The sequence below is a fragment of the Cyrtonyx montezumae genome, unplaced genomic scaffold (genome assembly GCF_038088225.1).
Source record: "Cyrtonyx montezumae isolate F1298 unplaced genomic scaffold, pur_monq_1.0 scaffold_36, whole genome shotgun sequence".
NCBI classification, from domain to species: domain Eukaryota; kingdom Metazoa; phylum Chordata; class Aves; order Galliformes; family Odontophoridae; genus Cyrtonyx; species Cyrtonyx montezumae.
In genome coordinates this window covers 4118062-4190150 of record NW_027072041.1, presented here as the reverse complement: position 1 = coordinate 4190150, position 72089 = coordinate 4118062, and the positions used below count along the sequence as shown (strand labels likewise).

At 36.6% G+C, this 72089-nt stretch overlaps 1 protein-coding gene across 1 annotated transcript; it reads right to left on the bottom strand.

Moving 5' to 3' along the window:
• Positions 1-15511: 15511 nt before the first annotated feature.
• Positions 15512-69155, bottom strand: TMC1 (transmembrane channel like 1). Its single transcript, XM_065745458.1, is given in 19 exon segments — positions 15512-15540; positions 15633-15709; positions 17356-17481; positions 18764-19003; positions 22093-22160; positions 23635-23763; positions 25755-25907; positions 26089-26268; positions 27310-27504; positions 29384-29528; positions 33643-33785; positions 36927-37025; positions 37953-38059; positions 44026-44107; positions 46225-46315; positions 54895-55035; positions 61114-61486; positions 61598-61663; positions 69025-69155. Coding segments are annotated over 19 exon segments (2484 nt in total). The 5' UTR covers positions 69065-69155.
• Positions 69156-72089: the final 2934 nt, after the last annotated feature.

The window sequence follows — 72089 nt, the reverse complement described above, 5'->3', positions numbered from 1 at the left end:
TTGGGTTTATTTTCAAATATTTTGTATACCTCATAATTTTTATAGTTCTATACAAAGTGTAATTACTAAATAATGGCAATATTGCTTGACATTTTAAAAAAAAACCTTAATATACTCCTTGTCAATTTGACAGTTTCTGGCTAGCTTCCACTTCTGAATGTTCTGACCAATAAAGGTTTTTTACTGGAATTCAGTTTTAAAGAATCTAAAAAAAAAAAAAAGTCAATCTCTGTAGAGTGCTTAGTGTACTTTACTAACTTCTCAATAGAGTTGCTAATGTATTGGTAAACTTTTCTTTCCTCAAACATAAGCGGTAATACTTTCTGACACTTTAACTTGGAACGAGTAAAATCAATTGCTAACTTAAAAATCCCTTATCATAGGTTTTGAGCTCCCATCTTCTCTGGAGAAGTTCAAGACCCGCCTGGGCGCATACTTGTGCAGACTGGGCTAGGGAGCTGCTTTGGCAGGGGAAAGAGGAAGAAGACATAATCACTCACTATTAATGTTGCTGTGTTTGTAGATATATAAATAAATTTTAAAAAGAGTTGAAATAGATGAAATGTTTCACAAGACCAAGTTAAATAAGAGATCAACAAAGAACTTTTGGGTTCAAAGTCTCTTCTAGATGTCAGCTTTTTCTGTCTGTTCTTAGATGACCATAAGTCCACAAGTCAGAGAGAGTAATAAAAATTTAAACATCAGTAAGAAGACAGAGAAGAGGATCACTGCTAGGTCAAATATTTAAAATCCACCTTTTCAGAAAAACACATATATCTCCTTCATTAGTTTCTCACCAAATGTGCAAAGGGAAAAGCAGTTAGATTCCTACCACTTCAACCTCCTTTTCTTGATGCACATATTCCCCCATACAGCATGGCTATTTCTATGTCGACAGCACTGTAAAGGAGATGTTTACTGTAAAATTATTTTTACATATTGAATAACATAAGTAATAACTTTAATATAATTGAGAAATGCAATAGTAGAGTTATTTATGTGGGAAATTAGTCATGGTATTATACGAATTAGGAAAAGAATCAGTTTTCTCTATAGACAAAAATACTTCACAGTGTAGCAAAGAGCATATATACATCTTGCATTCTACTGACATGCAGATGAGAAAGTTAGGGCATATAATGTTTTCCTCTGGACCTTAGCGAACAATCATAAGCAAATAACTGGTGACGTTAGCACAAAACAGAGCTTAATCTCCTTAAGGAATTATCTTAGAAACCTAAATCTTATGGTCAACAAAGAAAGCTGTCTTTAGGGTGTGTATTTACGCTCAGAATATGTACCCTTAGCTTGAGTTGTGTCATTGTACTTCTCTTCAGAGAAGTCTTAATTACTTTTAACAAAAGGCAAAATGGCCATGTGCTACACTATTCACTGTTACAAAATTGATCATGTCAAAGTATCTCAGGAATCTCGTTATTGCTTTCTTTGCTATATGTGTTGTACTAACAACCACTAAGGGAGATCTTGTATCTTGCGTATTATCTGTCACTTTTTATCTACCCCTAGATCTATACAGCCTGAACTGTTAACTTCCATTGGTCATCTGTCATCTGTCACTAATATAACTTTTGGCAGTTCCGGATATCCATGTAATTCAGGTAAACATCTTCTGTGAGCATCTCTATGGTCTGAACAAAAGTATGAGTTATTCCTTGTGGTCTGTTGCTTTACTGCCTCAGGATTATTTGTGTGACATTACTGCTTTGACTTCCAAAAGTATGTTTTACATGTAAGATGCATTTTAGCTCTTTAATTTTTAAGCAAATCAAATGGACAACTTCAATAATAATCTTTCTCACGAATGCTGCATAGAATAAATTATTTTGAAGGTGAGAGTTCTAATAATGACATTCAGCCAGGGAAATGTATAACAAATGTGAGGACAGAAAAAAGAGCACACCAGTTGAAATAATCCAGAAACAAGTTAAATATTTAAAACTAAAATTCTTATTGTATAAATAAGACATTACATGATTAAACAGAAAATATCTGTTTACTTTTTAGTCATTGTGCTCTCTATGAGAAAGCTTGCTTCTCTAAAGTACTGATGCACAAATCCACGAGTGTGTATGTCAGTGTGTGTTTGCACATATATTACAACCACCTAGCAAATACACGTCAAGGTCAAATCTTGTTCATAGTAATCAAAGAAAGAGATTTTTTGGGTGAGTACGGTGGAGAAGATATTATTTCCCAAAATATTTATGGAATTAAGAAATAAATTCGGGTTTTAAAAAAAAAAAAGAGTGGCTATAAAATAAATTAAGAATCCCTTTTGAGAAGGAAAATATATGTTAGTAGAAAAGATATGAAAGCTAACTGAGGCAGAAAAATATATTGAACTTATTAATGAGGTAGAAAAAAATACCTCAAATTTTGTAAAATACTGGGAAATAAGTTCATTTAGAATATTATGGCCAGTTCCTAAATTCTAAAACTTTTTTTCATTATTTACTTAAGAAATATACGTACCATGATGCCAGAGATCTGCAAACCCAATAATTTAAAATTTAGGACAAAAATTGCATAGAACTAACTCAGCATAATAGGCAAATAATTCATGGTTAAGAGTAGATTTAAGAGAAATACAAGTAAATAATGCAGAAAAGACGGAGTATGACTCCCAAACTTCTGCAATAACTGCAGATATTCTGCACTAAGCAAAGGAGAATGAAGTATATGAAAACCTCTGTAGAGGGTTAGAGAAATTCTTTCTGTTAGATAAATTAATTTATTGACGTTTAAATTATTATTTTTTGGAATCTTGTATTTTCTTACCTTTTGTTAATAATTAAGAAACTGTTATGTAGAAATGCAGTCATTCACAGATAACCTGCTTATCAGTAGGATGCCATTCAGCTTAAACATTGATGTAGATATTAATGAAGATTTCAAGAAAGCATGAAATAATGGTTTACCTATGAAATCTGACTCTGTTGTTATGACATTTGTGATGGATCTTGTTTTCACAGAAAATGTATTTTTCCTTTGCTGTAATACAATACAAACACTTTTTCAACAAAAATATATCTATGTATACATATATGAATAAAAATCATCCGTCAAAAGGATATCTGCAGAAGGATTTATATAAGGGAAATGTTCCTAGCCTGAAGAAGCTGATGGCACAATTTTGCTTTAATTTGCCTCACCTATCAGAGAAATAAGAAGCATACGAATGAACAGTGAGCAATCTAGAACCGTGAAGGATCCTTTTTTTTTAATACAGGATATTTATATATATATATTAATTTACTCATTTGCCTGACAGAAAATAGTGATTTCTAAGCCACTGTATCATAGAAATTATGTGTAAAAGAACAGTAAAATTATGCATAGAAGTTGCCTTGCTCAGAGCTGCTGTTTCTAACTGGAAAGTACTCTTCTACCTGTGAACTCTTCCAAAAGGTACTCTGAGATTTCAGTATCCAAACAGACATAAGAATATAGAAAATAAATCTAGAAATGAAAAATTAATAAAAATCTTGCACTAAGCCAACAATTACAGAATAGTCAGGAGCAGCATTGTGACTAAACCTGGCACAGACTTGGGATCAACTTCCCACAGTTACAGGGGGTAGATTCTACAGCCTCTGGGGTCTGGAGTCACTCTGTCTCACTCTTTGATATAAGGACTGTTCTACTACAAGACTACAGGAGAAATGGAAAAACTGCCATCTACTGAGCAAATAGGTATATCAGCATTTCTTGCATAGAAACTGGGAAAAGTCTGGATATTCAGAACTGGTGTACAACCAGATATTCAGAACTGCTGTACAACCAAGTCTATTTGCTGTCAGGACCCTAAGACAAGTACTGGCCTGACCACTCACAAAGTCTAAGTCAAGCTCTGTAACAATCACATGCTAAACGTGATGTGATTAAACTTTGGTCTGACTTTGTTACTTCCTAGATAATTCTGGCATCAGAATAACCAGGTGACGTGGCATTTGTCATGCATATTGATCATGTCTTAATCAGGCCTGCACACACCAGAGTAACTTCCTAGTGAAAATATGCTTTAACAGAAACTTCAGATAACTACCGGAAAGGCAACAAGAAAAAGATTTTTTATTCTGAGGTTGTTCCTACAATCAGTTAAAGTAGGAATTAAATTTTTGTCCTTGTTTATACAGATCCCTAGCTTATATGTCTCATCTAGAGGTGATACAGGAGAAGTGTCATTTATTCATAAGTTCATAAGTCCTTGTCTGTCTTGCAGAGAGATCTCAACTGAACCACTTTGAACAGCCAAATGCTCCTTTACAGGTCAGTTCAAGAAAGAGAAACCAGATTACAATGACAATTTCATACAGCAGTTTCCTGTAGTCTGGTTGGAGTATAAGTAAAGTTCACCTCATGTTCAGGGATAATGCCATCACTTGACATGTAAAATTTAGGATTCTATTGTACGTCTTTATTGCATCATAAAACACCACTGAGAAATAGCCCCACATAAGTAAAAAAATATTTGCAACAATGGATACAGTGAAGAAAATTACTTCTGTGATTCTGTGGTTCTTTAAAGATCAGAAAGTGCTTATTCCACATTGCACGATGCTAGCTGGAATTAAGGCAACTTTTGTCTTTTATATAATCACAAAGTCACAAAAATCTTTGAGTTAGAAGTGACTGTGTAGTTCGGGCAATGCAGCCTACCCACATGGTAAAGTCGTCTCTTCCCCATGCACATTCCTGGGCATGCACCCACTGCTCAGCAACTGCCAAAAGACCAGTGAACTACTATTAATGTTGTGAAAGCAGGGCATGGGGAGGGCAATGCTGGGCAGTGCTGACTCAAGTGATGGCAACTATAGTATGCATCTTGATACACTGGCTCAAGCAGGGCTTAAAACAGCAAAGAATACATAGTTCTGTTTGCTGATTTGATGTGGAAATTTCAAAATGGAATCACAGAATCTTAGAATCCTCAGAGTTGAAAGGGATCTTTTAAGAGCGGCTAGTCCAACTCTCCTGAAATGAACAGGGACACCTACAGTTAGATCAGATTGCTCAGAGTCCCCCTTTAAGCTTGAAACCATCTCTCCTTGTCCTTTCACAACACTCTGCTGAAGAGTCCATCCAGTTCTTTCTAATAGCCCCCCTTGCAAAACTGAAAGGATGCTATCAGATCGCCTCAGAACCCTCTCTTCTCCAGGCTGAGCAGCCCAAGATCTCTTAGCCTGTCCTCATAGAAGTGTTCCATCCTTCAGATCATTTCTGAGGACCTCCTCTGAATCCTCTTCTGAGGATGTGCTCCAACAGGTTCACATCTCTCCTGTACTGAGGACTCCACTTCTGGGGCATAGGTGGCCTGACCAATGCAGAGTAGATGGGCAGGATCATCTCCCTTGACCTGCTACCTGCGCTGCTTTGGACGCAGCACAGGATACAGTTGGCTATCTGGGCTCTGAGGGTACATGGCTGGCTCATGTCCAGCTTGTCATCCACCAGTACCCACAAGTCCTTTTTGGCAGGGCTGCACTCAATCCTTCCATCCCCCAGCTTGTACTGGTAGTGGATTTGCCTTGATTCATATGCAAGACCTTACACTTGGTTTTGTTGAACCTCATGACATTCTCCTGGGCCCACTGCTCAAGCCTGTCTAGTTAACTCTGGATGGCATCCTCCCCTGGGGTTTGACAACTGCACCCCTCACTCTGGGGTTTCAAGACTGAGAAAAATAAATCATCAGTTTACATTTGTGAGGCCGTTTTCAACTGATATAAATACATGACCTGCAGATTTTCAAATTGAATGTATAGATACTTAACTCAAAAGTCTGATCATGTCTCTTTACCAGGTTTTCATAACCCTTATATATCCTTAGCTTCACAGTCTCAACCTTATTTGTGTCATCACTTCTTGTCAGTACACATATTTTGAACAATTATTGTCAAGGGTGAAATACAGGCAGAGTAAAATTTTAGCAGAATTCTCTTATGAACACCTTGAGACCTCACTAAGAACTGCAGTCACTGCTACTGAACCAGACTGGTTTGTTAGCTTCACAAAAACAAGGTCGGATAACTTGTTTTATGTCTTTTTTTATTTGATGTTTTAAGAAAAATATTTTAATTTAAAGTGTTTTGTTGCTTACATAGTAAAAGTATTGTATACTTTGAGAGGGCTGCTCTGGAAGTAATTCCTATTTTATTGTTTTGGCCCTTAATATCAGAGTGGTATGGCAGTAGAGGTAAAACCTTCACACTGGTACTCACATTCTGTTGCTCTGTGACAGATGGCAGCAGAAGAGCACTCTTGTGACAAAATGGCATCTGAGATGGAAGTTCATATGAAGCAAAGATGTAGAATTAAACTCCTCCGTGTAGAAAAAATTGCATCCATTGACATTCACTGATGCTTTCTTAATTGTTATTGAGACCAAGCAGTGAATACAAGAACAGTGAGGTGGTGAGTAGTGTGTTTCAGCAGTGATGCTAGTGGGTCAGATTGTCATGAGTGCGGCATGCATGCTCTTCTTCATCACTGGTGAAAATGCAAAGCTAGTGTTGGTGAATATGCTGAAAAATAATGTTTCATAGATGAGAATTTGCTCTATCAAATAGTTTTATTGTGCTGTAAGTAGCTATTTAGGTTTCCATGGAAATAAACAGCAGATATTACATTGGAGTGACCTACATATATGTGGAGCAGGACAATTTCTACTCACTAAGTGCAGCCCAGGCAAGCCAAATGTCAGGACATACATGGTTTAGTTCAAATGATGGGCCATGGCCACTGGGTCGTTTTGCCCAGAACCCATCTAACCAGGCCTTGAATGCCTCCAGGAATGGGGCATTCACTGCTTCTTTGGACAGCCTGTGTCAGTGTTTTATCATGGGAAGAATTTCTTCCTCAGATCCATTCTGATTTTACTCTCTTGCAGTTTAGAACTGTTGCTTCTTGCTCTTTTACATGTCCTAGTAAAAAGCCTTCTTCAATTTTTCTTATGAGCCACTTTTATATATTGAAAGGTCACAGACTCCTTAGAGTCTCCTTAGAGCCTTCTCTCCTCCAAGCATAACAACCTCCACTCAACTTTCTTCATACATGAGGTGCTCCAGCCATCTGATCATTTCCTAATGCAATGACAGATGTTGTGTATGTGGAATATTATTTGTCAATGTGTATTTTTTGTGATTAAATGACATACTAGTTAGATGTGCCTCTACTCTGCATAGAACCTGGCTGCACTTCTGCATTGCCATGTATTGGAAGTAAGACCTTCCTCTCATATTTAGTGTTTGAAGAGGGAAGGGTATTGGTGAACAAAAATGTATTCCTGGCTCCTGTTCACTAATAGTATAGAGAAGAAGTATGTACCTATAATCTCCTGCAACAGATTTCTCAGCCTGAGAGCTGCGTTTGACTTAACTTCACAGCTTGTGTGAGGCTGAATCACTCACTCCACGATATTCTCTTATCATTTCCAAAAGCTATGACTTTCTCTTCTGTTATATATCTGCCTGTGATCTCACTTTATTGTGATATTTCAACTACTACAGGTGGTCCATAAGACAGAATTCTTAAAATTTGCTATCTTCACTGGGGAAGTAACAAGTTTCCAGACTGAACAAATTTAATTTTCCAAATTATCTGGGATATTCAACTGTTAACTGAGTATTGCCACGGGTTTGTGAATTTAACAAACAAAATATGGAAACATTGTTAAGAGATTTTTTACATAACATTTAAGTGAGAGAGAGTTATTTTTCTTTTCCAGAAAGAGCTTTCTGACTTGAAAGCTCAGGGGAAGTTGCAGTTTGGCTTCTATATATGCTTATAAATAGTGCTCACAACCGTCCCCTTGAATGAACGTTACATGTCATCATGACTAAAGATTTTGGCCTGTGAAGTACCTAAAGGTCAGAGAACATGATTCAACAATGTATCTTTAAAAACAGAAATTGATAAAATTATTACCAAGTAATAATACAACTAGTTATTATATCTGAAACATTCACAAATATTGGATTTTTTTTAATTTTCCCATGATCTATTTCAGAATGTTAATTAAATTATACATTTTCATTCATCCAAAATACATTTCAGCAAAAATTTATTCATAATCAGAAAAGATTATGCTATTGACACTAAACCAAATACTTCATCAGTGAACTTCTGTCCTCCTTGCAAATTCACAATTGACCTGAAATTCTACCAGCATGCTTATTTCTGTCAGCTTCTACAGGTACAAATGATATTTGATCTTTTCATGGGCAGTAGCTCACGCGGATGTAGAGCAATATGTTATGCTGCTCTGACCTCTGCTGGAGAAAGATCAAGTTACATAAGGTATTGTTTCGGTTTTGTTTGGTTTTGTTTTGTTCTTAGGCAATTATAAAAATAAGTTAAAAGGGAGGCTAAAGGATCTTATAGTATATTTTATAAGCAGAAGTTAAAGGATCTTATAGTAAGTTTTATAAGCAGAACAAATGGAGAAATGTTTTCTGGATGTTTGCTTTAATAGGATTCAAATATCTTAGTAAGTTTTGCAGTAACTCTTCTGTGGAAGTCATACAAATAGATGAGAAGGGAGTGGAGAGGCAAATACAACCAGTAGTAGTAAAATCGTAGGGTTTTTTTCAGGAGTTAATGTTAACTTCAGTTCTACAATTATTAAAGTTAGTACAAATGCTCTAAGACATCCTTCTGCAATTCTTGAAAATATTTAATAAATTCATACCTAAGTGACAGATTATGATCTATGAAGCTATAGACTGTAGTGACAGAGTGAAAAGTGGGGAAACCAAACATCAAGTGAGTCCACAGCTAGCAAGAGGGAACTGGAAGGAACAAGATTTCAAGAGACTTGAAGCTTGAAAGTAAGACAAGAAACCATTGTGTGTTAGAGTATAAGCATTGAAGTATTACATTTTATAAGACATTATAAGATATATTTTTATTTTAATATATATTATTATATTATTTTGATAGCATCCTAACAGTGGGCCTTGTTGTTTCTGTTGGCGATTTAGACCCCATGCCATGAGAATTTCTGAAGGGATTTTAAAAGTGTTTCTTCAAACTTAGTACATTTTTTAAAATTATTTTTACTTTCTTTGTCACTTTTTTTTTTTAAGGTTTATCTAGTCAAGGTTTATCTTAACAAAGATTTTATCTAGTCAAAAACAGATTTGTTCCTTATTTGAGCTTTAAAATATGGTTTTTGTGTCTTGTTATGCATCTGATTCTATTTTGGTTATCTCATTGCGTAAAAATAGCCTTACGTTTGCAGAAATTATCATATCAGATGAGCATGGGTACAGTTTTGTAGTGAGAAAAATAAAAAAAATAATTAATAGATCTAGTGAAGAGAGATTGCATTGACTGCAAACTGTTTGGTATAGGATTTAGTAATTTAATCTGTAAATAATATAACTATTTTGCTTCCTGTTGTAGTATCTGAGATAATGGTTTATAGCCGTTATTGACTACAGATGATAAATTGTTGGGTTTTTTTATTTTCCAATCTAATTCAAGGCAAGAGAGGGAGAGAACACTATGGTGGTTATTCACATTGATTTTAAATTTTGAAGTATTGAAAACAAGGGAGAGACAAAAAAGTCAAAAAATAAATGATATACACAATTGATTGCAAATATCACTAGTTACTGCATGATAGAAATACAGACATGATAATAAAGACCTTAAGGGTGAAAATTAACCACAAGGTTTGGAAATTCTTGTTGCCTGTGCAACTTCCAAATTAAATACCCAGTACATTCTTTAATGTCAAAAAAAAAAAAAAAAAGAAAAAAAAAAAGTGGAGGTGAACCAAATACTCAAAATATGGAAGGGCTGAAGAAAGGAAATATAGGAAGGAAATGCTGCTTTAAAACACTTTCAAGTTACTTTTAACAAGTAAACAGCATCTTTTCTTAAATGTGGATTTAGTATTGATCATTGAATGGCGTAATATCAGATCTTGTCTGTTAAATCCATATTATTTTCTTAGTAAGATGTCAGTGAATTAAACAGAACTAAGTTAGGAAGCACTGACAACCAAGCTTCATAAAACAGTGATTAAAGGTCTTTACTTAGGTACATTAAAGAATAAGAACTGTTTTGTTTACAGTCACTGCAGCTTGATGCTAGTCACAGGAAATAAGAAACATCCATCCAGCTATTACATGCTCATCCCTACTTTTACAGCTGCATTCTGAGAAGACATTTGTTGTTGAAGATGTTGCCGAAAACATACAGCGTATTAGTGTAACAGAATAATTTCAGCAGGTGGATTCTCTTACCCATTTTTGCTGTAAAACCATTCTGCAGACTTAAAGACCCTAAGCAAAAGACACCTTTAATAACCACAGAAATTATGCACTCCTAAAAGAACTAGGAATCCTTATTAAGGCCTCTATGTTGCATGTAACCAGACTGCTTCATAACCAGTTTGTTACTCCAATTTATTTCAAGAACCTTGAAAAACTTTGCTTTATCTTTTCTCCTCTGTGTGGATCACCAGGACACAAAGAATCTTTAAAATCAGTTTATTCATCTGTTCTATAAACCATGATGTAATGCATGGCCTTGATTGTAGCTAGAATCATCTTTTTTTCCTAAGGAATATCCAGAATTTTTTTATATTAAATATCTGTTGCAGGTCTCAAAGTAAGTCTCAAAGTAGAAAGTCTCAAAGTAATACCTCATGACAAGCATTTCCTTGTTTGTTGGAAAGTTTGTCCTAAAGCCACAGATGAGGCAAAACTCTAGAGCACTGGAGCTTACTTTTAGTTTACACGCTGATGTATTTCTGGACTAAAAGCATGTTCCGATTTAATATTTGAATATTTACTGTTTTGCAAAGTTTGAATTAGTGTACTTTCTGAAAACATCCGAATTCCACAGTTTAAAAATCTTATCTTCCAAAGATGAAAAGATCTACAATGTACTTTTTGATTTAAATTACAAGAATCACTGTACCCCAGACGCAGAACCTGTCTTGGGATCCAGTCTTAATCTGTTTGTCCACTCAGTTAGTAGCATTTATAATTTTTTGCTAGGAAAGACTTCCTCATGAACCTATTGCAATGCACTTATCTCTTGATTCATTTAGCAGTGCTTGGTGCTTGTACACAGAGCAGCCATGTTGATGCTGGCTAAAGGTCTGATGGACACTGATCTAATGTCTTATCACTAGCTGATAGCAGATGCTTATAGAGCAGTATAAAAATTAAGTATAAAATGAAGATCTCTTTAGTTTGTCCTCCTAGAATCTGGAAATTGATTTATAGACCTGCTTGAGCTAGAATTTGTACTGTCTGACTGTGCATAAAGGAGATATGCAGGCTGTATAGTTTTATGTAAATCTTTTTCAATAGGTTCCACAATCTGATTACACAGAATTTTTTCTCTGATACCACAGACTTGCAGTACACTGAGATATGATTAACTTTTTTTCCATTGTACAAAATGAACTGATATACAGAAAATCCCCAATAGAATTGCATTTTCTTTTCAGAAGATGGTCTCTTGACTATACTGGTGTTATTCATCTTCTGAGTATTAAAATAAGCATCAATGTCCAAAGTCTGGACAGTGAAATAAAATCAGATCATAAAAATATAACTGTCTCATTGGAAGAAGTAGCAACAGTTTGCAAATGAACATGCACCTATTCTGTGTTTCTGCTACACTATCATACTGAGAATCTGTCCTGGACAGGGCTCTCTAGTATCAACAAAAATTTACACTAATAAATCCACAGAGAAGATTAATAGCACATATTCTTATGCAGTAATAAATGTGTCTGTGCAATAACAAAATTCTGGTGAGTATCTGAGGAAAAACATCGAGTGACGGTCTTACCTATGTTCCTCAAAATCATATTTTACATTTATTTTTATTTTTCCAAAAGTGATAAAACTCATTATTGCTGCATTAGCTAAAAGTACTACTGCAATATGTATTAAACTTTCTTCATAGCAACAGGCAGAATATTGTTTCTTTTTTACCTTTAAAGCAATTTCCCAAAGACTTTAGAGATAATCACCAAACTTTTGAAATGACTGCAGTTTCATCACGCAAAATCAGAACTCTTTGTTTAAGCATATCCTGCCTGCAGAAGTCAAGCCATATGCAGTTTTAGAAACTGACTCCAATACTCTTTCTAAGTTACGTTTTCAGCAAACGTTTGAGGAAAAGAGTTATTAGAGACAGCCTTGCAAGCTTTTAAGAAAATAACCAACAAAATAGAAAATAATGTTTTCCAATATATACCTTAAGTTTTGTGACATTTTGACACAGCTAACACATTTTTGCAATATCATTAAAAGCAAGCAGACAGATGCATTTTTTTCTGCTGAGATGTCCCATCCCTCAAAAAATGAAGCACATGAATATGCAGATAGAGTTTTATAATAAACACAATGGAGTTCTGCACTTTCAGGTGTTTTTTGGGAGTCAAGATCACTCTTGTCTCTCAGTGTCCCTTCATCTTATCACAAAGCAGAAAACATCAGACTGTTTCCTTATCTGTAGTGGGGAGGACCTCTGGGCATTCCTGGCTGTACCCCTGGAAAGCGTGGGTGTCCGAGTGGGTAGCCTGGTGCTGCAAACCCACGTGGCCCAGGTGGCCGTGTCACAGCTATGGGTGGGGGAGGAAGGTTTCCCCCTCTGCCGTGTGGTGGATAGTGGCCATTTGGGGCAGCTCCTGGATGGTGCAGTGCCTGAGAAGAACTTGCTTCCTGTGGCTGACCTGTTGTCTTTGCTTCATTGCCACTCTGTTCTTTCTTATTATCTGAAATGTATTAAGGGAATAGAGTTAAGGAATGACAATATGGAACAGAAAATCTCTCTGAGGGAAAGATTGCAGCACATTATTTACTCCAGAATATGATGGAAAATCTAGGGCCCAAGGCACCAACAGCTGTGTAAGGTGCAAGCAGATCTGCTCTGCCTTGTGGCTAGGCTGCAAGATGAAGTATATAGATTAAAAGGCGTCATAGGATGCAAATAGAAGGAGCAGGGAAACCACAGTTCATCCATGCAAGGACAGAATATTTCAAAGGAAAAAACAAAAAACCCAAGGCAGTCTGTATCACATCAGTCTGAGGAAAAAATTGGAAGGCTGAAGGTAAGAATACAAATTAAAGGAGAGGATAGAAGCAAGTCTGTGCTTGAAGCTGCAAACAACTCCTTGCCTGCTCCACCCCCACAGGTGTTCCCTACAACAGGTCTAAGGTCCTAGCTGTGAAAGGCCCTGAATATGAAAGGCTCGTCTGTGGGTGATAACAGCCCATTCAGTCTAGATAAACTAATGAAACCAAACCACAAACAGCCTTCCCACAACATCAAGACTACATCACCGAAGAAGTGAGGGGTATTAGTTGTAGTTGATTCCTCCCTAAAGGGAACTGAACAACCAATATGCTGAGCAGAACCTGTCCCTAGAGAAGTCTGCTGTCTTCCTGGGGCTCGAATGAGAATGTCACCAGGAAACCACCTGGCTTGCTATGGACAGCAGATCACAGCCTCTTACTGCTTTTCCATAGAGGGAGAGTTGAATCATCTGCACATAGGTCAAGGGCTATCAAAAGGGACTCCAGTGCCTTGGGACAACAGCTGAAGGAACTGAAAGCATAGATAATCTTTTCTCTACATCCTGTATGAGGTAAGGACACAGAAACAAGCACTCATCCTGCCAGTGGACTTCCAACACCCAGACATCTGTCAGAAAAATAGCATGGTGAGCTATAGGCAACCCAGAAGGTTCCTAGAATGCACTGAAGATAACTTCCTGAGTCAATAAATTGAAGGCCGTACCAGAGGGAATGCAATACTGAACCTACTTCTCAACAGTGTAAATGAACTGATTAGTGACATCAGGATTTGAGGCTACCAGGGCTGTAATAACCAGGCTACAGTTGAGTTCATGCTCCAGAGGAATGAGACAGGTAAAGAGTAGAATCAGGATGCCAAGTTTCAGGAAAGCTGAATTCCAACTCTTCAGGGAGTTAATGAACAAAACACCCTGGGAAGCTATCCTCACAGACAAGGGTGAAAAGCAGAGCCCAGAAAGCCAACCATATCCTGGGTTGCATCAAAAGATCCTGGGTTGCATCAAAAAGCCAGCAGGTTGAAGGAGGTGATCCTGCCCCTCTTCTCTGCGCTGGTGAGGTGAGGCCTCACCTTGAGTACTGTGTACAGATGTGGAGTCCTTCAGACACAGAGCTGTTGGAGCACATCTAGAAGAGGGCTGCAAAGATGATCCAAGGGGTGGAACACCTCTTCGATGAGGACAGACTGAAAGAGCAGAGTTTGTTCAGCCTGGACAAGACAAGGCTCTGTGGTGACTTGATAATGGCCTTTCAATATCCAAAGAGGAGGTACAGGAAAGAAGGGGACAGACTCTTTAGCAGGGTCTGTGGTGATAAAACAAGGGGAAATGGCTTCAAGCTTAAAGAGCAATGATTAAGGTTGGATAAAAGGAAAAAGTATTTTACAGTGAGGGTGGTGAGGCACTGGAACAGATCTTCTCTAAATTTGATTCATGCCCCATCCCTGGAGACTTTAAAGGTTAGGCTGGATCCGGCCATGGGAAACCTGATTAAACTGTGCATGTCCCTGTTTATTGCAGGGGAACTGGACTAGACAATCTTTAAAGGTCCCTTCCAACTCTAAGGATTCTATGATTCTATGAAAAATGGTACAACATAATTTCATGATTCTTGGATCTCATTATCCTTCCTTTTTGAAAAAACACAGGGAAGGGAAGCAGAGGTATTTTCCAATAAGATAGATGCACTGTCAAGAGGGTATCATCTGAAAATGGTGACAAAGGTCAGTAGTTCCAAGATCAAGCAGGCAGATTTTCAGGCTGCAGACCTGTCGTCCATGCAGCTCTTCCACGGATGGTCATCTCTAATCTTCATTTTTCTGCTAGGCTTGAGAATACATTGGTAGAGTGGCATACACGATGGGAAAAGTCTAGTAGCATTAATGGGTGAAGAGAGAGCGTGAAATCCTTAAAATCCACCTGAAACTTGTCTGTACAAGCTAGTGTTCATGACGAGGATTACTACCACACTGCATTCTTACAACCATAGCTATCCTGAATACAATAGGAGGATGCAATATTTTATCCCAACAGATTTATTATTAGACAAGTGGAATCAGTGCCATTCAGAACAAGCTGTAACACGTACTCTATTAGTTTTATTACTTTAATAGAAGGTTTTACCTGATATGGAATGATGTTATGGTATTTCTTAAATAAGTCAAAGAAAGAAAAATGAACTGGTTAAAGCTTGTCATTCAGTATGGTGAATATTTGTTAAAGATATCATGGCAAAGGAAGTAGTTAAGATAAAGATGAAGCCTATGATCCAGTGTACAATTAATCCTCATGTTGAGAAATTAAAATCTGTGTTTACCTTGATTTGCATTAGATTCATCTTCCTTGTCTCCTTTTTGCATTGACTGTGGTGGCTCTGTCTCAAATGGATTTTCTTCTTGTCCATTTGATTTTTGTGCCTTTTGTTTATTTCTTCTTTTATTTTCTTCTGCTTGCTAATGATGGAGAAATAGAAAGGGCATTTTCAGTAACAATGATTTTCTAACAATTGTAAAAACCAGAAATACTGATTCCCCATTCCTTACACTTTGTAATTTCTTTTTGAGTTCCAGGTTAGCTTCTTTGTAGGATTTGGATGTAGCATTGAGATAATAAATACTCAGGCTAAATTTAAAGAAAAAGAAAAAAACTTGTTAGATAATGGTTTGAATACAAAGAATCTTGCAAAATTCCTATAGTAATAACTATAGTTGTGCTTATACCAAAACTGTATTTTTCCTCATTTATTTATTTTTCCTAATCAGTAGAGGCATTTTGACAGTGAAAAATGGAGTATGAAGAAGGCATACTTATCTCATGGGAAATAATTATGATAATAATAATTAAATAAAAAGCAGAAATAAGTATGGTAGCTAAGGACAATTTTGCATAAGGCTATGCCTCACTACAAAGTAAGTTGCAGTGAATAACGTTAAATAAGTTATTGAATAAAATTTAATTAACATGTATGATATACTCTAAAAATGAGTAGCCATACTTAGAAAATCTTTTGTTCTAATACAACAAACTGAAGTACTGCCAGAAAAATAGCCAAAATCATACATTTTAATTTTAAAAATCACAATCCCATTCTACTTAACAATAATATCCCTGTACAATGCAATTTTCATTTTTTAATGAATTGAATTACTTTCATAAAAACTCTATGAAATAATTATTTTTTACTATGTTAGTGGAATTCTGACGTGAAATCTCTTCTCAAACTAAGTAGTAAATCATTAATCTACATATCCTATTTTCACTGCTTTTCCTGATTTTGCTTTATATATTTTTAAACTTCCCCACACCTTTATTTTATTTTTATTTTTGCCTCAGAGCACAGCAAAATATGAATTGTGCTCAGAATAATTCATCAGAAACTAACTGTGCATTTAAGAGGAAAATCTAGTCTCTGCTGTTCTAGCTAAGGGTAAAACATGAGAATTAAGTGAATCTGTGTAAAATTTCATCTCAGAATCTTTTATTTCATGTAAAATCTTTTTGCAAATTTTTGTTCTATTTTGTAATCTTCTTTGTGTTTCTGGCAGTTCTACAGTGTAGGGTTAAAGCCCTGTCCATTTCTATCTAGAATTTGCTTTTAGTTCAGTATGCTAAAAGATGTTCTATGTATGTAAGCTAGTTTACCTTTGTCAAGGACTAAATACAGTCTTTAAGACTAGTCAGGTTCATTACTCTTTATCTGCTACTGACCTATTAAAAATCCATAACAAGAAATCAGACGTAAGAGAGTTTTAGACAAATACTTGAGACTGGAATATCTCCATAGTATAACTCCATAGTTCTCTCTCTCCCTTCAATTCCATCTCAAAGAATACAATTTTTATCAAGGACGGGCACTGGCACTCAAGATCAGACACACTGAAAGTTAATGAGAAACATGTCTACTTCACGGTAACCATAATTCTAATAACTTTGTATTGAACTTGTTAAGGATTTATGAAGTGTAGCTCAACCTACTAGACAAGCTGATCAAGGTCACAGCACTTCAGATCCCATAACCTTTTGCATTTTGATAGGTTCTCCATTGGAGTAGCAAAAGCAAACAAACAAAAGAGCCATGGAACAAAAAAGCAAAAAGAGATCTTTATCTGTGGAAAAGCACATTACTGATGACCAAAGAGAAGACTTGACATCACAGGGTAATCAGTACTCTAATTAGATATTTAGACTGTTAAGACTCAGAGCAAAAGAAAATGAATAGACTTTTCATTAAGTATTAAGCGAGATGTAAGTTAATATTCTATACGTACACCATCAGTAATATAAAAGGTAGGATGAGTCCAGGATTAGAGGCATAACCAAATACCTTCCCAAACCAAGAAGGGAAGTCATGCTCCAAAGTTTCTGATATGACTTCAAACATTCTCGTTTTCCCACTATTAGACAGAAAATAAATATATCAAATATCAATATATCGAATTAAAATATTTTGACAATGTAAATACAGTAGTATGCATATAAAAGTTAAACATATCACACCAAATCTGAGTAAAAGAACAAAAAACTATATGTTAGCATTATTTAAAACTTAAAATTCTGTAACTGTCTTTCACACTAGTACCCAGCATAATCTTCTCCATAACTTTGCAAAATAATGGTGTTAAAGTAGCAGGTCCATATTTTCCTGGGTTTTCTCTCATATGCTTCATGTATATAATCTTGTTCAGCCTCCAGCTGGCAGGCACCTCTCCAGCCTTCCAAAACCATTGCTAAATTATTGATAAAAACATCTGCTAACTCCTTCAGTACTTGGATCAATTTTATCAGGGTCCATGCTGTGACTTAAATAATAAGAAAGCTTACTTTGCACCACTTGTTTTGTTACCATCATCTCTGTAAAATTTAAGCAAGGTTATTCCTCAGTAAACTTTTAGAGTGTCATGCTATTATACCTCTTAGGTCACTGTGACTAAACCAAGTAGCTAGACGAATATACCAAAATAATAAAAAATCTGAATTTTATGTATCGATTGTTGTTGTGTGTTCATTAAAATCATATGCCATGCAAACTATCAAGTAAAGATGCTGAAAATGGTCCTGAACTTTATATTGAAAGTATGGCTTTATCTAAGCTAGCTTGTATGGAAGGCACATGTTTGCATGCATGAGACAGGCCTAATTTTTTAGAAAGGTCTAGTTAACATGGAGGTCTTTAGAACTTGAGGAATGTATGCAGAAATCCAGTGGTAATAAAGGAGCATGAAATACAGTGTCAGCTGGAGATGTCATAGTAGTCAATGTCTGTACCACCTCCTTCAACTTCAGCACAACAATGTGCATTCTAACGTGTCCCTCCTACAAGGCATACATAACCATTTACTGAAAGTCATCACTCTAGAGCCAGAAGACCGTAGTGGCATAACTGGCCACTGCTCCTGCAGTAATCTCTGGCATAATTAGAGCAAGAACAACAAATGTTTACATTACAGCTAACTAAAATAAAAGATTTTCTATTCTATACATAAAGGAACCTTTTCTAAATAATTAACCAGTTTTCTAGGATTCCAGCTTCAAGAATTTTTACAGTGATAAACGTCACACAATAAAAATACAGCATATCAAGTATAATACTTATTAACAAAACTTATTTTCATTACTGTATCATTTACTGGTGACGCAGTTGATCATATCATTAGCATAAGGTAAAATGGAAAAGACCTGAAAGGGCCACAGTCAAAAGATGGTGGAATGGAGACAATGGTGTACACAGCAGGCAGTGTAGAAAGAAAGAGAATGAAAAGCAACATGGCCATGTAGAAGTTGTTAGATCTGGAAGCTTTGAAGACTCTCTCCTGAGGAACATTGCAGCACATCACTGCCCAGCATTGCAGGTACATTGAAGTATGGAGTCTGAACACATTGATTGCAGGGAGACAGGGAGCATAGAAAGATCCCATCCTAGAAAAAAACAAACAAAAGAACAACCACAACCTCACAACATTTTCGGTAGAACTGCCAAGGTATACCACCTGTTCCCAACTTCAGTGTGCTTGGCATTCATGTATACTGCACAATATTTCATAAAACCTTGTTTACACTTTTTTTTATTTTATTTTAATGGTCTTGTCTTTCCTAGCTGTAAGACGTACTGGAGGCATATGGACAGAATTCTCCATATGTAGTTTTTGTTTCAAAATTCCAAACTCATCCTTCTCTGCAAATGAGACGATCACTTAATGAAATGTTACTCACTTCTTATTTGTACTGTTAGTTTAGGTAGTAAAGTAAAGCTAAGTAATATCATACTAATCTACTTTATTCTTTGTTGTATTTCTTAATATACTAGCAGCATTTTAGGAAAGAAATGTTGATACATCAACTACCTCCAGAGTACAGAGATAACATGTCAGATTACAATATTACATTTCCCTCTTCTTTTTGTGTACATTCAGTGAAAAGATAAAGGCTTTTCAGCTATGATTCAAGGCAGAGAGCACCACATGGCCCTAGTCCTTACCTGTGGGAATACAAGAAAGATTGTTTAAAGCAGAAGCTGTGAAGCAAGATAAATAGCATAAGAAAGCAAGGCTGAGAACCAAGGACACTTTCAGAAGAAGAGAAAAACAAAGTCAATTAAGCTGTTTGATAGCCACATGATGATGGCACTGATTGGAGGAAGAGCACGTGGCTTGAAACAACTCACAATCCTGATTGGATAAGTGCCTGTATGCACGGTCAAGGAGTGATTGTGGAATGTTTTGTTCACATATAAAGGTGAGTGTGAAAGTTAAAAGAGAAAACTTGTGAATGTATATAAGGGATGTTAGAACTTAAACTATTTGGATTGTTCACATCTGAGTCTGTGACTCAGATGCTGCACTTACCCATGTGAAATGTGTTAGTTGCAATATACTCTTCAATTTCAACAAATATTTTTAAAGTATTTAGGCATAAGTATTTAAAGTATTTAAAGTATTTAAAGTATTTAGGCATTACTGTAGGTAGAAAAAATCTTGCCAATAGATTGTTAATACACAGAAGAGCTGCAAATGATTTGCATCCCAATCATTTTTTGAATACACAGAAAAAAAGCGAATAAAGGAGATCTTCATGGTCTATTTCATTCACAAAATAAATGCACACATACATCTCTCATCCCTTATAGTTATGTACCAGTTGTAACTGCACTTCTTATTATGTTTCAGATGAACGTAAATATGCTCTACAGAATTTGAGAAGACAGGACAAAACAGAAATGAATGTGTACTATGTACCTAGTAATGGTAAATACAGTTTTGGCAGTATATGTTCATTACTGTTAAATCAACTTTTTTCTGTTTTGGTATATTCAATTCATCACTCTGCAAGAAAGATGCTGTATCACAATGACTGCATCAGAAATGCGCAAGTTACACATTCTGTGCAGCATCACAAATATTGGGGCACTGCAATTTCCAAGCCCACATAGTTTGTATGTAAGTGTAAAAATTAAAAGAATTTATAGAATTGTTATCCTAGAGAATAATCAGGAACAAATCCCACAACCAGCCACAAGCTTCTTTCAGCTAGAGAATGATTACTAATATGTTTTCTGAAGTGTTAACCACAGCAATAGAAAATGAATGCCATCAACTGAGAAAAAGTTGTAAGCAGAATTTATAGTTTCAGTTTATTACTGTGATGTACAGCAGCCTGTGAATACTTCTTACCAGAAGTGAGGATGCTTGTCTAATGACAGATAAGAGCACACTGAATGCAAAGGTGAGCTGCTTATATTGGGCACAGAGAACTCTACAGATCCCTTGTGCACCAGCAGTAGTGGTTGACTATTTCAAGCTATATACTTACAGCGTGACAACATTATGATGTCACAGTTGGTGTCATGTTCATCCTCACCAACTTATTCTCCAGACAAGCAGGCCCAGAGTGGTGATGCCAGGGCACTGGGAGAGGAACTTGGTTGTAGAGACTCAAATCCAGCTCAGGGCCAGTGAATCCAGGGCCTCTGTTCCTCTCAGTGCAAGGATCGAGCCTAAATAACACTATGTGAGGTGTGTCCAGGTACAGCTCAGCCCAGGAAGCTGTCTCCGACTGTACTCAGCCCTTCCCCTACCACTGCAGCCATGCTGAGACCTGGCCTGAACTCAGGGACCAAGTGAAAAATCAAAGACATTCAGGTTGCTTGAAAGTGATAAGCTACTGTGGTGCTATGGCTGGGACACTGAAATGAGGAGCCTGAGCAGAAGAGGCACAATGGGTGTGCAGGGTGCCAGAGAAACCTCACTTCCACAGATGCTGGGAACCGAAGCACTCTGAGTAGGGTAGAAATGGGTATTTCTAGCAGCACATAAGGGAGGAATAAGCCTGTGTATGCAAAGGAGGGAGTGTATGTGCAGCTCTGTTAATGCTGCACAGGACAAAAATAAATAAATAAAATAACCTGGAAATTACAAAAGTGGAAATTTTCACTCAAGCAAAAACTGTAATTAGCAGAAAATTGTTAAAGGCAAAAAACTGGGCCTTGGAAAGAATCAAGAAGTAAGTAATGCTTGAGGATGGCAGTTCTTCTGAAGGCAGAGCATCTTACATTATGACAAGCATTCTTTAACCCACTGCTACGTTCCAAGAATGGGATGAAATTTAGATCTTTCCTCCTCAAGGGCTGCTCACTGCTATTGCATCAGGAACATTTGATAAACACTCACATTCATATAGAGATATGTATATTTGCACCTTTGCACATGGTGCGTCGGAATAAGCTAGAAGATATTTCAGTTTCAAAGCATTCAAATGACTAGAAAACAATCAACAATAAAACAGGATTCCACCCAGCCTTTTACTACAAAACTCTCTATAAAAGCCTGATGTACCTAGTTCCAGAATCTCAACTATGCAGAGCTAGTTTAGAAATATATCAGAGTATTGCATTGCACTGGCATTAAACTAAAGCAGTAAAACAAGATCGACATTTCACAGATACTACTAGGTACTGCAGTACCGTGGAGAGTGCTGATGCACAGTCACATTAGAGACATAGGCACGCTTACCAGATCATGCCCTGATTAAAGATCAGTCCAAGCACATTCCCACTTATATCAAACTCTGAATATGAAGGCTGAAAGAAATAACACAAATGTTTTCATTAGACTCGCACAAAAGTTTTTAAGATAACTAGATTAAAACAATCACTTTTAACAGCAGCGTAATACTTGCATTGTTTTGCAAAGATGCTCATTGCATATTATCAGTGAATAATGAGGCAAATGAAGATGACTGAAGGCAAACAGACAGACTTTGATACTGGTTGCAGAATGGTTCTGATGATCTCTTTTAGCTTTTTGCTTAGAAGAAGATGCTACTGGAAAATTAGAGCTCTGGGTACTGGCTAAATTTTAAAACAATAATCCATAAATTATCCACTGGAGTGGCTAGTCAGAATTTGATGGTCTCCTCACAAAAAAAAATGTGAGGCTGCTAAGATTCAAATCCTTTTCAGATGATAGAACTATGTTTCAAATTTTAAATTTAGCAATTGCACTGTTGAATAATTAACTTCAAATACTGATAGATGTCTCTGATCATTACTTTGCCTTCCACTTTAATATGAATATCTTATTTCTAATTTGAGTGTGCTTTACACTGATTTTCTCTTCAAGATCCATCCATTAGGAGTCAATATCATTTTATATGCTAAAGAAAACATATTGTCATAATTCTTTGTCTCCTGTATATATACATAACAATGGTTGTCAAATTATTACTTAGTCTGCTCTTTCTAAACCACTCATTTGATTTCTTTGTTCTGTTTTTACAAACTTCTAATAATTTTTGGTACCTAGCCTACTGATTCAAAACCTTTAGCAATTCATTCAAAGTCTTCAGCAGTCTGTCTAGGGAAGGTTGTTTTTCCTAAATCAGTAGGACATCTGAAGCCTAAAAGCAGTTTCAACATTGCACAAGCCTTGAGGAGGTACACTGTCTTTACTATGCTAGGGTTGATAATATAGGCACCATAACAATGTTGAAGTGCTAATTAGAAACTTAGCCAACACTCAAGCATTTTGCAAATAATTTACTGACTAAATATAGGACCTGAACTACATAAAACATGACCTTTTGCCTGGATAACTCACCCTTTTGGAACCTCATGACTATCAAAGATCCTAGCAAGAACTCCATATTAATGGAACATTTGCACAGTGTTATAGTTTAATAACCATAGCAATCCTAAGAATAGGAGGGTTCTTTAAATAAATAGTGTGAATATTCACATGTTAAAATGTATAATAGCTCTGTGACTTAGCTCCTGGATGTGCAAACTAGGAGCAGTGATCCCCACGCCCATAGTGCTGCAAAAAAGTAACACTGCCTTTCTAACCTGTTATTCATTTAGCGAGTGCCATTCATGGATTGCAGTGATATCTCCACGTCTTCACTCACCTCTCTTTAATTCATGAACATTTTCCAGCTGTAAGCACTGAGTACACTGAATATGAGCAATGAATTAAATACCCATAAATAATATATTAGTATGCACACATGTGAGTGATGATCTGACAAATATTTAAAATAACAAATCAGATACTTACAAATCCATATTCCAAGTCCCAGCACCAGCAGTAATTGAAAAACCTAACAAAGACAGCTCTCAAGAAATCACCGATTAGAATTGTGATATATGTTGTCATCGTGTCAGAGACCGTCAGCCGTACAAACTCCTGTTAAAGTAATATTTCCTTTTAAGAATACTTTTAAGCAATAATAGTTACAATAGTAACAAAATACTGTACAAGGTCCCTAAATGTGCTCACTCTACTACAATTTGTCAAAGGCTCTTTTCTCTTGCTTCAGCTGCTGTGAAATCCAGGAGAAAGACTGCCTCACATCTGTTAAAGATATCCTCTGCTTCTTCTTGTGCTCATAACAAATGACACTTCCAGGGTCCTAGAGTATGATTAATCTGACAAAGATTTCCAGACAATATTGCTGCTATAGAAGACACCCCTTTTGATTCCTATAACTTTGGGGAGAGTCTAATAAATAATAATAATAATAATAATAATAATAATAATAATAATAATAATAATAATAATAATAATAATAATAATAATAATAATAATAATAATAATAATAATAAAAAATTCTACAATCCTTAGTCCTCTTTTTTTATTTCACTAAGTTTATTTTACCAATAAACTACTGTTTCAGGCCTTAATCTAATTGCCCAAAAAGCTATTATTATTCTCTCCAGTCTTAAAATGATGAGACCTGGGTGTTCTTAGCTAATCATGCTGCATCTGTGAGAAGAGTACAGTGTTTGTTTCTTTCCTGCCATTCTGCTGCATGCTGTCAGTTGGGAGCATAAGTGACAAGCTGGAAGACTGCCACAATGAGTGTGCGAAAGCAGAAGTTGTGTTTCTGGGCTAAATCCTGACCATGAACAGGGAAAAAAAAAAAGAGAGAGAGAGAGAGAGAGAGAGAGAGAAGAAGAAGAAGAAAAGGAAAGGGAAAGGGAAAAGGAAAAGGAAAGGGAAAGGGAAAAGGAAAAGGAAAGGGAAAAGGAAAAGGAAAAGGAAAAGGAAAAGGAAAAGGAAAAGGAAAAGGAAAAGGAAAAGGAAAAGGAAAAGGAAAAGGAAAAGGAAAAGGAAAAGGAAAAGGAAAAGGAAAAGGAAAAGGAAAAGGAAAAGGAAAAGGAAAAGGAAAAGAAAAAGAAAAAAGAAAAAGAAAAAGAAAAAGAAAAAGAAAAAGAAAAAGAAAAAGAAAAAGAAAAAGAAAAAGAAAAAGAAAAAGAAAAAGAAAAAGAAAAAGAAAAAGAAAAAGAAAAAGAAAAAGAAAAAGAAAAAGAAAAAGAAAAAGAAAAAGAAAAAGAAAAAGAAAAAGGAAAAGAAAAAGAAAAAGAAAAAGAAAAAGAAAAAGAAAAAGAAAAAGAAAAAGAAAAAGAAAAAGAAAAAGAAAAAGAAAAAGAAAAAGAAAAAGAAAAAGAAAAAGAAAAAGAAAAAGAAAAAGAAAGAGAAAAAGAAAAAGAAAGAGAAAAAGAAAAAGAAAAAGAAAGAGAAAAAGAAAGAGAAAAAGAGAAAAAGAAAAAAAGAAAGAAAAAAGAAAAAGAAAGAAAAAGGTTTTCAATGCCATGATCTATGCAGAGGGACATCCCTAGGAGAAATTATTCAAAAAAATTGAAATAGCTGTTTCTAAGCTTTGCTGTTTGAGGAAAAAAAAAAAAAAAAAAGGAAAGGAAAAATAGTCTTCCATCTTAATTTTCTCACGTTTTCACTTCTTTATTTCACTTGTCAGTGAGCATAACACAGAATCACAGAGTCACAGAATTGTAGGGGTTGGAAGAGACTTTAGAGATTGTTGAGCCCAACCCCCCTGCCAAAGCAGCTCCCTAGCCCAGGTTGCACAGGTAGGTGTCCAGGCGGGTCTGGAACGTCTCCAGAGAAGGAGACTCTACCACCTCTCTGTGCAGCTGTGCCACTGCTCCATTACCCTCACTGTGAAGAAGTTCCCAGGAATATATGTACAGATCTTCCTATGCTTCAGTTTGTGTCCATTTCCCCTCATCTTATCGCCACACACTGATGAGAATTGTCCAGCCTTGTCCCTTTGCCTCCTTCTTAGATATTTATAGACACAGAATAAATATGTTTGACATGACCTCTTACAACACACTATATTTTTTTCAAATATGAACTCAAATAAGTTATATTACCTGGCCTACCATTGTTTCCCAACATGGTCCCCTGGGAACATCTGCAGGGTCCACCTGTATTGGAGGAGCAGTTGAATTTTCTGGAATGGTGCCATTGTACAGACTGGCTTCCCATATTGTCATATTATACTTGACTATCTTTTCTTCTTCCAACTAAATAAATTAATTAATCAGGGAAAAAAAAGAAAAGATAATGAGGTTATAATGCCAAATTTTTAATGCCTTCTAATTCAAGACTTCCCCATCTTTTGCTAACATGTCTGTGGAATAGTTGGAAAGAGACATCTTTGACCTGGTATATAGTAAAAATAGTGAAGAGAAGTAAACAGCTTGCCTTGAGATTGATTTCATCCATTAGGGCAATAATGAAAGTGTAGAGATTGCCAAGAAAAAGAGCAAATATGCGTCCAAGCTGCCATCTTAGAGCTATTCGAGGATGGTAGTTTTCCAGAGAACTGATTACATCAAATAAGGTTGGACAGAACATTCCTAAAAGTGACATGACCATGTTTACCTAGGGAAGTGGAAGAAAAAAGAACAAAAGTTTACAGTAAAATGTAAGAGGCAAGATGTTATTATTGATTACAGTGGCAAGTGTATTTCCAATGCTACTTTTTATTTGTTATTTCAGTGAAATGAAACGAGTGACTTGGATGTGACATTTTTCCTTAAGCAAAACAGTTTTGTATATGACTGTTCCAAAAAGAGTATTTAAGGTAATTAAATCCAATTTAATCAGGCCAATTTCTCTGCTTTCTGCAGGCAGATTGTTGGAGTTCATATTTCAATTTCTGTGTGAAGTTTTGGTGTTCTGAGTTACAGACTGACTTTCCTAATTCCATCATCATCCATTCCCATCTGATTTGCGAGGCTAGCATCTTTTTGCTTTACTGTAAATTGGAAATCAACTTTACACCCTGTCACAGAGCATTAAACAACAAGCAGCTAGCTTTATAACATACAAATTAGTGTGGTTGTTAAGAAAGCAAAGCCTGCCCAGGTTTTTATACATCAGTACTGTCTTTAGGTGCTTACTGCGTACTGTTACAACAAACACAATCACTTTCACTATTCTAACAAACAAACAAAACTCCCTTTGCTCTAGGGAAAAAAAAAGATACTGGACTCCTAGACTGGCAGATGGAGCTGGAAGACATGTTACACTCTTGTTACACTGCAGAACTGTATCTTTGAAACTCCAACTAGTGTTGGAGATGGCCACATACAAGTCACTTTCCTTGGACCAGCAACAGGAGAACAGGCTCCTTGAAGAGATATTGCAAGACCATAGAGTGGTTAGACAGTTTTAAGAGCCCTCCCAAAAATAAAAGTTAAGGCCATAAAGGAAAATTCAATCTGAAGGAACATTTGAAAGAACAAGCTAAAGAATAGAAGCGGAGGGACTAGAAGAGTTGTTTTGTTACACATTTACCACCCATACTCAAAGTACTTAAGTCTGCAGGAAAAAATAATAATAATAATAAAAAAAAAAGGCAACATGCAGAGTAGAGGAAGTTTCAAACCACATCTATTTTAGAAATGTGCTAGCACGAACTTCATTTCTTTCCCACCACCCGTAGTTCTCCAGACCTTCCAGGGCAAATTTCTGGGATCTTCTCACAACAAAAAATATGAGGTAGCCACTCCCAGCAAGTGTGCATAGAGCTAAGAAGTTAGCAAGAACCCTCAGGAACCGAGTCAAGTGAATATTTTCCTCTTTTCGGCTCTCCTGTTCCTCCACGATAGCTTCCTGCGCTTGTTAGAAATAAAAGAGTATTATCAGTACTTTAATGGTCAATACCCAACATGCTTGTCCAGTTAGAATTCCTGCTAAATAAGTTGTGACAAAGCAAATGCACACCTGGGCATCATATTTTCAGATAAACTTACATTGTTCCAGAAAATTTGTTGTGGACCATTATGGATCATGGGGTTTGGGATCCCCAGATCTCACTTTGCTTACATTTACTGTACCTAAATTCTTATTAAACCTTCACTCACATGTCAATAAGAAATCAGCACTGTCAATTTGTGAGGTGCTTTGGAGGCTGTCACCAGTAATACACATGTGATTAGCAGCCAGAAAAGTTTCAAAAAATTTCACATTTGTGATAAAACAGCAAATAAGTTTATTTTCAGAGTTTTTCTATGTGTCTACATGTAGAAATGCAGAAAGAAAACAAACAAACATTATACAGCTTAAGACTGTAATACAAAATGTTTGCCTGATATTTATCCTTGGCCATGACTCTGTTGTAAATGGAATCTCCAGATTCCTGCTGTGGCTGGTGGAAAGTTTTCTGTCTGAAATGTCCTCATGAGAAGGAAGTTTGGTTACAACTTCTTATTTTGGTACAGATATCAGTTGTCCAGAAGGGAAGCTGGACTCCTGAATTGTAGTAATTAATTACTTTGTTAATTATTATTCATACTTTTCCTAACAGTCATGTTCCTTACATAAAGGAAAGGAGACTGCAGCAACTCTTAAGCAAAACTTCGAAAATGTCAGCACAGCTAAGGCTTCACATTTTTTGTTACCCACTTTTTTGGCAAAGATTGCAGTAAATGTTCACGAGTGTATATCTCAAAAATAAATCTCCATCTCCGTTGATTTATGTTCTCCAAATGACATTCTACAGCTAATATTCATTGTCAGACATGGAAATCTCACAGACATTCAGTGCTTAGTTATTTTGTCCATATTTGTTTTCTGAGGACCTCTTCTTTCCACTTATCTTGAGTGCAGAAAAAAATTTATACCTACAGTAGGGAGGGTGAGCAGTATGGAGAAACAAACTGGTTATATCATTATGTTGTATATGATAGGACAGTATAGATAATGCTTGGTCCTCCAGCTCCTACTGCTGTTTAACATCATGGTTGCAAGGCTAGTGTCCTATTCATTACCTGGCAACACATTGCCAGTGTATTCTCCAAATATCATTGGAAAGTTAAATTATTCTTTATACACTGCACTGGCATTTCCCTATATAGAAACATTTTATTTAACATTCAAGAGACAAAATACTTCCCTGCATTGTTTTTGCAGCAGTGCATCTCTCATCCTGCCCTAGATACTCACAGTATGAGTGCTGAAATCGTCATGCACTTCAAACTGATCAGAGGCCTATCAAAGTCTAGTATTACAAATTGGGCTGTGTTTCATAATTAATTCAAAAACAAAAACTTTCCTTATGCAAAGCAAGTATACACTCAAAATTCTGATGAAAATTCTTCTCATATGATGAATAGGCACTTTTTTGTTTTTTCGTTTGTTACTGCAGTCTCATGGTATCTCTTGAGTAGCAAAAGAAGAATGAATAAGCCTTTTAAAAAACAAGTTTTTCAGGTATAAGCTTTATAGGAATTGCAATCTATCAGAAACAAGGAAAAAGCATGGGTTATTTTTTCAATAGAACCATCTTGCTAAAATTAGTTCTGCAGTCATAGAAAACAGAAAAGCAGGATGGAAATGTGTAAGGACTCAGAATCAGAGGCATTTAGATCTGCCCACTTTGGTTTAAGCATCTAGGCTCCAGGCAAAGTTAATACTTGACCTTAGTACCATCTGATTCACAACAATGTGAAAGACAAATCAGATTACATCTCTTTAGTGATCTTTGTTTTACCTTAAAGCTGGTAGTGATAGAAGCAAACTTATTATCTGCTGTCTCAGGATTGCCAATCAAGTAGTCCCAGCTTGTGAACATTTTCCAGCTGAAATTAAAGCTAGTATCATCCCCACCACCTTCCTCATTTGCATTCCTTGCCATTCTACAAAAATCAAAAAGACGCAGAAAGGATCAATTAGAAATAGTTATGTTCTGTGAGTCTGTTTTTTAAATTCTTCCTAAATATCTAGCTTTATTCTGAAATATATTTATATTATTATTGTAACCAGTCATGTTATATCTAAATATAAAAATAAGGCATTGCTTCTTGAAACAAGGGAAAACAACAGAGATTTTGATATTTTTAGAGAATGTATCAGATCATAATATTTTTTCATGAGAAGGACTGAAGGTACCTCATGAACATCTCAGAGGAATGCTGCTGAATAAGAAACTCAAACACAACATTAGGTAGACCTGTCAGAGATGAAGTTGCAGTAGATTTGATTAGAGCCTTCATTAAAAGGAACAAAAGTCTTCTAAAATAACTAGCCAAAACAAAATAAAGAAATCACTAATAAAAGATCTCATGCTTGCCTCTCATCTCATAAGATTTGAACCTCATTTTAAATAAGATTTGCAACCGTTCCTACAAACATCAAATTCTTCCTTTATTGATTTCACTTTGTTTTGACTGCTAAATTTACTCTTTCAAAGTGTTGTCATTCACATAATAATAGTGCTCTTGTATCTGTATGCTTTATCACTTAATTCAGCCCACTAAACAGAAGGATGGAGTCTGTTGGTAGCACATAAATCATTTAACCTTGGACACTGCATTGCTTTTTGGTCAGAGAAACACAATCCTTTTTATAAAGCTGACTAATGCGGCAGATATATTTTATTAATGTCAATAAATAGTTTGTAACACATTTCTAACTGTCCAATGAAATGCATTCTCTCAAACAGAGGAATAGAATTATAAGTAAGGGATACAGCAAATTCTATTAAGCTGGCATAATCTAATGCCAGTTTGTTGTTGCTGTAGTAGCTGTTGTTACTGCTTATTTACAGAATGGCATATCATGAAACTGTCTTGGTAGACTCTGCTCTGTTCCTGCTTTTTGACTGAGGTAATCTTAGACTAAGGTAATTACTTATAAAGAGTCTCTAAGAAAATACTGAACAATCCTATGCTCAGGATGTCATTTCCTTGAGACCAGAAGTGTTTCCATTTCATTTCCATAGAATAAGCTGTAGAGTGAAGCTGTAGATATCTCCTCTAAATATAATAATATCACTTATACTCCTCACTTTTTCATGCGTGCATGTTTTCTCTTTCCCAGATGCCAATCAACAGGACAGCACCCCATTGCACTGCTTTCTAGAAGAACAGGAATAATCATCTTCAAGAAAGGCCGTAAGGAAGACCCGGGGAACTACAGGCCTGTCAGCCTGACCTCGGTATCAGGGAAAGTTATGGAACAGATGATATTGAGGGAGATCACACGACACGTGCATGGCAATAAAGGGATCAGACCCAGCCAGCACGGGTTCACCAGGGGCAGGTCGTGCTTGTCCAACCTCATCTCCTTCTATGACTGGGTGACCAGACAGGTAGATGAGGGAAAGGCTGTTGATGTAGTCTACCTGGACTTCAGCAAGGCCTTTGACACAGTCTCCCACAGTATTCTCCTAAGGAAACTGGCAGCCCGTGGTGTGGACAGGTTCACTCTTCTCTGGGTGGAGAACTGGCTGGAGGGCCGTGCCCAGAGGGTAGTGGTTAATGGAGTTAAGTCCAGCTGGCGTCCTGTAACGAGTGGTGTCCCCCAAGGGTCAGTTTTGGGGCCCATCTTGTTTAATATCTTTATTGATGACCTAGACGAGGGAATTGAGTGTACCCTCAGTAAGTTTGCAGATGACACAAAGCTGGGAGGATGTGTCAAACTGCCTGAGGGTAGGGAGGCCCTTCAGAGGGATTTGGATAGGCTGAACAGCTGGGCTGAGCAAAATGGGATGAGGTTCAATAAGACCAAGTGCCGGGTCCTGCACTTTGGCCACAATAACCCCATGCAATGCTATAGGCTTGGGGCAGAATGGCTTGAAGAATGTAGAGAGGAAAAGGACCTGGGGGTGTTGGTTGATGCTCGGCTCAACATGAGCCGGCAGTGTGCCCAGGTGGCTAAGAAGGCCAACAGCATCCTGGCCTGTATTAGAAATAGTGTAGCCAGCAGGAGCAGGGAGGTGATCATCCCCCTGTACTCAGCTCTGGTACGGCCGCACCTCGAGTACTGTGTTCAGTTTTGGGCCCCTCACTACAAGAAGGACATTGAGGCCCTGGAGCGTGTTCAGAGAAGGGCAACAAAACTGGTGAGGGGTCTGGAGCACAAGTCTTATGAGGAGCGGCTGAGGGAGCTGGGATTGTTTAGTCTGGAGAAGAGGAGGCTCAGAGGAGACCTTATTGCACTCTACCACTTCCTGAAGGGGGGTTGTGGTGAGGAGGGGGTAGGCCTCTTCTCCTTGATAAGTAATGACAGGACGAGAGGGAATGGCCACAAGTTGCGCCAGGGAAGATTTAGATTAGACCTCAGGAAGCATTTCTTTTCTGAAAGAGTGGTCAGGCACTGGAATGGCCTGCCTAGGGAGGTGGTTGAGGCACCGTCCCTAGCGCTGTTCAAGAAGCGTTTAGATGAGGTGCTAAAGGACTTAATTTAGTAGTTGGGTAGAGATAGTGATAGGAGGATGGTTGGACTAGATGATCTTATAGGTCCTTTCCAACCTTATGAACTTATGAACTTATGAACTTATGAATCAGAAGACTGCAAGAACGGCTCTTAAGATCACCAGGTTACAGACCAGCAGTAATGTCACATGGCCAGGTGGGAAGGAAGATACAGCACAATTTCTCTGTTTTATTCTCTAAAGTTCTCTGCTAGCATAATTTTTAGTCTATTTTTTATTTGTCTGTCAAATATTACTCCCAGAAACTAAGACTTCTAATCTTCACAAACACATGATCAAATAAGTATTTTAAAAGACATTTTCCAACTAAATTAATGACTCTTTTTATCAAAGCAGATATTTGTTTTCCAAAATACATGTATAATTGAAGCTTGTCTGTTGTTTCTGTTGTTTGATTGTTTTCTTCTGGAATGCTTTTGGTTTTGCCCAATGCAAGAAACCACACAATATTTGAAAAATAGAACATGATTTAATCTGGTGCTTATGAAAGTGAAAAATATTGTCAACATCACAAAACACTGGAATAGATTAACAATGACCTTCTCTAAATTCACAAGTGTCCCACAATCCCAATCTGTAACTTCCCAATTATTCCACCCAAAGAAAATTATAAAGCTGTACTTCTAGCAAATGGCATTTTTTGTGGTAGGTGTTCACTGTGCGTGAATCAAGGTTATTAAACATTATATTTACTAGCAGTGTATCTCTTCTGAAACTGTTAGAATCATCACTGTTTACTCTAATATTGTGTTTGGCTATAAAATAATAGTGAATTAATCCATTTCTGGTCCTAAGACAAATTTCAAGTCCAGAATCTGGGAGCTGAAAGCCTAATGTCTCAACAATTGTACTGCCTAGGCCCAGTTTCATTTACACGTTTCCTACTGATTTAAAGTCATGTTTGTAACATTTTATTTAGCACAGTTTTACACTGCTGGAGATGTTTGCCACAGGGCATTAGATCTTTACTATGACCAATAGTATTCTATGAAACCACTGTGCAAATGTGACTTAACCTCTATAGCCTTGAGGAGAGTTGTTTGCTGTGGACTATGAATTACACAGAGAATAATTTGCCATATGTTTCTTCCTTTTTTGCCTTCTTTCTTCGTAAACGAATTTAATTCACATAAGGTATCACTGAAAGAACAGCTGAATGTCCTTAATGTTAACTGACTTAATGCTAGATACAGAGCATTATGAAAAGATGGTCTGACAGTTCTGTTCCTTATGTTATGATGTCATTTTACACTTTGAAGTCACAGGAGGGAAGTGTTGGTATTTCAGTAAGGGTTTTTCGTACTTCCACAAAGACAGTTGATGCAAAAATAAATAATTATAGGCCTAAGGAATCTTATAAAATTTTAAAAGAAGTCAGCCTTTCTTTTCATTTTTGCTCCACTGGTGTTGCATTTGTCCTGCTCTTCAGATTGCTACATCCCAAAGAGTATTTCCTAAAAGAAAGTCTCAGTGATTAACATTGATATTTCTTGTTTTTACAAATGTACTTCATTTCAGAGCCTACATAAACTCACGTTCGAATGACAATCATAAAGCTGTAGCCAATAGTCCCAACACCAACAAGGAAATAGGAAAGGGGCATCCTGAACTTGAGCCATCCAATTGTCCTCTGGTTATTGTAGTAGCCATAAAAAAGCACAGAATACTGTGCAAAGCCCTGAAAATTCAACAAAAAAATGTAACATCACAGGTCTGTTAGATATGCACATAATCAGAATTTCATTAATAGCAGCATTATGAAGCATTATTTTCAGTGCATTCAGAACAGTCATAAATATCACTATATTAAAGCTAACAGGAAGGAAAAATCCCTCTTTTTATAAGTTTAGAAAGACAGAATATTTAATTTAAGTTTTCTAACCTTTTCTCTTTAAAACTTTTCATGGCAACTCTATCTCCAATAAAAAAAATTCATCCTCATATTTTGTTCTATAGATTACTTGCAGCAAAAATGAAATATTTTTGCTTCATTTCCATATTTTTGTGAAACTTATTTGACATTACATTCTCATAACTTCTTTGTCTAGAAACATTTTTTTCTGTTCACTGAATGATCATTTAGTATGTTAGTCATTACATAACTACTTATTCTTTGGATGATTGTTCAGTATGCAGGTTTTTTATACACTTAAACTCCAAGGCTATAAAGAGTGTGAGGTGGGCGAATCTTTCTTTTCAGCACTTAGAAGTTTTCCTATTTTTCTAAAAGAATAAGAATCCCCTTCTCTTCACAGATCAGTTTTCTGATTTTTCAGAGTAATTCACTAGTACATGGTAAACTATAAACAATTGAGGGAGTCTAAAACAATTCAAATAAATGAGGCTTTCTGATAAACCTCAGGTTAGAATAGGAATCTCTTCCTAGATGATTGTAACCAGAAACTTTCTGACAGCAGCTCCAGCTGAATGCAATGAATTCAAGACAAGTATAGTGTTCAGACAAAATGTAATTAGTGGATAAATCATTATTTTGACACTAATACATTAGTAGGAGGTTTCTGTTAGTTGAAAAGAGATGTTTACTTCCCTTTTGGTGTTCACTATCTCATATTATTTAAATAACATCTCTCCTTTACATCATAACATACAACATGCAGTTCATCTATACTTGTTCTCACTACAACTGAAATTAATCATAGTATAAACTAAAAAAAAAAAAAGATTTGCAATTATTAGCTGAAAATGAAGTATGAATATATCATAAATAATTATTATATAAATAAACTATAAGAAATAAATACATTAATACTCATAAATTACTTTGAACATCCAATAGTCACTACCAAATAAAAGGTACTGTTTCCTACACAGCTTAACTGAAGGTGTCACTATCTTCAGGGAATATTTTTCAACAGAACATTCCTCAAGAAAACTTTTTTACCCTTAGTACTTTAGAGGATTCATTCCTTTCACTGCCCTATTCTATTTTAATTTCCATTGCATTTGCTCCTCATGTTAACTGCTACTCTTATTTACTAAACTTTCTTCATAGCTGTCAGATCCTGTTTCTCTCAGCTATTATAACTTCCTCCTCCTTCCACCATCTGTCTACATTCATCTTTCCTCAGCCCTGTTTATTTTAAAAACTTTATTCCTATTTGCTGTATAAGCCTTTTTTAGTCTGTATTCTCTTTATAAAGTTTTCAGCTCACTACAAAATTCACATTTCTCCCATAGCTCCCTGATTTTTTAATTTCTGTTTAAAATGTCATCATTATCTAAATTCCCAGCAACATGTCTAGACATATTCTTCCTGTCATTCAAGTGTGTAACTCCTGATGAATCAAATATAATGTCATTTTATGCAGCAGTCATAAGAAAATGTTATACAGATGTTTTCTTAGAAAGGTAATGTTCACTTCCAATCCATATCTTTACAAGGAGAGACTTTAAAATGTGGAGAAAAGTAAAGGAGAAGTCATCTGATTACTTAATACGTATTTATAGTCAAAAAGGCAATCAATGTACCTTCTACATATTATTACATTAGTTTAAAATTCAGTATTTTGCATTTAACAAGCCTGAAAGATTTTGCTTATAAATGAGAAAATGTTTTAATCAAGTTAAGTATTTTCCTGTGTTCTGTGGTATTATTACCAGATTTGCACCACTGGGCTTAATATTTAAAATTGAGCCAAGAAAGAGCCAAAATATGAAGGCATTTGAGGCTATACCTAAGAGTATTGAGTTACAAAGGACTGAGATCTAGATGTCACAAGATTAATGATCTCTGTACACCCTAACCATAGTCAAAAATGGTAATATAAAGGAGAGGCATAATCACTGTACATTTCTGTTTTCTTTTTTTTTTGATTAATTGTTTGTTTGTTTGTGTGTTTTCAGGGAAGATCAGAGATAGTTTAATGCTGGAATGGGGATAGGTACAAAAATATTCCTGTACCCTAATGAAAATGCTCACGCAGAGCTCAGTATCCAGGACTGTTCCATGCTACCAGCATAGCTGGGATGGGATCTCAAAGGCACCAAAACCATACAAACAGGCTTTTTCTAAACGTAAGTCAGTACGCTAAAGGTTGGACACACTGAGCTGTAAGATAGAGGAATTTGTACTTGAATTTATTTCCTCAAGAAATGAATTTGCTTTTTGCAATCATGCTCATGCTTTCTACTGCTAAAACTCAAGTGATAGAAGATAAGTCTTTACAGTCTTGGTGCTCTTTGTAGAGAATGCGCAGCAGATTTAGAGATAGATTACTCTTATCTCAATAGATGCCACTTCCAACAATATGAAGGAAAATCTAAACTAGATCCACCATTTCACAGGTGAAAAGTACCTTACATTGACCACAGTCTATAGAGAACTCTAACAACCTTCTAACTAATATGTTGCAATACAAAAATTTTCATCAGCTGGCCCTATACCAAGTTGGATCATCTTTATGCAAAGAGGTCAACTGTAGAGACATATCATGTGCAACATCAGACAAGTTGTTTTCAGGGTGAAAAGGGAGTATGACATCTTTAGGAATAAATAAATACAGATGATTAGCTTCATCTTTAAGTCAATATCCAGAGATGTGGATATGGTATAGACAATTTTTCCAGTGAGTCTTTGCATTGCTTTAAATACTGAAATGTCTATGTGGAGCTTTGTCATAAATTTTACCTCTAGGGGAAAAAAAATCTATATTCAGAATTTGTGGGGAAAAAAAGTTCTACTTTCATTTTTTTCCTGAAATATTCCACATTAAAACTTGGAATATTAAATAATGAAGACAAAGTTCTTAATAATCAAAAGGTCATGTGAATATGCAACATTGTAAGATTATTCACTTACACTAAAATCCCAAAGAGTAGCAAAGTTCATAGCCGTAGCTTCTTCAGCTCTTGGAACAGTTTTTCTAGGTAAAGAGCCATATGGTTTTCCCATCAGAGCCTGGAAACAAGAGATGATAGCAATTTACATTTTAAAGCTAAATACCAACAAAGGGAAGGGATTGTAATCTGCCAGTTCTTAGGAAGACTTTTCTTGTGCTCCTTAACACCTTAATGAGAATGACCTACTTCTCCACGTCTTCATTGCTTCCCACATTAATGTTTGAAACTATGCCTGAAGAATGAATTAATGATATTTTCTACTTTTAAAGTGACATTTCACTAGCATCAAAGTGTTACCACGGTATGTCAAAGGCAGTGAAGAAGTTTAAATTAATCAGTAAGGTTTGTTTTAAAGACAAGGCCAAAAGATTAGTTTTTTCTTGTCAAGTGGGATTTCATTGGTTAGTTAAATTAAATACAGGGGAAGTTGTGAGGGATACAGTTTTTGGATTCTGAGTCCCAGTGTTCTGGCAATATGCTTGCCAAGCCACAGAATATGTCTTCAAGGGATACCTTCCAGGCCTTTCCCTGTGAATACTTGGACATATTCTCTGTTTTAGGTCTAGTGGAAAATGGATCACACTACTGAACTGTTATACTAAGGAACAAATGGAAATTTCCAGCTTACAATTTCCCACTTGGTCACTAGAAAATAGATTGTGAAGGAGTGAAAGTGAGTAGACAACAATAACTTCAGTTTCATATAAACTCTCTTTTTTGAAGTTTTGCACCATTTCAGGCAATGTAAGACCACTTCTGGGACAGAATCTTACCTACATTTTTCTGTTAAGATTAATTCAAGATACCTCTCTAAAGACAACCTTCTACAAATAAAGTATACCTTTATGGCTTTTGTTAATCGTACTAGTTTTTAATAGAGCATAAAGAGATTACACAATTATTTGAAGGTCATGTCCTATGAAATGTCACAGCAAAGACAGACATTCACATACCAATCTTCAATGAAAATTTAAAAAAATCACACCTCAGGCACCATTACAAGTCCAAATGTCAGTCCAAAGAGAATCATGTTTATTCCATACATCCAGCGTAAGAATATGAAATAAGAAGCTACCGATGAGCCAAAGTGACCTATGAAAATGTAAGATGTCAAAAAAGGGAAGACCAGTTAGTCTTCATATAATTCTTTACCTTAAGATGAAGTTGTTCAAAGATTTTTATTCTAAAATTAAATCAAAGGATTTTTTTCATTTTCTTTACTAATACTATTCTAATAACTGTTTTCCAGAATGCATTCATCTATTTGGCAGAAAAAAAGAGAAATAAACAAACAAACAAAAAAATACTACTCTTGCAAACCGTTTTGGTCCTGTAAATATTATGATATTTATTCATACTAGACCCACTGATGAACAATACAAAGCAAGTAATTTCTTTTTCTTTGTGGGACTAACTGGATTTATCTTTCCAGAGAAAGAAATCCCTTGCTTCACAAACACAGCTTGATTCACAGTACTATGACTGTTGAATTATTTGATTTGACATGATCAAGAATGATCTTAGGTAGCTGCAAGTGGTCTTTATATAAAACCAGATACACTGCTTGCCCTCATCCAACACAATTTTCATTTGACATATTTTTACATTAATCTGTACCTATTGGTTTCATGGCAATTTAATAGTCCTATTATTCTCATAAGGTGTGTTTATTGCAGCGGTTTTTTTTCACCAAGTTGGCAGTATCATTTGGCAATGATAGGGCAGTATGGCTACCTGTGCTTCTCGGTTTGCAGGAGTGAAAGCTTTTAATAATTTTAACTTTGTTTCACCAGTACAGTATTTCTTATTAAAGTAATCATCTCAGTATTTCCTAATTGATCTTTTACCATCATTTAGGACCTTCATTTACATTTCCTTCTCACCCTCTCTGTAACCCTGACTGCTCTGAGGAATAGAGCAGACCTCCACGACACTACAGTAATACACATCAAGTGATTTTTAGAAGAGCCTTTATTACATGTTAATTTCTGAACTGCATCACAAAGAGGACAGACCTGTACAGTATTATCAATGCACGGCTTGTCAACCTTTTTTAAACTGGTGCTCAAGAGTGTTGCTCTGAAAGTAATGCCTCTTATTTTAATCTGTTGGCTTAACAGTGTCAGAGATAAATGGTGGTGGTGCGGGAGTAGAAGTTGAACCAGGCAAGGTTCAGCTTGTATATTAGGAAAAATTTGTCCTCCAAAATAGTGGTCAGGTGCTAAACATGCTGCCCAGGGATGTGATTGAGTCACCTGGAGGTGTTCAAGAAACATTTCAATTTTCTAAGGGGCATGTTTTAGTGGGCAAATATTGGTGGTAGGTGGACAATTGGTTTGGATGATCTTGGAAGAATTTTCCAACTATGGTGATTCTATGATTCCATGATTTCTGCCTATATTCTGTTACATTTTATTGCCATGAGACAGATAACAGCAGAGGTGTAGTCTCACATGGAAGTGTGTATGAAGTGAAGGTGTGTCACTGAATGATACCCACTGACGAAACAGTGGATGGGAGCACAGTGAGACAGTGAGTGGTGCATTTCAACAGTAGTGACAGTTATGTGAAAGACAAGGCACAGTTCAGATGGTATGCACAACTGTCACATAATAAAAATGAAGTGTCTCAATCAGTTCATCCATGCAAATCAACAGATTGTGACCTGGGAACTGTACAGAGTTGAATAGCAGCTTCAGAGTGCTGAAAGTGATGGTGCCAATGTTGGCACATCAGGTGGGTCCCCCAGAAGCTCCAACAAGAACAGAAATTACATAGCACACAAGTTTATCAGGACCTGTGTGTGAGTGCAGCATGCTCCTGTTCATCTTAAGGAAAAAAATGCATAGTGGTGGTGGCTACAAGAACAGTGTTGTTTTTTTTCACCTGAGAATTTGCTCTATCATATAGTTTTATTGTGCTCTTTTTATCTGGTGTAGTTTTCATGGAAATAAATATGAGGCTTTAGTTTAAGAGTGATCATTATATTTCTGCATTAATTCTAATCTGTAAGGCAAAGATTGATTTGAGACAAATCATACTTGCTTGTTCAACTGCAAATTTTTAGAAGGACTGAAGAATAAAAATAAGTGTTTCTCAGTGGTAAGAAAATTTGATTTACTGCCTACTGTTAACATTTACTGCCTCACCTACTTTGAATTCATTTATAAAGAGCCCATTTTGAGAAGAGGAAATGCAAATAATCTTCATGTAAGAGCATATAAATGACTTATGCTAAAAAATAAGAAGGTTGGAAGCTAACAACTAAGATTTGCTGACCATTAACTGCTCCATCATACAAATGTATTCAGACAGACAGGGAAGTCTCCTATAAAGAGTATACTGCTTGTAGATGACAGGCTTTTATTCCATTCATGAGTTCGCTTCTTACACATCCTATTAGTCAGGATCAACAGTCAAATAGAATTTGAAGTTTCATAAATTTTAACTCTTCTATGTGCTGCTGACATCACCTACTGCATTTTGTTAGTATTTATACTTCTGTGCTTAGCGGCCATATCTGAGTTCAAATTAAATAGCTCCTAGCATAATATTAGCAGTTATCGTGGAACATGACTTTAAAATTTGACCCCTAGGTTTTTTGGAACAAGAAGCTGTGGGTCTATAATCTCTTATTATTTCTGTTGGAAGAGCAGATGATACTTAGAATCATTTATTTTCGGGTATGTTTAACTAGTGAATAAAATATACCAGATACTTTTCTGCACCCTGATGGTAAAAAAATTATCAAAAAAATAAATGTTAATTTGAACTTGCTCTACTGTGTAGTAATATGGAAAGCAGTTGTACAGACACAACTCTGAAGCAGTGAACTGTGCCGACACATTTTATATGTGTTTTATATAATGCATCAGATTTCTAAGAATAGTCCAAACAGTGTATTATACCCACCACAGTCTGATGTCATTTGGTGCTTTTTTTACTCTACTGTCTTCTCCAGAAATGAACTGTTGAGTAGACAGTGGTCAAATTCTTCAATGCAATTATATTTTGCCAAAAAACGTCAGCCCTTGGAGCTAACATGGTCAAGAACTCACATCCACAGTGGTGTCTTAATAATGATATCTATATTTTAGGTATTGATCCAGGAGTACAGTCCTAGTGTTCAATCACTTTCTTTCACCTCTCCTCATACTTTTGTGCATTCTGAGAGATACAGGGTAAACATGAAAGGTATTTTGTGCCAACAAGATTGTTTACTGTGCTTTCTTTAGCATGACCTATTATGTGCTTAAGTCAGTAGTGTCGTTGTTTCACAACCAATTAAACTTAACCTGGAAAAAGAAAGCCATTGGAGCTGCAACATAGGAGTCAAAGGGCAAGTACGTCTTTGTTCAGTTTGTAGCCATCTAGAAGTACATTTCCCCCCACAGAGTTGCTTCTGTTACTTCTTTAACTCAATTGCACTTCCAAAGATAGCAACAATTAAGAACATTTAATTTTATGGAGTTCACACAGACAAGCTTGAAGCTGTGCGGAATATGCACTGTATTTGATTTCTGATTAAATCTGGAAGTTTTGACCAGAGTTTGATATTAAAATAATGGTTTTTAAAAGTTATCTTGTACTAACTCTGCTAACCCAAAATTTGGAGAAGACTAAGGTAATCTTTGATTCAGCACTGTTTGTTAAATGCCAAAATAAACACCAAAAATAAAAATAAAAAAATAAAAAAATAAAATGTCCTTTACTTTTTCTAAATTTAATACAGTAAAGTCAGTAGAGCATATATATATATGTATCTTGAAATTTAACAAAAGCAAGTGTACAGTCTTGCACCTAGGGAAGAATAATTGCAAGCACAAGTACAGGTTGGGGGAAGACCTGCTGAGTGAGGGACCTGGGTGTCCTGGTGGACAACAAGTTGACCATGAGCCAGCAGTGTGCTCTCATGGCCAGGAGGGCCAATGGCATTCTAGGATGCATTAAAATGATCGTGGCCAGCAGGTCAAGAGAGGTGATCCTCCCCCTCTACTCTGCCCTGGTGAGGCCTCATCTGGAGTACTGTGTCCAGTTCTGGGCACCTCAGTATAATAAAGACAGGGATCTCTTGGAAAGAGTCCAGCACAGGGCCACAAAGATGGTGAAGGGCCTGGAGGATCTCCCCTATGAAGAAAGGCTGAGTGAACTGGGTCTCTTTAGCCTTGAGAAAAGAAGACTGAGAGGGGACCTGATCCAGGTTTATAAATATCTGAGGTGTGGGGGACAAAGTGGCGAGGCCAGACTCTTTTCAGAAGTGTGCGGAGGATGTGGGGCTGGACTCGATGATCTCTTGAGGTCCCTTCCAACCCCTGTGATTCTATGATTCTATGATCCTGTGCATATATAAAGTTCAGTTGTTAATCAAATATTTAGAAAAAGTTGGAGCAGAAATTCAGTCTCATTCCCCCAGTGCACCTTAATATTTCCTCTTTCCTTATACACAAATTGTCTTACTTCTATTTCAGTTTCTCTCACTTCTGCTTTTTCAATATCAAGATACCCTTTTCTTCCTGAGATTTGGCAACTTTATTAGGCTCATCATTAGTATGACTTTGATCTAAGTACTTTATATTTACTAAAATAATGAACATGATGAGAACTACTACTTGAATTACCCAGAATCAAGTTAAGTTGTTATTTAAAGCTACTTTAAATATTTTCTTATTAAATATTTCAGACTTGTATCTTTATGCCTTTTTCAAGACTACACAGTTTTGGACCCAACTGTAGACTAACTGTACTTCTTCAGTTACTAATATTCAGACAGTAGTTTGTTTCTGAAAGTAATAGTTCTTTTCAGTGAGATAAATGAAGGAAAAGGAAAAAAGATAGAAGATAAAAGAAAAAAGAAAGAAAAGAAAGAAAAAAAGAAAGAAAAAAGAAGAAAAAAAGAAAAAGGAAAGAAAAAAAGAAAGAAGAAAAAAAAAGAAAGTTGTAATAGAAAAAGAATAAACATTACAATTTTACCTCTTAAAATTATGAAGTATTATCCTACCATGATTTTGAGAGCTTTACTTTTGAGAGCAAAAATATTACTCACTGCAAATGAAAACAATTTCTTGATAGACGAGAAAAACTGGAAGGATCACCCCTTTCTATTATTGTATTCATAGTTCACAGGAAAAGAGAAACGCAGCAAGCATTACTAGCAGAAGAGCCTATTCCAAGGATTCTTAATGGAAATTCACAGAAACACTGCTCTCACAAAAACTCAAAATGTCTACTAAGTGTCCCAATCGGTAAATTATTACATGTATCTTACTGCTGAACTTGATTTTAACTAACATCTAAATTGAGTAGATATTCAGCAGTCTGTATGTCATATGTTTAAGGACATTACAGAAGTCTTTTTGGCGTTCAGAATTCCACAAAATTCACAATGTGAATTCTCGATTCTTTTGCTGTTCTGGCAATTATTTTTAGATGCAATTAAGTTGAAGTTCCTTCAAAAGGCAATTTCTATAAATGCAGGCACTATTTCAAATCCTCAGCAACACATCTGTAGCAGAGCCTCACTCAGGTACTCGTGAAGTCAGATTTCCTCCACATAGAGGAATGCATCAGTGGAATTCTCGAACATAACAGTAGCATTAACTACACTGATTTGTTTATATTTATGCCTAAATACATGGTGATGTCCAAGACTATTAATTTTCACTCTGTTATATGATAGAAAATCAAATAGATAAATCTGTAACACCTCTTAAGTGAGTCTAAAAATGATGAAAAAGATATCATATAAATAATTCCGATATGCAGACAAAATAAAGTGAAGGTAGACAACAGCTAAACCCCAGTATCTCTTTTCCAAGTTTAACTTCATTCCTGGGTCTCACTATGTATAAGGTGCCTAACATTCTCTCAAGGACATTTTGAACAGGCTATAATATAAAATTTAATAACTATTAATGAGAGAAGAAATACTCATTGCTTTAATGCCTGTATGTTTAAACAGGGACATATGTCTAAAGTACTAAAAAGTAATATACAATTTTAGCATGCATCAGAGAGATGATAGTAGATAGTATACTTTATTGTCATTCACAAGTACTTACTTTCAATCTCTTTTATTTTCATTTCCCAGGGTATGCAGGCTGTTTTAAAATTCTCAAAATCTCTTTGGAATTTCATCCATTTCTGAAAAAGTTCATACAGTCAAAAAGATAAAAAATAATTTCTGACCCCAGATGTTCTATTCCCCCTTAAGCTAGCTAGTGTAACCCTTAATCATACATATCATTCTGTGGCAGAGTGCACTGCAAAAGAAGCACTAGATTATGAAGAGTCATCTCTTCTTTTTTGTTCTGAATATGTCTCCCACTGCCTTTGTGTGACGTTTCTATTTCTTCCACATGAAGAATGATTAAATAATCCCTTCCTTTCATGACATTCATTTTTTCAGAATTGTTTCCGGGAATTAAATTTGTTCTTCCTTTTGCTATTCACAGTTCAGATTTGGAGCTCAAGCTGTGTCATTTAATTGCAATTACTCTACTCACTACTTTATCTATTTGATAAGTAGAACTTCTGTAAGTGAGCTTCCTGTGCACAGCTGTTTTACAGCCAAATCCCTTTTTGTGAATATTAACGTTAATAAGATGAGTCTACACAACTGCCTGCAGAAAAACCAATCTACTGAAGGGTAAACCTGGACAATATAATTAGTCCTGCAAAACATCCATACTACCATTCTGCAACAGAATTTTGAGTAGGAGTATACTTTTGAAATGAATCTCCCAAACCAGTCAGTTTACCACATTTACTTTGAAGCTCTATCAAAGCATAAAACTGATATAAAAATATACTTTAGAAGTGTACAAATCCATATCAACTGTTACTGTGTAGAAGCACACAGGAGCTGGATCAAAGTAAAACTGACCAGAACACATATGATGTGGACATGGAGTCCTCAGCAACAACTACTCAGCCTCTCAATTGCACTCCTACAGAGCCACATAGCTTCCTAGAATATATCTGAGTTAGAGTAATAAAATTTTGGCGCAATGGAGGTGCCTCTGGTATTTTTACAGTGGGCAAAAAGATACTTTCTAATCATTCTCAGGATCAAGAGAAAGACTAGGCTTAAGATCCAGTATGTAGAGAAATAATCTACACCAAGATAATTGTTTCCAAAGGATGTATCCAGATATGAGTCTTTGTAATTCTTGTACAACAGCTGATTTTTCTATTGATAGTTGTCTTAGTCAAATGAGTAATAAACTGGTGATGTCTCAATCCACCTGTGAGATTAATTAGAAATTGTATCATGTGAGAGTGTAAGAGACTTATTTTATACCACTGCCTCAAAGTTTGCTGATGATCATGTCCCAACATGTCCTAGCTAGTCCTGGGCAAGGGTTGTGAAATCCTTTGTCTAAGGGACAAGCAGATGGACATGTCCTGGGGCAACAAAGAGAGATAAGCTGCAGCTCAGTGGCCACATAATACTCTTTTGTATAGTACTCATCTCCGTGGGGAGATAGCCATCTCAGGAGATGCTTGCCTGGGATGCTAGCACAGGATTTGTCACATAGGCAAGAGAAAAGGAGGATAAAAGAGAGACCGACCACCATGAGGATGGGGTTGGTGTTCTTCCATCAGAAACCTCATGAGCTGATCCCTGCTGCTGAACTCCCTCTTGGGCCTGCTGCCTGAGACATGCTGCTTTCTCCTGGACCTCGCCGCTCCTTTGAGGTGTTCTACCATCTGAACCCTCATGAGCTCATCACTGTTCACTGCTTCTACAGTGCTTTCCCCACGCTGCTTCTCCTGTGCTGACCCGGTGCCGCTTCTCCAGGACAGCTGCTTGCTGCTCAGGGCTGCCCGTTGCTGCTGCTGTTCTCCCCACTTCTGCCATCCCTGCTCTTCTGCCTCGGACCGTCAGAGCCACTTGCAACTCTTTTCCCCACGTTGTACAAACCCTTGCTTCTTTCCTATCTTTCCTATTGCTTGCCTTCCCTTCCCCATCACCCTAACAGTGTCCGCCTTCCCCATCTCCCTGGTTTATAGTGGTAATAAACTGGTTAGACCAACATTTGAACCATTGTTTCTTAATCTCACGCCAGGTATACACGTAATCTAAGAACCTTGTCTGCCTCCTTTATATTGGAGCGTGACAGAGAGCAGAGGAAACAAAAGTATTAATAACCAGATGAAGAAAAGAAAATTCGTTTTGGAAGATGAGCACATATGGCAGCAATCTTCAAAAGGCTTCCCTTTTGCATTACAGGAAGTTTGTAAAGTAATATATTTACCTTGGTCATCATCACTTTGTATGCATAGAACTTTTTTCCCTTTCCTTTTCCTAGAGCACCTTCAAATTTTTCAACAAAAAGCTGTGCTTCTCTGGAAAATAAGGGCAAAAGAGAGGTATGGGTGATTACAATTACATAATTACATATTTTTAATGTAATTTTTCTAACTCCATATTGAGTAGATTTCTGTATAACCTTGTTCCATTAGTAATGTTTATGAAAAAAAATCTCAGATTTTGTTCCAGCTGACTAAGAGAAAATTATTTTCATTTTTTACCTTGGAGATTTGTATATGCCAGTGCTTTGGTTCCCCTGTGTCTACACTTCCCAAGACCATGTTTAATTCAACTCTTGAGTATTTTTGCATATATATTCACTAACTGAACAGAATAATTCCTTAGAATTTAGCATCTGTGGTACCAGAAAGACTGAAATTCTTATTATGAAGATATGGAAGTTAATAATACACTGATGATACAAATCTGAAGGTTGGTTTTTGTTTGTTTGTTTGTTTGTTTGTTTTTTATTATTGTTTTAAAGAATATGATGATCATGGATTGAAATAATAAACAACTAACACCGAGAATGTACTAATGTTTCTCTCTTACATCCAAACTTTATTTACAAATGTGACTTTCATGCATCCCTCTATGTAGAAAATGGGCCCTAAGAGCCACACATTCAGATATAATCCACTGAAAAACTGAGTAAAATTCTTAGATGTTAATTGCATGCTGACTGGTCAACTATTATATGACTTTTACCTGGATTATTAAAAAGCATTATATATAATATCATTCATAGAATCATAGAACAGCAAAGGTTGGAAGGGTCTTAAAGACCATCCAGTTCCCACCCCCTGCCATAGGCAGGACTACCACCCACCAGCTCAAGCTGCCCAGGGCTCCATCCAACCTGCCTTAAACATCTCCAGGGATGGGGCAGCCACAGCTCCTCTGGGCAGCCTGTACCAGTGCCTCACCATACTTTAAGTAAAAAACTTGGCCCTAAAATCTAAGCTAAATATCCCCTCTTTGCAGTTAACAGCCATTCTCCTTTGTCCTATCACTAGCAGACCATATAAAAAGTCAGTCCCCTTCCTGTTAATAAGCACTCCTCAGGTTCTGGAGGGCCACAAGTCTAATTGTATTGCAGTAAGCACTTGAGGAAAAGTAGACTACTGGAAAAATGTATACATTCCTCTAGAGGTTCTAAATATATTCAGTGGAATTAGCACACACACCTGCTGCTAACAGATTTTACTCATATAAGCAAACAAAAAGATTGTGTCAAACTGCTAAACCTGACAGCAGAATAGCAGAGTAGCTGTGATAAAGGAAAATGAAAGTTACATATGAAAAAGGTTATCAATCACATTGTAAATCCTCTTAAGTTGTGCTCTACGTCTTTGAATATACTGTAGAATTTTAGTAACTGCAAATGCAATTTTCTTCTGAATAACTATAAAAACAACACATTAATCACACTACTCTTTTTCACTGCCAGTTCTAATCTTTTGAATCTATGTTTCCCAAGATTATGCAAACTACTGAATTCAGCTTTCATTCTTTGAATCCCATCTGAGCACTCTCCTTCCAAACGTTCACACCTAAATCCAGCTGGTGAAGTATCAGGACTAGTACCAGTTGTCCTGATATCCTCAGGATTACATTAGACTTTCCTACCAATTTTCCTCTTTTTTTTTTTCCTTCAAAGACTGAGGTTAGTAAAAGGAAAAGATGCTATACACTTAGACATGAATCCGAAGACAGTAATTCTTTCCCTTCCTCACTTTTTTTTCTCTGTGGCAAAATGCACAGAGAGACTCAAAGAAGATAAAATAGCCAACCACCCCCTCAGATACACAGACATATATACCATCTCTTCACCACTTCAAAGTGTTCCTCAGGATCCTTTTAAGTCTCTAGAGATCTCTTACTCTGTGCTTCTCTGTCACATTTAAATTCTGAATCTTAAATTTTGTTTTACTTTAGCTGCCTTTGACATCAGATTGAGTCCTGTGTATTTTGCAAATCATACAAATTCTACTGAGGTACTCTGGCTCACATCTCATTCTTTCCTTTTGACTCTCAAAAGAGTTATGCTCTTACTACTACAGCCTATCCCAAACAAGGGAGAGAAAACAGGTTCCTCATCTTCAGGAAAGGTGGACAAGAGTCCTATTTAAATCCACGTGCTAAGGATTTAAAATCTTACCTCACTGTCTGCAGAGATACAAGGCAATCTTAACAGCAGGTGGCAGCGTCCTCAAATATGCTGCACTTAAGGATCAATTTGGACAGACACTGATCCCCTATGTCACCACATCATATTTCTCACCTAAGAGAAGAATGTTTTACCACCCCTTCTGTCATCAGATAAGTCGAGTAGTGGGCTACTCCATGAATAATTACTGAAACTGAAACCTAAAGAACTGTAGAAAGCTTGTGCTTCTAGTCAAAAACTACATACAGTTATGATGCAGAACACCAAGATTTCAAAATACATGATTTGGGGAGCATCTTTTTGGCGTGAGTTTTTTTGATTTTTATTTGTTTTGTTTTGTTTTTGTTTTTAATGAAGCAGTTTATTAGAAATTTAAAGGGGAAAACATCTGTAGCTGAACAAAGTAGTCCACAAACAACTTCTACAGAACAAGAATGAATATTCCACATTGGAAACCATAAAAAGTTTTACTTTAAACTCAATCTAAGCTTTGTCTTTGCTTGTTTGATATGTCTAATGTCAACTTTTTCTTAAAAAACAACAACAACCAAAAATCTCTCTGCTCCCTCGACTCTCTATTGAGCAATTTTTCAAGAGTTTCAGTATTTCACTTTTACTCCATTTCTGACTTTCTACAGCAAACCAAAACTGATTTTTGAAGTGGTGATCCCAATTCTCCAGGGCTGATGTTGCTGATGTTGCTGATGTTCCTGAACATATCCTGTGTTTTCACTTTGCTGGTGGCTGAGATTTCCTTCTTTCCTTCTCTTATACTACCCTGTGCCAGTACTTGATGGTTACTGAACTTTTATAACCCTCCCCCACCCCCCTAAATGGGACTAATTTATAATACAATTTTATCATATTTTTCACAGGCATTCGAGAGGCTAAGTTCATCATTCAGCAAAGCAAAACCAGACAATACCTGATAACAATTAAACTCACTAGGTGTAAAACTTCTTTCATGCTTCATAAACAAACTATAAGGCAACTCCATTCCTGCTTTCATATATTGCTTGGCCTGCACGTTTCTAAGCAATTGGAAGAGAAGCTGGTTATCAGGAGTAATCAATATGGATTTACCAAGGGAGAAGTATGCTTGATGAACATAGTAGCTTCTATAATGTCATCACCAGCTTGGTTAATGGAGGGAGAGCAGTGGATGATATGTTTTTTGATGTTTACATTTTAAACACAAGGCATTTAACAATGTCTCCCACAGCATCCTTCTATAATGAAGATTAGGAAGCATGGGATAGATGAGTAGATGGTGAGATGGGTTAAGAACTGGCTGACCAGCAGAGCTCACAAGGTTATCAACAGCAGTGCAGAGACTGGTTGAGGGCTTGTAACTAGTGGCATTCCTCAGGGGAACACCTAGGACTCTTCCACCTGGAGAAGATTGAGAGGGGGTCTCATCACTGTAAATATCTGAAGTGGAGGATGCAAGTGGATGGGTCCGGACTATTTTATTTGCGTCCAAAGATGGAACAAGAGGCAATGGGAACAAACTGAAACACAGAAAGTTCCATACAAACAGAAGAAAAAATGTATTTACTGGCAGAGCAGTGGAACAAGTTGCCACGAGAGGTTGTGGAGTCCCATTTTGTGCTGATATTCAAGACCAATCTGAATGTCCACCTGTGCCACCTACTGTAGGGAACCTGTAAGGGGCTGCACTCGATGTTCTCAGGATAACCTTTCCAACCTCTATAATTCTGTGAGTCTATCCACATGCCATTGAAATAAATGAAATTCATCTGTAAAATGCTTCCTAGCTTTGAAAGTTCAGAAACAACATGGCAACATTCAATCAAGAAAATCGCCTTCACTGTACTTTCCCTGTTTGCGACACATACTCTGTTTTGTTAAGTATAAACCAATATTAATTCAGCTTTCTACCTTGATATTTAATCCACCTCACTTAAAAGGCCTCCATTCTAGCAGACTTTTGCCACACTCCATCCTTTTCTCTATTTCTTTTATTCTAAAAATAAAATGTGAGGAAACATGGAATAATCAAGCAGTATAAGTTAGTCTTAATCCCATAGAATTCTTTTAGAAAACTCAAAAATCACCAAATAATACACACATATATATGTGTACACCCACTTGGAAGTAGTGAAACTTTACTAACATGAGGACGTGTCAAAAGCAACACAGGGCAACAAAACTGAGCTTTGTAATCGGTGGTATCATGTGTTATAGGTAAATTATCTATATCACGAGATAGGCCAAAGTGTGCCCTGTTAGCTAACTGTGAATTTAAAGAAGCTTCGGAGTAACCTTATTAATTGAATTACAGACACAAGGAACTTATAAATGTTGCATGGAGTCCAGCATTATTGTCCCAGAGAAGCCTGAGCTAATTATTAATAAGAGGTGTGGAGTTACAGCTCCCAAAGTGCTAGGTGTACGGTACTTTGAGCACTTAAGTGTGGCACAGAGAGGATAAATTACAGCACTCAGAGGTTGCTGCTAACGAACAGGATTCAAGCGGATTGCTCCCATTTTTCAGCAACAGTTCAGGGAGGTCTGAAAACTCATTAAAAACAAATGTGGTATAAATATTGATCACTCAGGACTTTTCTAAGTCCGAAAAGACTGGCTTGAAACTGAATGCAAAACAGCTGTTGCCATGTCCATCGCACTTGAAAGCAGTTCATCAGCAATAATGAGCGAATTATAGTGTTATTCAATACCCATCTGGCCTTCAGGGCAGCCACACTGGCTTCCAAGACTGCCAATATGTCCATAGTAAGGGATATGAAATATAGATTAACTGGACTGCGAATAGCACATCCAAAGATACATATTGCGCAACTTTATTTGTAAGTATGTATTTATAGATACTCATACATAAGGAGGTTTATGTATATACACATATATATTTTGGGGTTTTCTATGCTTATAAAATATAATATTTCTACTTGATCTGTCTTGGTGGATTCTGTGATAAAATAAATTATGCTTTTTTTTTAAAAGAAAAAATATATCATCATACTATAATGTGTCCCCAATATATAAAAATGAGAATGCTTTCCTCCTTGTATTATTTTAAAAAACTGAGTTTTCAGAGTTCTCTGAATAGCTTGTACTGAACTGGAATTTCTTTGAAAGACTGGAATCCTTCAAAAGCCTGCTGTAATTTGTCTTGCTTTGATGTTTTGTTAATTGTTTTTTTGTACAGTTCTAAACTGATATCACTGTTGGCACACTTACAGATTCTTGTGTACGATTCTATCGATATTATAGGCACCTTAATAAACTTCTCTTCTAAACATAAACTGTTTAATTATTGATAGCGTTTACTATTTTACAGCACAAACATTTGCCTATACAAAGTGAGTGTGAACTAATGAGGGGAATGAGTAGTCCGGACCCTAACATAGTAGCTCGGGTTTTGAATGTTCCCTTTCCTTCATACTCATTCAAAACCCAACAAGGAAAATGTGCAGACAGGCAATAAAGTAACCTAAATCAAACCTCAGCTGTAAATTGGGATAGCATTCCTTGGAGTTTTTCCAACTTGAAGCACTGGAAGCTATGGCCCATTGTTTTTATTTTCTGTACCTTTTTCTAATTCAAAAATCTTTTTAATAGCTTACCACCCTCTGTCTAAATCGCAGCATCATAAATAACAACTTATGATTTTTACAATCCAATGGGTCTTTAGTTACTTTTCTTTTGTCTCAAGTAGCCAGTGTCAAGAGGAAAGATGCATGACTCAATGAATCTCCTATAGAAAACGTTCAACAGCAGTGCTCATAGCCTAAACAGAGGAAAATGAGAAAGACTTTTGAAAGATGAGATTTGCCTATTAAATAAGAAAAAAACTGCATGCAGGATGTCTGCAGCACAGACTACTACATTGTCTGCTTACAGCCATGCCTACTGGTTAGGGGAGAGATGCTATTTGCTGTATAGCATCCCTTCATTCGTTTCCATATCTTCTCTCTCCTTCTTTCCCGTCATCAGACCTGCTGAGACCTAAGCATGACATCTGAAGATCAAGCTGGAGTCTGAATGTGTTGTTACAACTCAACTCCAAACCACAGAGAGATGGTCCGCTGTAGAGGACTATCATCAGTCACACTTCTTCAGAGAACAGACGGGATATTGAAATTTATCTTTCTAGACAGAGATACAAACTAGTCACCAGAGCTGGCCTAATTAGAATGTTATTTCAACAGTGAGTGTAACAGTCTGGTTTTGACTGAAGGCACTTTCTACAAAGCAACTAGTTTTACTTCTACATTCTATAATTTAATTCCCATTCACTCAATTTTAGAAAAAAAAAAAGGAAAAAAAATATTTTTTTTTCACTAAACTATCACTGGAGCTATGTAGAAATGTTCTGTTCCATTCTACACCTTAGGATATAGGAAGAAAATCCCTCACAGAGTTACAGAATTGCAGGGGTTGGAAGAGACTTAAAGAAATCATCAAGTCCAACCCTCCTGCTTAAACAGGTGCCCAATGATAGGTCATTCTGGTAGACGTCCAGCCAGATCTTGAATATCTCCATAGGAGATGCCACAACCTCTCTGTGCAACCTTTTCCAGCACTCTATCACCCTCACCATAAAGTAGTTCTTCCACGTTACTACAGAACTTCCTATGTTTGAGTTTTAGGCCATTATTCCTCGTCCTTTCACTACACATCATCAAGAAGAGCCAGACCTCATCCACTTGCCTCCCATCTTCATTTAGATATTTATAAACACTTAACAGAACCCTTCTCAGTCTTCTTCTCTCCAGGCTGAACAGACCCAGGTTACTCAGCCTTTCCTCATAAGGGAGATGTTCCAGGACCTTTATCACCTATGTGGTCCTCTGCTGGACTCCTTCTAGGAGGTCCCTGTCTTTTTCTAACTGGGGAGCCCAGATTTTGACATAGTAGTCTAAACGTGGCCTCACCAGGGCAGAGTAGAGAAAGAGGATCACCTTCTGGTAACACATTTGTAATGCACCCTAGGATACCACTGGCCTTCTTGGTCACAAGGACACACAGCTCTTGGTCAACATGTCCACCAGGACCCCAAGGTTCTTTTCCACAGAGTTCCTCTTCAGAGGGTGATCCCACCCTGATACATGCAGATATTCCTGCCCAGGTGCAAGAATCTATCTACACTTGCTCTTGTTAAACATCATCAGGTTCCTCTCCCTGACCAACTCTTCAGCCTGTCCAGGTCTTCTTGAATGGTAGTGCAGCCTTCGGGTGTGACACACCCAAATGCTAGCTAGCTAAAAAATTATTTTCCAGAAGTTTATACGATAGTATACAAATCTCACTTATGTGACTTACAATTTTATGGTACTTAGATAGACAGTTTTTGTCCATTTCCATTTGAATAATGTCAATATATCAGGCTATTGATTAAGAGACAAATGTTTATTAAGAATCTAAAACCTTAAACAAATGCATAGATACACTAAAATGTGCTAATATAATGTATATGCTAATAATTTAGAAGTTAATAGTAGACTCAAATAAGATTATCTGAAAAACTGACATTTTCTCTTGGAAAACATTCTTTTCTGGGGCAAATAAAATAAACTAATAGTTTCTAAGCCTACTTCAAAGAGGGCTATAGCAAAACACATTAAAATAAAAACACCGTTTTGCAACTCCTGTAGAAGGAGCACTCGGTTCTCTTTTGCTCTGTTCCATATATCCCTTTTTCTCAATATGCCTTCAGTATGCTCCTATGTAACCGTCTCCTCCCCAGAATAATTTTACTTTCAAGAAAGAAAAAATCATAGACTTTCCACACTATATTTCATATGCTCTCTCATCTTATTATATTCATGTTTTCTCACCATATCAAAAACTGGCTGGAGGAGAGACCATGTTTTCTTCATTACTTTTGCCTAACTAAATGCAACCATACATTTTGCTGGTGTTTGGACAGTACTGCAATGAATGAGTTACTGAAAACAGAGAGGAGTACAGCAGCTTTGGCAAGAGAATAAAGTTCCCTTTGTTAGCGTAGTTTCTTGTGATTGGTGGAAATTTAGCTGAATTTTTTGCTTTAATGAAAACATAAGGATAGACTTGCTGGGGAAGAAATACAGTTTTATAAGTGGTGAGCTTGAAAATGCGTAAGAAATCAAGCTCAGTTTTCATTCAAGTTTGCTTTTCTGTTAACTCTAAAAAAATCTATTCTTCTCTAAAGAAAGTCAGAATAAAAAGTAAATTCCCTTCTCCTCATTAAATTAATCTTGGGTTATTTCTGAAATTGCATCATTTTTCCTTTATAAGGGCTCAAACTTATCAATCAAAGCAATTGCCAGCATAAACGTAGCAACTGTAGAAAACAAAATATATTATAGATTTTGAGGTTAATTTGTCTGTAGAACCAGAAATAAAGTGAAACTTCAGAAAAATGTAGCACAGTACAAAGCTGGATGGCAGATAGATATTATTAAATGCAAACCATACTTTAGAACTGACAACTTCTTTTTCATCTTCCATGGTTTGTTTCGTAATGTGGCGATAAGCTTCTTCTTTTCTTCTACCTCTTCCTTCAGCTTGGCCAATTCCTCCTCCGTAATTGGCTCCTCCTCAGAGTCAGAATCAGAGCTTCAAACGAAAGTGGGAACAAAAAACATAACCAAAAATCAGGAGGGACATAAGTTTACAGGGAGCATGGTATAAATTAATAGAAATTCTGAGATCTAGAACAATGACTTCCCTGTTGCACTGAAGGGACAAATAGACTCACTGTTCATTTTACTACCAAGGCAAAGCCTGCACTGTGTTTTACCAGCACTACAACACAAGCAGTCACACTACAGATGAAGAGCAGTAGTCATTCAGGGAACATGTCCTGCAGGAGTAACCAGCCCCCCCAGCCTTGCAAATGAGGACTATAACTGCAACCATAAAAAAAAAACCAAAACCTTCCTCACCATATTTCTGTGTGTCTCAGAAGTGAGGAGACAGGCTTAAACACCAGTTGACAGCCCATCCACTAACCAAAGCAGAAACCTCTCAGAGATGGGAAAGAAATGGGAAAGATTCACACGGATCTCCTTTTCTGTGAGCAATTTAACCATATGCAGTGGCATACACCAGCTCTCTAGCAACAAGTGTGTCATCCTCTTTTATGATTAAACAGGATAATGTTAAATTAGAAATGACCAGATTTTGACTTCCTGCCCTAAAAAAGTGACTACCACAAACCAAGCTCTCAGTAAAAAGTTTGATGATTTCTATTTTCTGTTGTTTTGTTGGCCCTTTTTTATTGTTATGAATGTTTTGAAATATAATACTTAAAAAGTTTTCTATTTTGTTTCATTAACAGCATTTCAAACTTTATTAAAGTCCCAAACTCAGTCTTACAAGACTTTAACATTCAAAATCCAGTGTCACAGCTGACTCACTATGTAAGCCAAATAATAGTGGTTTTAAGTCTTCTGGAAACCTTCTGCTCACACTGATAACACATATGTAGTCAAATATTTGTATGACTTGAAAGTATCTGAGTGTCATCAGAAGTATTTGGCAGCAAAACTATTTGTAATGTTTCAAAACAAAACCAAAAATATTAGGTAATGTGAAAACGTGAATTTCTCATTATTCATCTACTTTTGGGTTTTATGAAAAAGAAAACATTATAAAACTGCAGGAGGGTAATTTAAAAACTCCAGGCATACAAGAGTAAAACAGAGGTGAGAGAATATAAATCTAGACAAATCAAGATGGTTCTGAAGTGTTTTGAGAAACACATGTCTAAAGTTGTTCTGATACTGTGATGAGAAAGTGAATAGGTCAAATGGATGAAGTCAATAAAAGTATATGTACATACAATTATATAATTTTAACACATTATAAATAAATAAATAAATAAGTAACGCATTTGAGAAAAAATAGAAAAATAAACTCCTTTAAGAAAAGCTTTAAACCCTTATTTTTCCAATCAGCTGCTCAGCATTATACAAAGCAGATAGCTACAAGGTTGGTGTTGAGGACTTCCTTTGACAGAAGAAGAGAAGATATCGGAGTTATGCAAAATTGAAATATACAGATGTACAAGACTGCAGTGAGAGTAGTGGGAAAAATGAGGGGCAGGTGTTAAAACAATGATCTTAATAAGGAGAGGAAACTACGCAGAACACAAGCAACATTATTATCAGTTCTTTTGCCCATTGCCCACTGCTGTTTTATTTGTATTTGGATTTTTAACTTTCCTTTAGCACCAGAAAAATAATCAAAATTTAAATTTTTAAAACATCTTTAAGAAATCCATAATCAAACTCTATTGCAACACATTCAGAGGTTGGACACTATGAGATTCAACCCAGGAAAGCAGAATTCTATCTTCTGCAAGCAAGAGTCCCAGCCTTTCACAAAACACTGTGACTCACACATCTAAAGGCTAGAAGAGATCACTGTGACCTTCAAGGTAACACAAAGCATAAAGGATTGCTCATTAATTCCTAAACAATCCTTGTTTTCCTTGACTATAATTCAGTACCCGCAATGCATCTTCTCTTAAGCCTGTAGAGCTTTTGAAATCAGTGACACTGCCTTAAATGACATACTTGATGAACCTGTCCATAATATTCTTCTATGATCTGGTTTTAGTCTTATCTCCTTTATATGGATTTAAATTATATTTATTATGCTTTTTGTAAAAGATGTTTTGTAGAAGTGAAAATTAAGACAAAAAATGTTTTCTTGGAGCTTGGATATTTTCAGAAGAAAGAGCAATAGGACACTAGAGTGATAACTGAATAAATTTAACTATGTTTTTCTTTCTGTGTGTGAGAAAATTATACTGTTTAGTGATAATCCCTGTAACACACCCTGCCACTTCCTAGTACCAAAAGATGCAGTTCCAGTACTGCCTTATTCTTTCATGTACCTCTGGACTTCTGCATAAGCTCCATATCCTCCAATAATTCAACTAAGTTTATTTGCTCGCAATAAAAACAGAAATGGACAGATTAGGGAGAATATAATATTACCTTTCTACGTATAGCTGAAAGCAATGGTTACTACCAGGTATACTAACTATTTGAGACCAATCAGCACAATTAGACAAGTCAGTAAAGAACAAAAATCTCGCTTTTGAACCTAGGAAAATCACAGAAATTGAGAAATATCACAGGTCCTCAAAGAGACTATGTGGAGCAATTTGTCAAAATATTTTGGGGATGATAGAGGTCCTCCTCACACCCCACTAAGAGATACCAATCACATCTAAGAGTGGAAGTTATAACAGTGATCCAGAAATGGGCTCTTTGCCATAGAATTACCCTATGAAACTCATGATGGGATGATCAAAATTTCAATCAGGTTGAAAAAAAAAAAAGATTCAAAATATGTATGAGCACAAAGTTCAGCTAGGATTTCTTTGAACAGACAAAATTAGTTACAAAGAGTTGTTCCTGGTTAAGGTGAAAAGCAGAATGTAGTAAAAGGGTAACAAAAGCAGAATCTACTGAATTCAGTACCTAGCCAAAAAGCAACTGTTCATTGTCTGACCATTTTAGTGTCTCTCCTCTGGACCCATTCCAAGAGCATTACATCATTCTTGCGCTGGAGGCCCCAGGCTTGGATGTAGTACTCCAGATGGGGGCTCTCAAGAGCTGAGTAGAGGGGGACAATCACCTCTTCCTCCCTGATGGACATCCCTTTTGTAATGCAGCCCAAGATATAGTTGGCACTCTGTTCTGCAAGTGCACACTGCTGACTCACATCCAGCTTCTCATCCGCCAGGACCTCCAAGTCCTTCTCCACAGGTCTGCTCTCCAGGAGTTCTTCCCGCAGTTTGTATAAATACCTGGCATTGCCCCAGCCCAAATGCAACCCCTCACACTTGGTCTTGTGACCAGGTTCACACAGGCCCACTTTTCCACCCTGTCCAGATCCCTCTGGATGGCTTCACTTCCCCTCAGTGTATCAATTGCACCACTCATCTTGATATTGTCCACAAACTTGCCGAGGGTGCACTCAATTCCATCATCCATCCCCCTTCCCCTGACCAGTGCCATCACTCCATCATAGAAGGCCACCAGCTATGCTGGCTGTCTCAGATCACCTCTTTGTATCGTATGTGCATTAATATGGTAATCAGGAAGATCTGCTCCATGATCTTCCCAGGCAAAGAGGTGAGGCTCAATGGCCTGTCGTTCCCTGGGTCATCTTTCCTCCCTTTCTTAAAAATGGGAATAAAGTTTCCCTTTTTCCAGTCACAAGGGATTTCACTAGATATCCATGATTTTTCAAATATGATGGAGTGGCTCAGCAACTACAACAGCCATCTCTCTCAGAACCCTGGGATGCATATTATCTGGCCCCATGGACTTAAATACATTGTTTTAGGAGAAGGTCTTAGGCTTGTTCCACTGTTACAGTGGGACAGAATCTGTTCCTCTCACCTAGAGGATAAGGGTCCTGGCAGGCATGGGGAGCTTGGACACAAGTGAAGACCAAGTCAAAGCACTTACTGAGCACCTCAGCTTTTTCCATGACTGAGGAAGCCAGTTCTACATCCTTGTTAATAAGAGGGGGAATGCTTTTTGGTCTCTCTTCCTGGCTGTACCTGCAGAATCCTTCTTGTTATTTTTCACATCCCTCACCTAGTTCAGCTCTGTCTGTGCCTTGGCTTTCCTGATCTTATCTTCTGCACTTGAGGACGACATACCTGTATTCTTCTCTGTATATTCCTCTGTGGGATTATATCAGATCTTCTGTATTCTCTATATTAATTTTACTTTGTTATGTAGTTGTTTTGTTTTGTCTCTAATTTTAGCTATTAAAAAGGACATTAATAAGAGTGATGAGACATTGGTTGCCCAGAGAGGTGGCAGTTACCCCATCTTGGAGACATTCAAGGTCAAGTTGGACAGGGCTCTGAGCACCATGATCTAGTTTTGGATTGTGTTCATTGCAAGGTAGTTGGGCTAGATGACCTTTAAGGGTCTCTTCCAACTCAAAAACTCTATGATTCTATTACATACTTTTAAACAATACTTAGCTTTTGCTATGGTGGGGCCTCACAGACTTGTGAAACAGGCTACATTTCTATGCTCACATGATTCTATTCTGTTCAGAAGGTCTGCAAATCTTTCATGTGAATGATAGTTAACCATCATAATTTATTTTGTTGTTGTTTTTTTTCTTCTGTTGAAAGTATTTTTAAATATTCTTGTATTTATTACTGCATAATCTTGTCAGCTTGTCCCCTATGTATCTAAGAATATAAAGTTCTTGAAGTATCTTCCAGAGCATCATCAGATTTTCTTCAAATGTTGCACTTTCTACTTCAAGAGCAATGTGCTGATTTAGGTAGAAACTAAGATTACTCAGCCTAAACATGTATATTTTATGTTCAGATTTTTTTAATATTTTCAAAACATTACACCCTCATTCAAGTTTATACCTTAAATGGCTTTTTTTTTTAATTAACACCCAGTAAATGCTTGCAAGAGATGACAACAGCAATAAGCAAAGGAACATGGATTGGCAAATTCCAGCTTGCTGCTTATGAGTACAGGAAATTGCACAATAGGGAACAACTGGTACCACAGAGAAAAGCCAGCACAAAGGAAGATTTTAGTCATTCTTCTAGGAAAGGGAAGTGAACTAGAAATGTATTGAAATGGGACTGTGAACAAATTAATGCAGCAGCATATATCATTGTATTTTCTTTCCCTCCTGACTCCTGCTGTGCTTTCAAGTGATGCCTTTCAGAACACAAACAGCTGTAGTAAATTCTGAATGGAGGAAAGAAAATTTCTGTTCCTTTCCATTGATAAAAGCATGCTGAATTCCATTATCTCTTTCATACACTGTTCTCAGAGACTGTTTCCTGAAATATCATGAGAAGGGATATACTGCCAGAAAACACCAGGATGACAGAAAAAGAATAAAGAGTTTTCAGAAGTGTTCTAGGTCAGTGTAATTTTCCAAAGACTCCAGGTTGCATTACATACTTTGGAAAAGTGATAAGGAAAATTTCTGTGGGTGTTAAGTGGTAGACAAACTTCGGAAAATTTCATCTCTGTTCATGGTTCTGAACACAAGAAATTTCAGCATTTGTCTGTCACAAAAAGCTGACTCAGTCCTGGCTAGAACATGAGAACTTGATCTTCTCAAAAGTTTCAAGAATTTTATTCTGCACTGGAAATAGAACTAGATCCTGAGATTCTGAAGAGTGTTTGGTTCAGGCTTTTTATTTGGTTTTGTTTTGGTTGTTAGGTTGCTTAGGAAAAAAGTAGGGGATCTCACTGTCACTCTCTGTCATTTATTCCCTCCTCTGTCACACCATAGGAACAGCTTAAAAACTTGGGACATTTAACTACAGTAAGGGGGATCCGAGCTGAAGGTCCTGTTCTGCTTTACCATGTTTGTCTATAATCCTCAGGATACCGGTGGTGTCAGAACTGTCTGTATTATCATTTTCAAAAGTTCCACCCTGGCCCTGTGACAGCCTCTGGACCACATTTCACTATGGTGGACTTGGCTCTATGGACAATTTCCACTCCACTCAGTCAGAATTTCCTCACTCCATAAAAAAATAAAATAAAATAAAACCTGTTCAGCTTCGACAGGAGTCATGCGAACACTTGGCATTTCACAGCTATAAATGAAAGCAGGTTTTACATAAGGCAACAATTGTTTTATATTAATATATACATATAGAATTACCCAGATCCTGATTTCTTTTTGTCCTTCTTCTTCTTGTTGGCCTTTTCTTTTTTCCCTTTCTTATCAGTCTTTTTGTCCTGTTTCTTCTCATTTTTGCCTTTCCCACTCTTACCCCCTTTTTCATCCTCCTCTTGTTCATCATCTTCCTTCGATTTCTGATTTGCCTGATTCTTCCTGGCTTTTGTAGGGTCCCCCTCAGAATCACTGCCCTCATTTCCACCTGTTCGTCCCCGTCCTCTCCGGTTTCTTTGCCTGCGTTGCCCAGCTCTTCTTGGCCCATCTTCATCACCTCCATTCTCCTCACCACCATGCCTGGCTCTTCCTCTGGCACGTCCCCTTCTGGTTCTTGGTTTTGCTCTCCTCCTTTCTTTATCTGTGACAGAAATGAAAACATGAGATAAGGTAGTATGTTATTGAGAGACCTTTCCTCCTTGTTTCACATAGATGACTGAATGTGGACTCAAAGTTATCCACACCTACTGACCTGCTCCTTTGTCTTTTTCTTGATCCTCAGCAGCATTATCTTCTTCTTTGTCAATGTCACTGCCATCTGTGATTAGAAAACAAAAGCCAGTGCATGTGAAGTGTGGATTAGTCAATGAGAATGCAGGGTTTTTAAGAAATTCTTAGGAATGACCACATTGTGCTCCTTTACACAATTCCACAAATCCAGCTTTTTGGAAAAAGCAGAGTAGCTTTCTAGAAATCAGATGAAAACAAGGGGAAAAAAAGTTGTTTTCCTTCAACAAGTTGTTTACCTTTTCCTTTTACTAAAATAAGTACAACTAAAAGTGATGGCATAAAGAACTTAATCTTTGAGAGTAAATATGTAGGAAAGGAGGACCCTAAAAAAGGAACATCATAAGCAGCAGCACCCTGTAAATGAAGAAATAATTGAAGGAAAATGAAAATGATTCTCAATCAATTCTTAGATTTTCTCAGATATGTGAAAGATGAGCACTGGCTGAGATTAAATATTAGAAGAGTCATTTATATGATTTGACTGACTGGAGGGCATGAAGTTTTATAGCTATAGCACTGCTGAAAGAACACAGTCCCAGGGGAAAGAAAAGAGTTGCTCTCAGATCTTCAGTTTCAGACACCAAATCTCTGAGCCTTTCACAGAAGTTAACACAGATCTGTTGTATGGTGTATGACAATTTTCTTCCGTCCCTCAAGAGAAGACAGAAACTTAGGGGATTTTGAAGGGAGAGCCTACTTAGAAAAAAACAGTAGTATTTCTGCATAGAGACATCTTTGTTTTGGAGTGGATCCATTGTTTTCGTTTTTTGGTCTCAAGTTCAACAAGAGAAGTTGTTCCTACTGTTCATCATTGTCCAAGACAGTATCCAGTTCCTGTACATTCTGAGACCAGGATCATATACTTATGGAGAAGAAAAACACTCCTCTCTATCATGTGCATGTGTACATCATTATTATGTACATTCATATCATATTACTGCGTATTACATATCATGTCACTACCGAAGCTGGTTGTGGTCTTCAACAGCAGTGTACCTTCAGAAACAGTGCAAATAATACCTGCAAAGTTAGGAGTTGACAGGTTTTCTTCAGATATCCTTGTTTGAGTTTGTAGATGTGGAACAGCATGCCAGTAGAATATGTATAGATATGTGGCAGTAAGAGATTAATGACTAGGAAATATTGCCTTGACTACAAGTAGACAGCTGTCATTAGGCTCCAATACAGCGTGTATGTTCAAATATATATTTTCTATACATATAGGTATGCTCTCCCCCTGTACAGACAGGACAGATGGTGTGTTGTGATCTGTATGCTGCATTTTTCAGCCAAGAATCTTATTTTTCTTCTTCACCAATGTGTAAGTCTTCTGGACTCTTCGTTACATTTTTTCTTTCTCCACCCATTCTCTAGTTACTTTCATAGATTTTATGAAGTTACAAGAGATTAACTGAAAAATTATAAACAAATTGATTTATCTATGGACTGTTAGAGCTAACTGCCAGGATCAACTTCTTAGTTCTATGTAGTATCAAAGAAAAATATTAAAATATGCAAGACTGGAAACAAGAAGGAATCTACTGTATTGTTTTACTGTGTACAGCAACATGCAAAGTATTATTACACAGAATCTGACTGGCATTCTAAACCTAGGATTTTATGAAGAGAATTAAAGTTCCCTTCACAAAGCATTTTACTGTAATCATGATTACTATCAATACAACAGCACCTGCACAATATTCTTTTATAAGACAATGTAAAAACTGTTATCATAATATCATCAGTGGTATGGGAAAATAAGTGTTCCTTTGTTCTCTCTGGACATATGCCTTCTGTTGCTGACAGTAACTAGATCTCCATTTAACAAAGATCATTATGCAGCTATTGAAAGCCTGCAAAGATGACAACAGGCACATCTAAACAGATACTCTGAATGCCACAATGGGGCATGGTTTTTTATTTGCATCTAATGCTTTTGCTGATCTCTAGCAAAACAGAAATTCCCAGGGAAGTGCTCAAAGATGCAAGATTGACCTCAGTGAAGATATTGTGAAGATGAGTACGTACAACAAGCAAACAGATAGAGGTTTATCATGTACACTGAAATGTGTGTTACCAGTGAAAGTGTGTTATAATAGTAAAACTAACTGTGAACCATGTAATACAAGATTAAATATAGTAGAATGTAGATGTTGAACCTTAATTTTAATCTCATATGGGTAAAAAAAAGTGATAGTCTGAATCAAGTAATTCAGGTGAAATTACTTTTATTTAAACTACTTGATTCTTGAAGAAATTAACAGGCATGCTGTTAGGAGGAAGTATATCTGAATAGTGAGGCCTGAATGTTTATATCTATTTTCATAGAAATTTACAGATACAAAAATGATAATAAGTTTTTGAAGAAATTAAGAAAAAGAAAAAATAAACATGAAATAAAATCAGAGTGGTTATTTCCACAAAATGAGTCTAGAAAAAAATAGTGATAACGTGGAATCATGTGGCTAAAATAGTAGTGGGTACTACAGTCGCCCATAGAAATGCAAGTCTGTCTTCAAAAATGATATTGGAAAAAAATTAAAATTTTATCTCCAAACTTCTGAACACTCCTGCCTCCACAGACCCATGCTTACCTACAGATATAAAACTCACTCAATTTGTTTCTGAGCTTACACTTAAAAGAAAACAAAACTTTTATCTTAAAAAGACAATTATTGTGAGTTCTCTGTGGTATACACATTGCTATGATTCACATCAAAAGCACTTAAATGTTCCCTGTGCTGTACGCAGCTACACAAATTTTGGTGAAACATTCAGAAACAAAAAAAGTCTGGGGCATATTACTCTCTTTCTGCTGTATATAGAGAATGAGAATTCTCTCCCAGGTCTTGAGGGGTGATACAGGAAGCATTGCACAGGATTTAATTTTAAAAAGCAGAAGACAGACAAAACTCTGTGTTGTACTGTGTGACATGAACTGTGTCACTAGAAAAGCTGAAGCTCAGAGTAGATCTAGAACTTCAAGAGAAAAACAGTCATTAAGAAAGGGGACAAAGTTTCCTTAATACACCTAAGATCTATCTTGAACAGAATGTATGCATGAATTTATATAAGCTACATAGATACCCAGCCCTGCACTCATTTGTAGCTACCCCTGCAAATCTGCAATTTAGTCAGTTTTTATTAAAAATGCTTTTGTTTCATTTGTGGGATTTGTTCAAATCACAAAAAGAACATTGTTAAGTGGTTTGATATTTAAGCAATAAGAGCAATATGAATGAGCTGAATGGTATTACTATTTGAAAGCTATTTCATATTATTAGCATAGTAATACTTTTAAAAGAGGAAAGTAAGAAGGTAAGCAGGTCATAACTCAGCACTTCAGTTGCTAGTGGCAAATCCTTTCTTAATTGGAAAAGTATTGGAGAAGTACTTCAGCTATGCACAAATTACATGTCATAGGAGTTCTATATCTAAATGCAATTTATCCCTAAGTTTAAATGTTCTTCAATATACCACAACATACAGAAATACTAGAGGGACATTCTTCAGGCACTGTATTACTATGCTATAGGAAAAACAAAGGGCACCAAAAATTATTTTCTTAAAGTAGGAATGTATAGCCTTTGATGCAGAAACAAAATCATCACTGTGCAGGATCCTTTTAGGTATACAACTTTTCTTCTAGTTTTTTAAACTTCATGTGATCTTACCGATCAAAAGTTCATCAAAGCATTGACTAAAAACAAATTGCACATATCCTACAGCAATATCTAGAATGACTCAAGGTTCCAGACCTTGAGTTTATCAGACCTCTTTTCTTCACAGTGTTAGCACTCACAATGCTCATTTTGGGTAATTGTGCTTTGTCAGATAACTTGAATATATAAGAAATCAGAGCAAACTATTGCTTAGCTGTCACATCTTCCTGGATACTGCATCCAGCCCCAATTATATGTATATTATTAGGGATATTTGAATCTCTATTCCATAACTCCCTCTGCTCTAGAAAAGCTAATCACTTATGATTTCTTTTCCCAAGTAGTATAAGGTAAATTTTGTCATTATTCCAGACTAAGGGCAACAGAAGTCTGATCTGAGTCACATCTCTTGAAGTCTTACTTATGTTTTAAACTATAGCTGGACATGAGCCAGCTAGACTAGAGGAGAGTGTACTGAATGTCAGTTCAGAATAATATACAAGTTAGAGACAGAACATTCATCCCAGAAGACAGTTTAGGAGATAGCTTAAAATGCTAGCAGGTTGGCTATGAAAATATTAAACACAGAATGCAATCTATAAAACTATAGGAATCATTGTTGTGAAGTGGCCAATTAGCATAGAGAGGAAATGTTTTATTCTTATCTTCCCAAATCATTTGCATTTCATTACCAGAGGACATCTGCCAGATTTCATGCCTTTCTTTTAACGTTTTTTTTTATGTAACAACGTTGCCTTAATTTCTCACTATGGGAGTGATAATGATTCTTGGAACTACTCCATGAAACATGGCCCACTATTGTAATAATACTGCTTAAAATGCTACTGTGAAAAATTGACTGCTGCTAAGCAATTCTGAGTATCCATGCCTTGAAAAAAACATCAGATTTGTGTATAAATCTAAAAATGTTATAAGATTCTTTTTAAGTCTATCCTATTTTTTAAGTAAAAAAATAAATTTATACTTATTAATTAACCTTTAAGCCAATTAAATGGACCACATGCAGACAGTGTCCTGCAGGCAATCATTATATTTTATTTTCAGCTCAAACTGGATTTTTTTCCAGTGCCAGAAAGATGTCAGCAGAGACAGCTAATAAACTGGGTGACCAAAAAACAGAAATTGTAGCCATGAGGACAACTAACTCTCATGAGATTTCAGACATAAAGAATAGGCAGGTCTGTATAAAATTCAATTCTTGGTATTTACATAATTTCCATAATATTATCTCAGGTAAATAATGCACTGCCTCACAGCACTACTGTGAGGAAAAATATCACAAGAAGCAACTGATGTAAAATTCACCAGAACTCAAGGAAAATCTACAGCAGAAGAGTCAACTGGTGCACTCATCAAAGATTTGAGACCTTAATACTAGAGATCTCCTTATCTCAGTGTATTTCCAAAACACAAATAGAAACAGTATGGCACACATTTGGTATAGGAGAAGGGAAACTGAGGAGTGGGGTCAGAAGAATGGACTTTGCTTGAAGTACAAGGCAATATTATGTCTGACTTAAAATCTTATTTCCTGACCTAGTAAAGGATGTTCCCATCAGTGAACTGTAGAATATCATGTCTACCAGTGTACTTTGGCCAAAAAGACAGTTCTATTTCTGTCATTTAGAAACAGTAAAAAGAGACTGAATGGATTTGTTTCACCTTTTTATTCCACCCCTCATGTAATCATATAAGATTTTCATGTGTGTCAAAGTACACTTTTCAGCAAAATTTTAGACCCTTGGAAGCTTAATATTTGAACAAGAGTTGAGTCACACACTTGAAACACCAAAACTCCAAAAGGAGCTAAGGAAGACCAACAGATTTCCAGTGAAGTTTGGATAAAAATTTTTTTGACTGTAAAGCTGAGATTCAACAATAATGAACTAGTTGACTGGAAACAGAGGCAATCTATTGTTGAAAATTTTTACAATCTTCAATGTTTCAGAATTCATTTATCTCTTAGGTTTCCAGTAAATTCATTTAAGAAGAGAAAATAATTTCATAGCCATACTTGTGGAAAGCAAACCTTATGAGAATACTGCCCCTGAAACTATCCTAAGTTAGGTAAAACTAACTACAAGTACTTTTAGCCCAGTCAACATTTGAAAATTACAGGTGGGATCTACAGGGAAAAAATCATTTTATTTTGATTTACATCTATGAATTGCTGATTGGTTTTCCACTGGTAAGGAAAAATCACAAATATATTCTAAATGTTCTGCTGAAACAACAGACTTAGGCAGCATAGATCAACCATGCACGGAAGCTGGCAGCAGGAATCTGTCTAACCACAGTCTGCTCTTCCATTTTCCTTTTGAGCTGTACTTAAACACTACAGGGTGTTAGAATTGTTTCTCACAGAAGGCTGAGGAAGTACATAAGAAGAATCTCTCAGAAATTCAACCTTCTTCAGGAGAGCATAGACAACATTTTCCAAGCTACTATCCCTGTGGATGCACATCCATTTCCCTCGCTGGCTTGACTGGGGGCAAGAGTTCCTTGTTTTCCTTCTCAATGAAGTCTTAACTTAAAGAACTAGGATAAGAAAATTAAATATCCATTGCCTGGCACATGTGAAATGATAGTAAATGATATCAATCTGACCTTTTCAGGTTCTGAAATGTGATTTGCTTAACTTATTCTCTTCATTCATTGTACTGTTATCATGAGTCTATATGAAGCATGATTTTATATGAAAAAAAAAACAGCTTATATTCTAGCAAGAAAAAAATCTTACACCTACAATACACTAAATTCTGTTTTTCTTCCTTGTTAAAAGAAGCTCAGTTAGCAAGTTGAGTTACTTGGGAAATATTTCAAAAGTATTTGTAGGAAAAAAAAAAGGGGGGGTGGGAAAGGATACTCACACAAGAGGAAAAAGAACATTATAACAATTAAATGTACTATGGGTTGTATTCTGATAAAATTTTAAGTCCCTTCGGAATTTTTCTACAGAAGCATAGCTTATTTTACTACTATTTTATACTATGAATGTGGATTAAAAAAAAAAAAAAAACAGAAAGCCCATCTTCATAGTATCCACCCTAGTATTTAGCAAGACCTAGCAAGAAAGAACTCATCCATTTTCTACCATGCTGAATGTCATGCCAGCCCTATATTAAAAAAAATAAATATTTTTGATCTTTCTTTTGAAAGAAGAGTATCATCCACGAGAATTAAGAGCACGTCCAATATTATTGAGATGTTCTTCACTTAGTAAGAAAAAATCAGATCATTGTCATCCTACAATAAACATTTCTTATATCCAAATCATTCCAGTGTCAGTACAGAATTATTGTTAATGCATTATCTTACTATAAAGTATGCTCTTGATTTTAGCACCAGATGTTGAAAGGAATGAACAATAGTGCTATTGCACTTACGTGTCTTACAGAAGCCACAAAATACTCTAATTTTCTCAGTCTTTCCATCCATCTGCATATAAATGTATAACAAGTAACTGGACTGTGGTTGGACACTTTTGCTTTACTTACTCATGGAAGAGCCATCGTTTAGCTAAGCAACTTACAGCAAAGCTGTCTTCAACAGGGAAGTAAAACACAAATTTGAACAAAAGATGAAGAATTATGATAAAAACAAATTTGCATCAAAAGAAACAAGAAGAAAACAAAACTTTCACAATGCTGAGCTACATGCAGAAAAATAATATATGCTTCAGATATATAATTATAGTTGTAATTACCATTTCCTTCATTGGTGTCTGGATTTTCATGTTTAGGCATTGTGACTGTATTTCACAGGGCTGCTCCAGATGCCTTCAGTATAGGGGACTGTCTGAAGGTTGAATGGTCTGCGATAAAGTGTTATCCACATCAACTTTGTCCGGTCTGCCACTGAACGGATGGTGCTGGTGGAGTTTCACTGACTGAAATATAAGAAGATACTAATTTCCTAAGTAATTAATCTTTCATGAATGTTTAGTTTACTACTTAGGTTTTGCATGCTAGGGTCAAAAGAATGGAAGAAGTTGTTCATCTTCTTATTACTGAAAAAAATAAAATAAAAAAAAAATCCTGCAATGTATTTATCTATGACTAACACTAGCATTTAAAAGGTAAAATGCACTGGTGAGCACAGATGTTGTATGATGTTCACATGGGGAAATTTAGATGCTGCATACAGGTCTACACTCCAACAGCATTGCATATGGAAGACTGTATATATACGTTTTTGTTTTTGTTTTCTCATGAAAAATAGGTTTTACTGTAGAGACATATTTTGAAGGCAACATGACAAAAAAAAAAAACCATACTAAAATACATTTAAAATATAGAAAGAAATAATCTGACACTGATATAACTGTTGGTTTTTGTTTGCTTCACTGGATGTAAAAATTCCCTTTAGATTCTTTGATTTTCCTGATTTGCAAATTCTACATACTGTGTATGGAGTAACAGATAAACCCTGACTCACCATGGACTTACAGCACTAGACAACCCTTATGATGAAACAAAGCAAACATTTTTTTGAGACATAAGTCAGTCCTGGAAGTAGAAGATTAGAAATAACTTGTTATATGTATCATCTTTGGAAGTAGGGACAGGCAACTTTGAGACAGTACAAGTATGTTGCTAAGATATGAAAATAGAAAATTAGAATGGCAAGAGACCAGCTGGAGATTTATCTGGCTGCTATTGTAAAAAATAACAAATAATGTTTTCATGATTATGAAGGCTGATCTGAAAGTAATGCGTCGTATTTTATTATGTTGGTCTACACTGTCAAAGGTGAATGTTGGTGGTATGGCAGTAGAGGCTGAACCTTCCCACCAATTCTCCCTTTTATTTTTTTGCTGTATGACAGATGGCAGCTGAGGGGCAGTCTGACAGAGTGGCATTTGACATGGAAGAGCGTATGAAGCAGTCCTTGTATCTTTTGTAGTTTCCATGGTAACAAATGGGAGGTGTTACTTTTGGAGCAACCTACATACATGAACAAAAGAAGAGCAAGGTGAATCTCCATCGTTTATTGGATGTGGTAGAGAACATTACCACCAAGAAACAGAAAAATGCTGAGGTACTCGATGCCTTCTTTTGCTTATGTCTTTTAATACTCAGATCAGTTACCCTCACAGTACTCAGATTCCTGATCTGGAAGACATGGATGGAGAAAAGAATAAACCATCATAATTCAGGAGGAAACAGTGTCTATCACAATGTTTTGGGACTAGATTATATACACTCAGGAGAACTGATGGAGATGGCAGAAGTGCTCACCAAGTCACTTTCAAGAGCATTCCTGGTGAACTGAGAAGGTCCGAGAGGACTGGAGACTTGCCAGTGTGATTCCTGTCTATAGGAAAGTGGACCCCAGAAACAACAGGGCCATCAGTAAGCCTGACCTCAGTATTAGGGAAGGTTATGGAGTAGATTGTTTTGAGTGCAATCACACAGTATGTGTGAGATAACCAGGGGATCGAGCCTAGCCAGCACAGGTTCATGAAAGGTAGGTTCTGCTTGACTAACCTCATCTCCTTTAGTGACCACAAGACCTGCCTGGTGGATGAGGGAAAGGCTGTGGACATTGTCTGCCTAGACTTTAGCAGAGCCTTTGACACTGTCTTCCCCAGCATTCTACTGGAGAAGCGGGCAGTTCATGGCTTAGACAGATGTAATCTTCCCTGGGTAAAAAAAAAAAAATGGCTGAGGAGCCGGGCCTGGAGAGTGGTGGTAAATGGAGATAAATCCAGCTGGGGAACAATCAAAGAATCACAGAATCAGTCATATGTTCCCTAGGGGTCAGTACTGGGGCCTGTCCTGTTCAATATCCTTACTAACAGTCTGGGTAAGGGAGTTGAGTGCATCCTCTGTAAGTGTGTAGACAACACCAAGTTGGGAGGAAGTGTCGATGTGCCTGGGGCAACAAAGGTCCTACAGGACAATCTTGACAGGCTGGATAGCTGGGTTGTGGCCAATGGGATGAAATTTAAAAAGACCAAGTGCTGGTTTCTGCTCTTTGGTCACAACAACCCCAGACAACACAACAGGCTTGGGGCGGAGTGTTCGCAAAGCTGCACGAAAGAAAGGATGGATCTTTGGATGTTAATTGGTAGCCAGTTGAACATAAGCTATCAGTGTGCCTAGGTAAACAAGAAGGCCAATGTCATCCTAGCTTGCATTTGAGAGAGTGCAGCCAACAATACCAGGGAATTGATCGCCCCCCTGTATTCAGCACTTGAGGCTGCACCTCAAGTACTGTGTTCAGTTTTGGGCCCCTCACTACAAGAAAGACAATGAGGTCCTGGAGCATGTTTAGAGGAGGGCAACAAAGGCTGTGAGGGATCTGGAGCACATGTCTTACAAGGAGCAGCTAAGGGAATTGGGAATGTTTAGTCCTGTGAAGCGGACACTCAGGGGAGAGCTTATCACTTTCTTCAACTGCCTGAAAGGAGGTTGTAGTGAAGTGGGGTCAATCTTTTCTCAAATGTAACTAGCGATAAGAGGTAATGGCTTCAAGTTGTGCTAGGGAAAGTTCAGAGAGGATATTAGGAAGAATTTAATCCCTGAAAGTGGTAAGGCATGGGAACAAGTTGCCCAAGGAGATGGTTGAGTCACCATACCTGGAGGTGTTCAAGAAATGTGCAGATGTTGCAATCATGGACATGGTTCAGCAGGCATCAGTTTTCATTACATGTCCTCTTTGAAGAACATCAGTCTTGCAGAGAAAAAAAAAAATAAAAGAAGACCCTATATTTTATTTATCTCTGTGTGACAGCAGGAGGTACTGTATTACATAATAAATGATAGA